The 72,089-nt window shown below is 45.9% G+C and overlaps 2 protein-coding genes across 3 annotated transcripts; both read right to left on the reverse strand.

The window, feature by feature from the left end:
- Positions 1 to 1,825: 1,825 nt before the first annotated feature.
- ADPRS (ADP-ribosylserine hydrolase) lies at positions 1,826 to 52,488 on the reverse strand. Of its 2 annotated transcripts, none has more exons than XM_073562874.1 (6): positions 52,278 to 52,488; positions 37,778 to 37,874; positions 36,337 to 36,544; positions 14,966 to 15,150; positions 4,800 to 4,900; positions 1,826 to 2,630 (listed from the first exon to the last, which is right to left on the reverse strand). In XM_073562874.1, exons 1-6 carry the CDS (start codon positions 52,423 to 52,425, stop codon positions 2,332 to 2,334), a joined length of 1,038 nt encoding a protein of 345 aa, XP_073418975.1. In that variant the 5' UTR covers positions 52,426 to 52,488; the 3' UTR covers positions 1,826 to 2,331. The 2 variants fall into 2 exon arrangements, with proteins under 2 accessions (XP_073418975.1, XP_073418978.1); XM_073562877.1 differs by lacking the exon at positions 52,278 to 52,488 and adding an exon at positions 51,983 to 52,164.
- LOC141075713 (uncharacterized) lies at positions 26,960 to 34,334 on the reverse strand. Its single transcript, XM_073562862.1, has 2 exons — positions 29,725 to 34,334; positions 26,960 to 29,025 (listed from the first exon to the last, which is right to left on the reverse strand). The coding sequence occupies exon 2, from the start codon at positions 28,766 to 28,768 to the stop codon at positions 27,509 to 27,511; it is 1,260 nt and encodes a 419-aa protein (XP_073418963.1). The 5' UTR covers positions 28,769 to 29,025; positions 29,725 to 34,334; the 3' UTR covers positions 26,960 to 27,508.
- Positions 52,489 to 72,089: the final 19,601 nt, after the last annotated feature.

The following is a 72,089-nucleotide window of genomic DNA, read 5'->3' on the forward strand; positions in this document are numbered from 1 at the left end:
ATTCAACCGTTATCAAAACTGACTGTGCATGAGGCAATTCCTTTACACCCAGAAATTGTTAGAGATGTTGCCCATGTGGTTACGGCTTTGCCTCCAACCCAAGTTAGTGCAGAGAGGTTGTTCTGTAGCCTTAAAATTATTAGGTCAGATTTGAAGTCATCTACGAAGGAGGATCTGATGAAGGCAATTCTATTTCTTAGAACAAATTCTTAGACTGCACAAATGTTTTTTTAGCATGTTTTTGTTGAAAACTGTTTTTTTGCCACTTACATAGTGATATACAGGGGTTGGACAAAATAATGGAAACATCAACAAAAGTTAGTTTAATATGGTGTACGTCCACCTTTTGCGGCGATTACAGCCTCAATTCTCCCGAGGTATGGATTCATACAAGGTGTGGAATTGTTTCCAAAGGAATTTTAGCCCATTCTTCAGTTAAAATCCCCTCCAGTTCTTTGAGCGACGATGGTGGCGGAAAGCGACGTCTAACTTGAATCTCTAAAATCAACCATAAATGCTCAATAATGTTGAGGTCTGAGGATTGTGGGGGCCAGATGAGATGCTCAACTTCATTAGAATGTTCCTCGTGCCATGCTTTAATGATTCTAGCTGTATGAATTGGTGCATTATCATCCAGAAAGATGGCGTTCCCCTCCGGGAACAGTGCTTGAACCATAGGATGCACTTGGTCGCCCAAAATGCCTAAATAATCTCGGCTGTTAATTCTTCCACGAAGGGATATCATTGGCCTGGCAGATCTCCACGAAATAGCACCCCAGATCATCACAGAACCTCTGCCATGTTTTACGGTTGGAAGAAGGCAGTCTGGATGGAATGCTTCTTTCGGCTGTCTCCAAACGTACACACGGTCGGAAATAGGGTAAACGATGATTCGTCTGAGAATATATCACATGTTTCCACTGCTCGAGGGACCAATTCTGGAGGTTTCTACACCACTCTAAACGCTTGCAAACATTTGTCATTGAGAGCAGCGGTTTTCAAATTGCAGCTCTTCCATGGAAGCCAGATTTGTGCAGCTCCAGACGAACAGTTTTCATGGAAACTGGGTTCTGTAGGTGTTCACTGAGCTCAGCAGTGATTTTCGGAGCTGTGGTCTTGCGATCCTCTCTCACAATTCGCTTTAGAGTCCAACGGTCTCTCTCAGTCAACTTCGACTTTCGGCCCAACCTGTGCTTTGCTGCGGACGTTTTTCCTTCTCTTTCAAACACAGTCGTTACTTTGGAGACAGTGCCTCTTGACACAACAAGCATTCGGGCACTTTGTTACACTAGCGCCAGCCATACAAGTACCAACAATTTGGCCTCTTTGAAAATCTGAGAGGTCTGCCATTGGCATCAGGTGTTAATCAATGTTCTTACAATTCTGTAAAACAAACAGTTGATTTGTGTTGTGTATGTAAATTAACTACAAAACATTACCATATGTCACGGTTTGCATGTTTATAACATGTTCGAAGATTATGATGCCAAAACGTTAGGCGTTTGCATTATTTTGGCCAACATTTTATATATGTATATATTATATACACACACTATATATGTAATTGCTATTACATATTTACAATTTTACAGTTGTGTTCTAAAGTGGTATTCCAATAAATATATTATGTTCCATCTCAATATCTTGATTGTTGTATCATAAAAATGATTAAATGTCTGATGTTCACATTGTACTACAATAAATTTTTCCTCTTAAGTATAAGCAATATATGTGGGAGTCGGAGTTGGTGTAAGGGAAATTGAGGAGTCGGAGTCGCAGGTTTGGCTTACCGACTCCACAGCCCTGATGCAAATCACACCTTGGGTTATTAAGCAGTGATTTATTATAACAAAAATGCATTAGGTGGTTACATGTCATTTGTGGATCAAAACTTCTAAACTCTTCTTTTGTGTCAGTAGCCAAAAGACATCATGGTAATACAGTTAAGGATAAGTTTTAAAGTTACCAGTAACTAAACACAATCTGTCAGTCTTTGAGCTTTTAATCTTCACCAGTATTCAGAGGCATCAGACTTTTCCAGAAGTCCCTTAGTGACAAAAAATTAAAAAAAAAAGCTGCACCAAGGCAGAAATGCAGCCAAAATAATTAAATCACCCACTTTATCCAGCACTGCATCTCCCATTGTCGTCTGCTTCCATCGACTATAGTCGGCACATCTCATACCCCACGTGGCAGCTACAGCCGATCAATTTTTTCAGCAGTACATGGCACAACATTGGGGAGAGTGGGGATGTAGCATATATTACTTATTATAGCAGCACTGCAGCTTGTGTGCAGTGTATATATGAACCAAGAGCCTCTTTAAATCATTCAGGAAGGAAGTCGAGAGCTGTATAATTCCCACAGTTGTTTACCCCAGTGCTCTGCATCTTTGTACCCCTCAGAAGTCTTTTTCCAGATTTCAGGGACCTGATCTTCTCCATGGTAAGCACCTGCAATAGCTCCAGCCATGGTTGCAATAGTATCAGTGTCTCCACCTAGTGAGATGCAGTATATGACAGTCCTTTGTAAGCTGTTCATCTCTTTGGGAAGATCTTCCACTGGGTCCATGCAGCGCAGGAATGAATAGATCGCAGTAGGCACAGATTCTAAAGCAGCAATACCATGACCTTGGGAACATAGAAATCAAGAATTAAACATACTGCATACATGGAGATGTTTCTCCAGGTCTACAATAAGCTTTTATAATTGGTCATTTGCAATCAAGCACTCTCCCGACAAGGGGTTTTTAGAACAAAATTTCTCCTAGTATGAGATTTGTAGTGCCGAGCGACATCCAGAGCACAACTGCACAGACTACACTTTTCCCTCTCACTGCCAACTAGAGAACAATTTCACCATATTTTCTACATTACCACAGTTATACAATCTGAGATAACAGTATTTGAGGAATCATCTCGCTGTCATTTAAAATGTACAAAAAAAAAAAAAAAAAAAAAAAAAAAGATGCCCCTTTGGTTTAAATTCAAAAAGGCCAGACTGTTAAATGCAGAGATCACACTACATATTTTACAAAGGGGTAAAAAATACTCCTCAAAATTGCTAAGAAAAAGTATTTTTAGCTCTTTTGCAGCATTTCAGATTATGGCTAAATTCACACGTAGCAGAACTCCCGCAGAAGAAGCTCCGCGGGAATTCCATTCCCAAAAAAAAAAAAAAAAAAAAAAAAAACCACAAATCCCATGGATAAACTAGCGATTCGCAAGCGTAATTAGCTTGCAGAATGCTAGTGTTTTCCAAGCGATCTGTAGCATCGCTTGGAGAACTGATTGACAGATTGTTTCACGACTGACCAGTGTTTGACGAGTGTGACCAACTTTTTACTATTGAGGCTGCCTATGCAGCATCAGTAGTAAAAAGATATAATGTTAAAAATGAAAAAAGTTAAATGGGTTATATTCACCTTCTGACGTCCCACGCAGCATCCCCAGGCCTCCACGATGCTCCGGCAGGTCCCGTTCCCAGTGATGCATTGCGGCAATGACCTTTGATGATGTCACAGTCTCGTGAGATCGCTACAGCATTGCGAGATGTGACGTCAGCAAAGGTCATCGCAATGCATTACTGGGAACAGGAGCTGCTGCGTGTATCGCTGACGCCTGAGGACGCTGCGAGGGACATCGGAAGGTGAATATAACCCAATTTTTTACATTTTAATTCTATTTTTTTTACAAGGATATGGTACCTAGAGCCCGGAGGACAGTCTCCTCTCCTCTGGACTGTGGGTACCATCCGCAAATGTTCTGCTTACTTTTCGCATGGTGGGCACAGCCACATGCGGAAAGTAAGCAGAACAAAGCATTCCTATGTGGGCAGAATCGCCACAAAATATTGTGCATGCTGCAGATTTTTCCATGATGCGATTCCGCCGCAGGAAAATCTGCAGCATTAGCACAGCATTGCGGAATCACATAGGATTGCATGGGATGCTGTTTTGTATTTTCGCTGCAAAAAAAAAAAAAAAAAAAAAAAAAAAAAAAAAAAAAAAAAAAAAAAAAAATCGCAAGTTAAAAACCACCGTGACGTGTGAACGCAGCCTTATAGTACATACAGTATAAATGACAACACTTGCAAGCATGAATACAGTTAAAAGGAATCTGTCAACAGGTTTTTACTAGCTCAGAGAGCAGCATAATGTAGGGAAAGAGCCCCTGAATCCAGCAATTTATCACTTACTTTACAGGGTGCAGTTGTGATACAATCAGTTTTCTATGCTGTAGATGTAGCAGAGCTCAGAAAGCTGACCACGCACGTACCACTGATTGGCAGTTTTCTATGCACATTGAATAGTGATAGCAAGCTGCTAATCACTGTTGCAGGAAGGGTTTGACCAGGAGACATGGACAGCTTGTTCAGTAGTGTAGCTTTGCTGATAAAGCACTGATTGTATTAGAACAGCACACAGCTAAGTGCCACATCAGTAAAATCAAGTTGTCCGTCCCCACCTCATGATGCCCTCAGATTAAATAGCAAAAACCTGCTGCCAGATTCCTTTTAAGCGCCTTGTCCAGTCAAAACAAGTTCCTGTAGGAAGGTAATCGCTTGCTGACTGGTGGGTGTCACTTTTTCCTGTTTGTGAAACGTAATAAATTCATCATAACTGACACTGTGCAGTAAGCATGAATGACATTGCACCAATACACGTCCATGAGCCCAAACTGTTCCAAGACAGGATGATGTAACACATGATTTGGCGCCAACTACCAGTACATTCATCCGCCTCATCCCTCACTATATCCTTCTACCCCTATCCCAAAAACACAAAAAAATACCCTCACCAAGTTCTTGCACCACATTACTGCGAGACACATTTTCTTTATCCAAAAGTTCCTTAATCTTCTTCAGTCTGCTACAGTAAGGAAACTCTCCAAGCTCCAACCTAAGATCAGAATAGAGTTCATTGTAGAATAAGAAAGTATGCATGTATGTAGCAAAAATTAAATATACCTAAAATTTGGAAGTGATCTCTTGAGTAAAATGTAGATTGCTCTTTAACCCCCTTCACTCCCTGGAGCTTTTTTTTTTTTTTTTTTAGATTTTTCACCCCTTCTTTCCAGAACTTTATTTTTCTGTCAATATGGCCGTGTGAGGGCTTATTTTTTGCGGGACGAGTTGTACTTTTAAAACACCATTGGTTTTACCATGTCGTGTACTCGGGGGGGGGGGGGAAATAAAAAAAAAGATTCCAAGTGCGGTGAAATTGCAAAAAAAAAAAAAAAAGAAGTGCATTCCCACACTTGCTCTTTTGCTAGATGCCAAATCTAACCTGCCATTATGATTCTCTGATTCTCCAGGTCATTACGAGTTCATAGACACCAAACATGCCTAGGTTCTCTTTAATCTAAGTGGTGGAAAACAAAATTCCAAAGTTAGCTTAAAAAAAAAAATATATATATTTTTTTTTTTTCGCAGTTTGAGACCAGTAGCGTCTCCATTTTTCGTGATCTGGGGTCGGGTGAGGGCTTATTTTGTGCGTGCCGGGCTGACGTTTTTAAGGATACCACTTTGTGCAAATATGTTTTTTTTTTTTTTTTTTTTTTTTATCATAAAGGTTTTTATTGAGTTTTCAGAAAAAATACAAACTTCTCATACAAAAACATCAAGAACAGGAGCAATGAGTAGCAAGAGGTGGCATAACCTCGAGCCATTATTAGAATATCAATCTGGGACATTAAATACCCCTTCCAACAACAACTTGAACATAGAAGCGGGGAGAGGGGGAAGGGGAAGCAGCTCTACATGCATGGCATTCTTAGGCACAATCAATTTATTTATGGTGTAGGTGTCTGTATCTGGGGGAGGGCCGTTGCATAAAGGGAAGTGGCCCACGGATGCCATTGTTTAAGTCTCACCGTTCTCTTCTCTAGATTGGGGGTCAAGTTGGTTTCGTATAGCCAGTGTAGGTTGGTCCTCTCAATTAGTTCTGTTTTTGTAGGGGGGCTCACCGACCTCCACTTGTATGCCACACAGTACCTGCCGGCTATGAGAATGTGAGAAATGATATTTTTTAAAAGATCCGGGATCCCATCTAGGCCAATGTGTAGCACCGCTAAGGTTGGGTTTGGGGAAAGACGGAGACTAGTAACTTCATGGATTAGATTGAACACCTCCTGCCAGAAGTTAGATAACTTAGGGCAAAACCACCACATATGACACAAGGTGCCCCTGTGGTTGCATCCCCTCCAGCACAAAGGTGACATATGTGGGGAAAAAGAAGCCAGTTTAGTAGGGGAGTTGAACCACCGCAGATGAACCTTTAATTGCTCTATGTGATTGAGACATGAAGAGAATTTGTGGATCCATTTTGAGGCCGCGAACCATTCTTGCGACGGAAGCTGAGAGGCTAGATCTTTTTCCCATTTGAGCATATACGGCAATTGTTTGTCCGGTTCCGGGGAGTTTAGCAGGTTATGGATGTATGAAAGGCCTTTGATTTTGCTATTTTGAAAGAATTTTTTAATTGCGGCGTGGTCGGCTGTTGTTGGAACCGGTAGGTGAGGAGCGGACTGAAGGAAGTGACGTATTTGAAAAAACTGGAATAAACTGTCGGGGGAGGTTAAATTTAACACATTTCTGAGTACGGGAGTAGGACGCCTTCTCTATAGAGATCTGCTAGGGTAATTGGACCTCCACGTGTCCAGGCGGCAAGATTCAAATTCGGAATGAAGGCTTCCAGCGATCTAAGGGGAAGGCTGGGACCTAGAGCCTGTGACACTGGCTTGCTCCATAAGGACCAAGCTTTCTTTAGAGCTGCTGTGGTGGGTAGAAGATCGCCGGGGGGCGAAGGGGTTAGGAGCAGGGAGTCTATGAATTGTTTAGGGGAGTGGGCCTGTGCCCAGGTGTACTCAATCTGTAACCATCTCAAGTCTGAATCATTCTTCCACCAATCTCGAGCCGGTTCCAGGATAGCAGCTCTGTGATATGTTAGAATATTAGGAATACCCATTCCTCCACCACTGAACGGGGCATGCATACATCTCAGGGCTATTCTAGGTTTTTTCCCAGCCCATATAAATTTACTCATTAGCGAATGAATTTTGGTGAGATACCGTTGCGGAATTGTTAGGGGCAGGCACCGAAGTAAGTAGATAATTTTTTGGGAGACAGATCATTTTAAAAGTCTGCATTCTCACCACCCAAGAGAGCGGGAGAAGAGAAAGGCGAGTAAGTTCTTTATCCAATGAGGTGTGCAGGGTCAGCAGATTTTTCCGGATCACGGAGTGTAGCGGGGCCAGTATAATACCCAGGTAGGGGATTCCCTCGTCTTCCCATTTGAAAGGGTAAAGATGAGAAAGAGTGGCTCTGGTAGAGGCTGGCAAGAAGAGCGGAAAAATTAAGGACTTGGTAATATTAAGCTTGTAACACGAGACTTGAGCGAAGGAGGACAGGATCTCCATTACGTGTTGTAGGGACACCTCTACATTAGTGCAAGATGAAATCACGTCATCTGCATATAGACTGACCACATGATTTATACTCCCCACTCGAATCCCCGAGATCCGAGGGCATTCACGGATAGTCTGCGCCAGAGGCTCTATAGCAAGGGCATAGATGATAGGGGAGAGCGGACACCCCTGGCGTGTCCCATTGGTTAATTCAAAACTCTGAGATATAAATCCGGATGCCAGAACTTTGGCGTTAGGGTTAGAGTACAGCGCCATTATGGCATTAAGTATGGGGCCTTTGAAACCAAACTTGGCCAGAACAGATTTCAGATATCCCCAGTGCACCCTGTCGAACGCCTTCTCTGCGTCCAGGGACAGGAATACACTGGGGATTTTCCTCCCCTCAGCCACCGCAATCAGATCCAGCATACGTCTCGTCCCATCTTTCGCCTGCCTCCCCGCCACAAACCCCACTTGATCCGGGGAAATCAGTGATGGAAGAACTTTATGTATTCTAGCTGAGATTATTTTGGCGTACAATTTTAAGTCGCAGTTTAGGAGGGATATTGGCCTGAAGTTTCCTGGTGAAATAGGGGGTTTTCCTGGTTTTGGCAGGGTAGTTATAATGGCCTCTAGATTATTTGGTGAAATATCTGCTGTGGCTCGCCAAGAGGAGAAAAGTCTCAGGAGGAAAGGAGACAGGGTTTCAGTGAATTGCCTATAATAGGAGTTAGTGAGGCCGTCTGGGCCTGGAGCTGAATTTCTTTTGGCTGTGGTCACCGCCTGGCGAACCTCTTCCAGAGAAAAAGGGGAATTTAGTTGCTCCAGCTGTACTGCAGATAACCGAGGCAGATTAATATTGTTTAAGAAGGAAATGCCATTTGGGTAGGCTTTGGGGCAGTGGGGTCATTTTTAAGGTTGTAGAGAGACTGGTAAAAGTCAGCGAATGCGTTGGCTATTTCCGTTGGGTTGCGTATTGTGGCATTAAAACCAGTCACGAGGTATTCAATTTTATTTTGCATTTCTCGTTTTTTAACCCTCCTGGCTAGTAAGGCACCCGCCCTGTCACCCATCACATAGTACCGCTGTTTGAGGGATCTTAAGTTTTTCACATAGTCTGCCATCAACACCTGGCGGAGCTGTGTTCTTAGTTTCCTGAGTTCATCAGATGTCGACAAGTTAGGGGCAGATTTATTGTGGGCTTCCAAAAGTACTATGTGGGACAGTAGAGCTTTGTAAGTTGCCTGACGCCTCCTCTTCTCCCTAGTGGCAATTTTGATGAATGACCTCCTTGTTATCATTAAAGTTAAAAAACTCTGCGAGGTCGGCCTGCAACTCCTCAGAGATTTGTCTACAGGCTAGGAGGGAGTCATTCATGCGCCACCGGGCAAAAACAGGCGCGCGGTTTTGCTCCTGAACTGTCAGGTATATGGGGGCGTGGTCCGACCAAGCTATAAGTCCAATTTTTGAATCTGAGCAATCCATAATAAGTGAGCCATCAACCAAAAAGTAGTCCAATCTGCTGTAAGAGGTGAACCGAGGCGAGAAGAATGTGTAGTCCCTCTCATTTGCATGTTGGTATCTCCATATATCATGGAGATGCCTTTCTGAAATTATTGTGCTCATCTCCTTCCTCTTTACAGCAGTATTGGAGCAATCCAGAGTGCTGGACATTACCATGTTAAAATCCCCGCAGATTATTTGCTTACCCTCTTTAACGGATGAAAGCTTGGAAAGAAACCTCCGCAAAAAGCTGATCTGACCAGAGTTGGGGGCGTAAACGGTTGCAATAGTATACTTAGATCCATTTATGGAGCAATTAATAATGGCGTAACTACCGTCAGGGTCTAAATGTTGTGAATGTAGTGTGAACGCAACAGTATTTTTTTACACAAATGAATACTCCAGCCTTTTTTTTTTTTCCACAAGCCAGCAGTATGAAAGGAAATTTAGCATTATTTAACCTGTGCGAGTCCCCTTGGAGGAGATGAGACTCCTGACCACATATTACATCACATTTGGATTTAACCACTTCCCGCCAAAACATGGATCTCTTGGCTGGCGAGTTCAGACCCCTAACATTTATAGAGATACAGTTCAGTACCATTGTACATGAAAAAAAAAAAGTCTCTTGCCTAGAGCTGCAGGTGGAAAAGGAAGGTTAGGCAGGAAAGAGATAACACTAACAATATTGACATCACTAACATTACTGATGTAGGGAGCATCAGTCCACAAAGAAAAAAGCCCAAAAAAGGGGCCTGCGGTATGGTGGAAATTTACCGCCATGGGGGTTCAGGGTCCTGGTTGAACAGAACCAGCGGACCTTAAAAGTAGCAACTAAGTCTCAGCCGCGACTCAAACATATCACATAACTCACACGACGGACCAATCTTCATTCACTTTATCCTGTTGGGATGATCCTGTAGCTCTTGGAGATCTGGCCGGGAGATTTGCCAAGTTCCATGAGGATAGGAGCTTTGCCAACTGCTCTGGGGAATGGCAGGCGTGGGTATTTCCTGCTCGGAAAAGCAGGATCTTTACAGGGAAACCCCATCTATAGGATATAGCTTCATCCCTGAGAACTTTGGTATAAGGAGCAAATTCCCTCCTTTTTGCCAGGGTTCCTGCAGACAGATCTGGAAAAATGGACAGGTGCCGGAATTGCTCAGACAGAGGGGGTCTCTTTCTCAGGGCTTGCAGCAGGGCTTCTTTGGTCTTGTAAAAGTGCAGCTAAAGTGTGAGCTAAAGTGTCCCGAGGGACATCAGCACTGAGGGATTTAGGCTTAGGGACTCTGTGTATTCTGTCCACCAGGAAATCAGTTGGTCAGGTCTGGGAGCAGCTCCTGCAGCAAGGAGCCCAGAAAACTCTGCAGCCCCTTGTCTGGTATGGCCTCTGGAATTCCTCTGATTCTTATATTATTTCGGCGGGACCTGTTCTCTAAATCCAAGACCTTGGTATGGAGCTTTTGCACTTGTTCCTCCAGTGCTGCATTGGCATCAATGAGGCTATTGTGTGACTTTGTCAGCTCCCCCATTTTAGATTCAATATGTGCTGTACGGCTGCCTATGGCAGTGATATCTCCCCTCAGCCACCATATCTTTCCAATCCTGCTGCAGTGATGAGCGGAGGGCACTGAGCAGTTTCTGCATTGTACCTTTGGTAAGCGGTATATCTGCAGCGTCTGTGTCCAAGTCTGGGCCTGCTGTGGATCCCCTCCTGGATGAGCGTGAGGAAGCTGTGGAGGAGGATGCTGCCGCCATTTTCCCTCGCCCCGTGCTGGAGAAGAAGTCTGTAACTTTTGCCGGGGACGGCTTCTTCTGGGATTTTCCCCTTGGCATGCTACGATCCTGGATACCTCCGCAGCACTCGGCCCCCCCCCCCCCGTGTGCAGAGAGATTGGTGCCGCTGGCGGGCCGCAATGAGCCGAATGGGAGTCGAAGTGGCTGGAGCTCAGCAGCTAAGTGACCGGTGCCATTAGCAAGCAGGCCAAGCCCCCTCTGCAAATATGTTTTTTGATCGCCCGTTATTTCATTTTAATGCAATGTCATGGCGACCAAAAAAAAAAAACAAAAAAAACCAATTCTGGCGTTTTGAATTTTTTCCTCGCTACGCCGTTTAGCGATCGGGTTAATGCTTTTTTTTTTTATTGATACATCGGGTGATTCTGAACGCAGCAATACCTAATGTGTATGTGGGTTTTTTGTTATTGTTTTATTGTGATTGGGGCGAGGGGGGTGATTTGAACTTGTTTTTTTTTTTACTTTTGGAATGCTTCAATAGCCACCATAGGAGGCTAGACGCATGCACAACCCGATTGGCTCTACTACATATGGGCGATGATATAAGGGGGGGGGGGGGGGGGAACCAACAAACAATGACCAACGAAAAAATAGAACAAACACCCCCTGATGAAGGAGCATTCATCCGAAACATACGTAGGGGGGTGGCGGACAGGTCCTCTGTTGTCAGACTATTTTCACTTCAGGTAAATCTACCAGTTGCACAATTCATTTTTTGTCCTCATGAGTGTGATTTACACATCTTATTCATCTCTATGGCCAATTATACTCTCCTTTTTAATGAGGTTTTTGCATGTATCTTTCTAGGCTATTTTTTGCCTGTATCTGCCTTCAATGTGTACCCTGTCTGCGTCTTATGCGACTTTAAGGCCCATGCAATTTGTGACCATTTTTATCTGTCTCCATACTTTAATAGAGCTTTGTAATTTTTCTATTATTTTTTGTGTCAATTGTTTCTTTGTTGGTTTTCCTTCCCCCCCCCCCCTTATATTATGTAGTCTAACAATTGATTTTGATTATATGTCCATATGAACAATCTGCTTGTTCATATTAGGTTAGAATTCTAATTCATGATATTCTCATATCCTTCATATTTACACATGTGTCACATTTTGCTACATATGGGCAATGAGTAGATCGCTAATATGTAGCAGATTTACTGCTGTGCTTTGAGCGCCGACCAGGCAGCCGCTCAAAGCCATCTGCCTGGAACAACCATAGAGGTCTCCGAGACCTGTGGTTGTCCAGACAATGCGTCGCCGACCCCGATCACGTGGCGATGGGGGGCGATGAGCTCATTTCCGGCCCGGCGGCCGGAAGTGCTATTTAAATGCCCGCTGTCAGTTAATAGGCGTGGGCGGATGGCGATTCCGCTCACGCCTATTGCAGCTGAAATGTCGTGGCTTTGAGGTGGGCTCACCACCAGAGCCCACCTCAAAGCAAGGGATCCTTACCGATGACGTACTATTCAGTCATTGGTAAGGAAGGGGTTAATTCTATAAACTGACATCTTTGAATTTCCAAGCACTAAATTTTGTAATTTCTTTCCTGAAAAAAAAAAAAAACAAAAAAAAAAACAAAAAAAACCCCACACAACTTTCAGACCTCAAATAATGCTAAGAAAACAAGTTCACAATCATTCAGAAACAATACTAATGTTTTACCTCAGGAAGAGTTCAGAAATCAATATTTTGTGGAATAATTATGATTTTTAATCGCAGCTTTCATGCGTCTTGGCATGCTTTCCACCAGTCTTTCACACTGCTTTTGAGTGACCTTATACCACTCCTGGTACACAAATGTAAGTAGTTATTTGTTTGATGGCTTGTGACTATCCATCATCCTCATGATTACATTCCAGAGGTTTTCAATGGGGTTCAGGTCTGGAGATTGGCCTGGCCATGACAGGGATTTGATGTGGTGGCTTTAATTTTTGCCAGAGCTGTATGTATGTATGTATGTATGTATGTATGTATGTATGTATGTATGTATGTATGTATGTATGTATGTATGTATGTATGTATGTATGTATGTATGTATGTATGTATGTATGCATGCGCTACACGGACTCAAGCATTAGAAAAATTAAATAAGATATAAACAGCAGTTCTGAGAATTCGATAAAATGGCATTGGTGATGAAATTCATACTACAGCCTGTCCAAGTCACATGTCCGGAAGGGCTGCAGACTGATCACACAGCTCCCAATTGCTTGATTTTAATCAATATCTCACTGAACACAGTTACCAAGAAACTGACAGTTTCATAAAAACATTTAACCCATAACATATAAAAATTATATATAACAGCTTCCATTGCAAAATCTTCAGTTTACTTAGCTGATGCAAAAATGAATACACCCTACATAAAGAACTGCATCTAGTGATTTTGTATGACCACTGAGTAGAGTTGAGCGACTTTGGTCGGATCGGGTTTCGTGAAACCCGAATGAAACAAAATTTGTTTCATGAAACTTGTCGGACTAGGGCAAAAAAAAAAAAAAAAAGTCTGAGTTCCGTCCGAAACCCGACCCCAATGCAAGTCAATGGGAAATAAAAATCGGCATTGAGCGGATGACATGCTGATTATCTGCCTCCTGATGATCCTAAAAGGAGAAACGCGTTGAGGTTTCACTCCATCAACCACCAACTTTGAGTACCCTTTTATTGTTATCAACATGATTTAATTATTTATCATTAGTATCTTTCTCTCTTGTGGGCCAATATTGGCCTTATGGGTTAAATGCACCTTCTGGCTATCTAGCTTTTGCTATCCTTGTTTAGTTTATCAGTTATATCAGGCACTTCAGGGATAGCAGTCGTGGAGCGGGGGGCACCATTCCGCTGACAAGTAGGGTGCCAACCTCCGCTGACAGGAAGGTGTTCAGTCACAGGGAACAATATAGTCAGGAACTCGTTTGCACTTGTCACTTTATGTCTTGTGTTTACAGCACTTTTTTTTTGCACCTTTTCTATTGTTACCTAAACCTACCCTTACCAGCAAACACCTTTACACTCCTTTCCTGGTTAAATGGTGATTGTGTGTTGCACCAGTCCAGGTTATCTAGGAGTACCAGGGTCAGCCATCGTGGAGCGGGGGGGGGGGGGGGGGGGGGGGAAGCCAACCTCCGCTGGTAGGTAGCGGTTATCAGGGCCCCGATTTAGGGCTTATATAGGTGACAGTTGTTTGTGGATTTCTGTGTGTTTGTTTTATTTTTTGATTCAATAAAGGTTGCATTTTACTTATAAATAATTAGTAATGCCCCCCTCATACTCCAAATTGAATTTTTGAGCTTACGTTTCCAATTCTGATATAATAACCACTTTTTTGTTACAATGTTCTGACAGATAAGTGAAGCTTCACTAATCCTATTGTAGCATTCACCTTTGTGCAAAGAAATTATTTTCCTTCTCAGATCTTGTGACATTTCTCTTCCACATGCTACCACACTTATTTTATAGTCAATTATTTGCTGGACACTTGGTTAATGAACATACTTACCTGTGGTTGAATTCTTGTTAATTAGAATATTCTAGTCTAAACTTAAGCTTTGCTCCCAAGACTTTAATTGGGGTATACTCTTTTTTCAGCATGGTCTGGACCGAGTTTGGCAAGAAAAATTACCTTTTTGGGTGTGCAAAATAACAAATCTTGTTTTGTATCACAGTATCCCATAGAAAATGTTGATTTTGAAGGAAAGTAAAAAAAGGTTTTCTGACAAATCTTTTGGGGTGTACTCATTTATGTTAAGCACTGTATAAATACACATGCAGTTTAATGGTAAATACTGCAAGGTAAACCTCATAATGATGTACATTACATTTACCCTTTATGTAAAATTGCTGCTACAGCACCATGATGGCTTTTACTTGATTCCCAATGTACTTCCTACAATTAATACAGACGAGTCAACTTTAACTATGATGTGACATCACGTTTCTCCACCTCTGTTTGTTCTTATGTTTTTTTTTTTGTTTTTTTTTAGAGCACTTGTCTTACATTTTATATAGTAATAAAGAGATGTTTATTCATTTTGCTTAGTTGTGCGATTTGTGCATAGATGCACATCTGCAGTTGTAAACGTGTAGTTGCCCCTTGTTAGGGACCTGCTCAGGAGTCTGACTCCTTACAGTGCTGAACCCCTTGCTACAAGTAAGCTTAAAAAAAATATGCAGTTATGCCTAGTAAACAATAAACATACTAAGATTAATGCAACTTTACAACAGCAGAACCCATAAAGAATACAAACATTAACTTACGCCATAGCATCACTCCGAGACTTCTCATCTGCTTCAACTTCTTGCATGGTGCTCAGAAGATGTTCCAAGAAAGATTCTCGGCTCAGATTCCCCTGAAGAGCAAAGTGCACGGCAAGGGCTAGAAGAATGGCCCCATTGTAGCCCAGTGACGATGCATGTGTCAGTTCTCCACTGATTTTAGCATACTGTGTAAAGAAAACAAAGTGTTTTAGTGGTAGGGTCATCATTTTTCTTAATCCCTAAGGAGACTAGATCCAAATGGAGATTATAAACTGAGAAGTACTTGTGCACCTTAAATTTAAGTGAAGCAGCTGTTCATAGAAATGCACTCAAAGCTGTAACAAATCATTTTTTCAATAGGGTACCATTTCTCAGTCTCTACTGTGTGCCTTAGGCTTGTTTCACATTAGCGTTTTTGCATGCAGCGCATCGTGCGCATGCCCCCAAAGTTTAACATGACGGGTGCATGGTTAAGCGCTTGCACGCGTTAATCAGCATTTTCGTGCACATGCGCTTTTCCAGGTGTGCGTCTAGATATGCTAGACGCTACATGTTGCATTTTTTGTTCTGCCCAACCAAAAAAAAAAAAAATGCAATCGTGTGCGCACGGAATGTGCCAAAATAACACATTACAGTATATGGGGGTCGCATGCATGCACACGCTTTTGAGTAAACATGTCTAGACACTGGATTAACCCACCCCCTACACAAAGAAACTTTGTTTGGGGTGTAGTATAGCTAAGAGATGGTGTTTGCACTGGCAGAGCAATACTCTACAGACAGCCTGCAAGAGACCAGAGCCCTTTCTGCATTTGGAGCAAAGCTGTAACATCAAGAATGTGAGTATTCTAAAATCTAATGTCTGCCTGTCCTTTTAAATGTATTATGTACTAATGCCTTTTTTTATTGCAGCATGTCTTCTGGGGATGAATATCGGCCATCCCGTGGTAACTGGCCCAAGCAGAGCATCTTCCTGCCCTACATTTTGGCTAAGTAATCGCTGCTGCATGTACACATGTGGCAAATTAATTTGTGTTCTTTTTCAGACATCGGACACGGTTTCAGAGGCTGAAGTGCAGGAGCAGCCAAGCACAGTCTGTGAATGTCCATTTTTTTTTTTGTTTATTTCCCCCCCCCCCCCCCTGCCTTTTTTTCTGTCCCATTTTTCATCTTCAATCTTTTCTGTCTCTTTTTCCATTTACAAATATTTCCAAGATTCTAATTTTTTTTTCTAGGTTCCACAACGGGATGAAGACATCGTTCTGGACAATGACGCCCTGATTAACCTGCTCCAGGAGTGTCCTGTTGTGGGACAGCCGTGATCTGCAGCATGCAGACTTGGTGGTGACCCAGCAGCACTGGAATGAGGTGGCTGCAGTGCTGATGGATGGCTGGGACAACACCTGTACCAGGTTCTGCAAGGATTTTCGTTAAGTATTTCAATGCTCTGATGCCACAGTGACTCTTGGCCGTGTTCACACAGATGTGTCATGCTAGATATATTCTAGCATGCTACACAATTGTGTCATCATGGCCAACAGTGAGTGCATGGTCTATTGTACTGCCGCAGTCACCTTTGCTGTGATCACAGCTGTGTGTGATGATAGTGATTTGGCCAACAGTGCACAGTCTAATTTCTTCCCCCCCCCCCCCCCCCCCCCACAGTGAACAAAGTCAGAACCTGTTGGCGCTCGAAGAAGGACCACTTCAACAGGGATGTTCGTAATGAGAGCCAGGTTCGCAGTGGTGCTGGGGCAAGGACAAGAACCAAATACAGATACCGAGCGCAAGAAATTTTTTGTATTGATTACTCTGCTTTTCCAAAGGAGTTGGCGCTTGTAGATGATCGTAATTTTTATTCTATTTTCACAGCACCTGGAGCAGCACCCTGCAACTTGTCCCTGGGGCGGTCCTTCATCGAACGACCTCGGACCCGTCCCAGCCATCCGACAGCCAGGAAGCAGCTTGCAGGTCGGCAACACAGACAGCTGGTATGTCAGGTCTTCCCCTGTCCCAGGTCTCTGCCACTGGTTTTGCGGGCACTTCCCACCAGTGGCAGAGGGCCTCGGACAGGAATGTCATGCCAGAAATCCTTCACTTGAGCTCGGTCTTTCAGCAAGGTCTCAAGGCGCTGTCAGACAGACTGGAAAGCGGTTTTAACAATATGGACAACCGCTTCCAGTCTGCCGACAGTCGCCTTGACCGGCTTAAAGCAGACCAGCGCACCATTTTTTCAGCAAAATTGAATGGGCCATGGCAAAACACCTTAGTCCTGATCAACAGGTGACTGCTGCAGGCCTTCAACACTGCTTTCTTGCAGGCTATGCAGCAGAGTCAGTACAGGCAGCAGTCAGTGGTGGCATTGCCACAACAGACTCATTTCACCTCACTACCGACTTCTGCTGCATACCATCATCGCCACCACTCCTCCAACCTGGACCAGCACTGGCACCACCACTCCTCCAGCCTGGACCAGCACCGGGAACTACATTCTACATTGCATCACACGCAGCAGAGTTCACCCAGCTCCAGGAGGTCAGAAAGTGTAATGCGGACAGCCAGCTCCAAGAGGTCCAGGGAGGACAAAAAAAAAAAAAAAAAAAAACCACACCCACACACCTTCCCCATAATTGTTTTTTCGCCGCCTACACACTGCGCTGTACATTTTGCTTTGCCACCACATAGCTCCATTATTGACACATGTTTCTTGTGTCATTCCTGGAGATGTGTATTCAGAAACACAAATGACTTGTATTTTCACCCCCAGTCTCTACAGTATGCAAATATTGCACAGACTGAAGAGGATGGTGTTAAGTGCAAGGCATAACTATTGTTACCTTGCCAGGTATCATAAAGAGTTAATTGAGGATGCTGCGTCTTGGCCATCATTTGACTTTGTGACACAAGGCCAGGGGATTCTAGATATACCTTGTAATTAATCACATCCTCTATTCAGTGTACAATCTGAGGAGATTGAGAAAATACATGTCATATGTACAATACCCTGGCCTCGTATCATTACTATCACACCTGGGCAGGTGAATACACATTAGTTAACCTGCAGCGTCACTTCAGTCTGCATTATCTATTGCACGCAGACTGGAGCGATGCTGCAGTTTAACTCATGTATTCACCTGTGAAGGTGTGCTAACTTCTACAATCCCCATGCCTGGTGTCATGGTGAAGTTTTCTAAACTTTCTCTCCAGTCTGCATTCATACTGAAGCCACAGTGGAGATCCTATATTAATATTTATTCTCACATGGTCAGGTGTCTTAGGCTACTTTCACACTTAAGTTTTTTTGCTGCGCGTTTTTTGCGCACACAAATGCATGAAAAAGACGCATCATGCGTTTGTGCGCATACATGCGCACCCATAGACTTTAATGGGTGTTTTGCTGTAAAAAAAAAAAAAAAAGCATTGCGTGCGCATGCGTTTTGGGGGGGGGCAAGTCGGACGCACAAGAAAAATGCAACAGGATGCATTTTGTGCACCCGAGCGCACACTACAAAAAGACGAATGTGCATACAAACGCATACGTGCGCATATGTATGCGCACCCATGTTAAAGTATAGGGGAAAAAACGCATGTGTTTTTTTTGCGTAAAGTGTGAAGCCAGCCTTAAAGAGTGAAGGATGCCATTTCATCCCAAAATCACTATTTGTAACATCAGGCCATGTGATACAAATATGTATTATCTCCACCGTCGCTGCACATAGAACAAAACCTGTTGAGATAAGGTTATACAACTTGTGTTTATGTAGTCACCTGGCCAGGAGTCCTACTAAAAATTCATGATGCACAAAATACAGCATCATGAATTCACTGGTACACCTGGGCAGGTGATTGTACTGGAGTGTATAAAAACAGAGTGCACTTGGGTACAGGTATCAAAACAGGTTTTTTTTATTAACATACACACAAGAAAACATTACACCATTTGATCTTGCCATTCCACACGCCCTACATCAGACAAAGTAGGCCGCAAATTGGTCCCTCATTTGGCCAACTTCAACGGATGACCAGAGAGGGTGCTGAGTGAATTCAGGCAATTGGTTTGGAGCTGCATCATCGAGTTCAAAGTTAGGGTACTCTTTAACCATCACAAAATTAAGAACCACACACACACCTTCACCACCTCATCCACTGTTTCCAGCTTTAGATTAATGGCTGTGCCGAGAATGCGCCATCTGAAGACAAGAATACCAAAGGCACACTCTACAATTCTTCATGCCCTGGTCAGTCTGTATTTAAAGATTTTTTTTGTTGTGGTCCAAGTCCCGGTTGGAGTAGGGTTTCAGCAGGTTTTGGCACATTTGAAAGGCCTCATCCCCAACTATTACAAATGGCTATGGCGGACCTTCGGTGTGGGGGGGGGGGGGAAGACTCAGTGGCATGGGGAAATTAAAATGGTTGCCATACAACCTACGGCCCATGTCAGAGTCCTTAAAAGCCTGGGAGTCATTCCCACGGCCAAATGACCCAATGTCCACTGCAACTAACAGTCTGCATCCGCAATGGCCATAAGTACTGTAGAAAAGTACTTTTTGTAGTTATAGTACTCCAATCCACTTCTTTTGGGTTTGATTATCCAGATGTCTTTCCCATCCACCGCTCCCAAACAGTTGGGGAAATTGCAGACTGTCCAGAATTTGTCAGCAATATCTATCCACTTTTACGCGGTGGGCAGGGGGATAAATTCTGGACGGAGAACGTCCCACAAAGCCCAGCAGGTGTACGCAGCAATGACAAGGTGGATATTCCAATCCGGTACTGGAAGTGGAGTGAAGAGAGGATCTCTCCAGTAGCCAGGAACCTGCCATACCAAGAAAGAACAAAAAAAAAAAAAATATGTATATGGTTTTTTAAAACAAAATAAAAAAAGTTAGTACATGGCATAACAATAATTCTGCAGGCTTTTGTTTACTAAATGGCAGAATAATAATTCTGCAGCCTTGAAAATAGTACATGGCAGAACAAAAAATTCTGCAGGCATTGGTTTTTAAATATTACATACCGTAGTGTGACCAGGAGCCGTTCTTCAGGAGGAATCGCATGACGGAGCTGTGTGTCCCATCTCTGGATGAATTCTTGAACACGAGCAAGCAAATCCCTGAAGCTGTCTTGGGACATCCAGGTAGTCACTAATTTTCTCTGGGTTTCCCTGGAGCTCGCTGTAGAGGGTGTGGTACGCTCCATGGCTCTCCCGGAGTTCAATAATCAGATGTATCCACAAACGCCGCCACTGCAGTCTTCGCTGTCAAGCAAATGCAAAAGCCTTAGCCAGCGCGATGTCCAGATCCATGTTGAAGTGAAAACTCTTCCAGCACAGATCCATGTTCACAAAGTAAAAAGCAACAGAATCTGAATTGAGCTGCAAGATAGATAGAATTTCCATAACACACTCCCACTGAGGTCCCATTGGTGGAGTCTGTTTCAAGAATTTTGCAAGGATATTCCTCCTGTGAAATGTGACAACTAGACAACCCATGCGCATAAAAAACGCAAACGCATACAAACGCTGTGTTTGTCATGCGCACGCTAATGCATTAAAAAAGTTACAGCGTTTACAAGCGTTTAAGTTTTTTGCATGCGTTTTATGTGCGTACGAAACACTGCGAAAAACGGCGCAAATATGAAGCTAGCCTTAGCAAGTCTCTGACACAAGTGGAACTCCACTGAACCCTGCTCAGAAAGGAAAGCCACATCTATTGTATACTAAAAAGCATCTACCATATGTACTCGTGTATAAGCTGAGATTTTCAGCCCACTTTTTTGGGCTGAAAGTCCCCCTCTTGGCTTATACACGAGTCATACCTTGGCGGGGGGGGGGGGGTTTGGGGAGCGTCAGATCATACTGACCCCCCCCCCCCCCCCCGCTTCTCCCACGGTCTCCCTCCTTGCCTTCAGCGGTCACGTGGTACTGCACATTAAACTCATGAATATGCACATATTCATGAGTTTAATGAGCGGAACCACGTGAAAGGCAGGAAGAGCTGCCGGAGACAGTGGGAGTCGGAGGAGAAGCGGGGCTGCAGAGACTGCGCCAGGAGGGGGTAAGTATATCCAATATTCACCTGTCCCGTGTCCATCGCTGCTCACCGCTGTCTGCTGAGTCCTGTGATGTTTAGGCAGCAGGGGGCATGGTGATGTCAGTCACTGACACAGGAAGTGGCAGACAGCGGTGCACAGTGATGGAAACTGGACAGGTGAATATTTCACGTGCCGGGTCCTGAGCAGGAGACGCAAGTATGGCATTTTTTTGCAGCAGCATATGGGGGCATAATCTATGGAGCAGCTTATGGGGCCATAACCTTTATGGAGCATCTTATGTGGGCATTATTAACCTTTGTGCAGCATTATATGGGGTGTATTTTGTATGGAGCATCTTATGGAGCCATCATGAACTGTCTGGAGCATTATATGGGGCTCCTGATTCAATATGGATATTCAAAAACATTTAACCTACTGATGTCTCAATTAATTTTACTTTTATTGGTATCCATTTTTATTTTTGAAATATACCAGTAGCCGCTGCATTTTCCACCCTAGGCTTATACGCGAGTCAATAAGTTTTCCCAGTTTTTTGTGGCAAAATTAGGGGGGGGTGCCAGCTTATACTCCGGTATATACAGTACTTTTAGATGTTCCTCAAGGAGCCACAAACTTTGGATTACTGACTTGACAGCATTCAGCTGTTCTATCTTCAGTTTTAACACTACCAGGCGAGGTCAAGAGGCACCTGTACTCCTCCCAACTCCCCATACATGTTTATGCTCGGGGGGGTAGGCCATTGCCAGACTCAACTGGCAGCAGGTCATAGAGTACAGAGCTCTATGAGGGCTTGTTTTTTTTGTGTAATGAACTATAGTAATTATTGCTTCCATTTATGGATTATTCATTTTAGCTTACACAGGATGAGCAAAAATGGTAATTCTGGCGGTTTTGTTTTTTTAACACTTTCACTAAGAATTATTTTGGTTTTCACAATTCAGCCTCTGGTTGCCATAATAATTTGCTCCCCAAGACTGTGCTGCAAGATGCTGACTAAGTTAAAGAGGAAGTAACCTCACTATTAAAATCCTTACATTCCGTATTCACTATTGACCAAATAGACATGTGAACTATGGACTATAACGGGTACATGTTACATCAGTAAAAAAAAATATGGATACAACACATAGGTGCCATACGAATGTCTGAATGAGTCCTTAAAGTAGTAAGAAAAAGCAATTTCTAAAATTTAAAGTCAAATGAGCAACAGCCAGTCCTTTCCTTAGACACCGCCAAGGCATTTGATAGCATCAAATGAAACTTTGTGGGCTGTGTTGACCCTTTTTACCCCCCCCCCCCCCCAGGGTGGTTTGCATGTTAATGACCAGGCCAATTTTTACAATTCTGACCACTGTCCCTTTATGAGGTAATAGCTATGGAACGCTCCAATGGATCCTGGTGATTCTGAGGTAAAGTTTTTGATATGGCTCACGTTTGTGATAAACGGAGATATGGTGAAAAGTCTGCAATTTTCCAAATTTTGAATTTTCTTGCCCTTAAAATCAGATGTGTCACAAAAAGTGCTCACTAACATTTCCCACATGTCTACTTTACATCAGCACAATTTTGGAAGCAAAACTTCTGTTAGGAAGTTAAGGGTTAAAAGCTGAACGGCAATTTCTCATTTTTACAACTTTTTTTTATATAGGGACCACATCACATCTGACGTCCTGAAGTCACTTTGAGGGGTCTATATGATAGAAGATACCCAAAAGTGACACCATTCTAAAAACTGCCTTCAGGTGCTTCACAGGAATTTGGAATGGGAAAAAAAAAAAAAAAAAAAACTTTCACAAAAAGTTTGACATCCAAAAAATTTTTATTGCCCCCCCAGGATAACAGGAGAGATTGGACCTCAAAGGTTGTTGTGCAGTTTGTCCTGAGTATGAGGATACCCCATACAGTCATATGTAAAAGTTTGGGCACCCCTATTAATGTTATCCTTTTTTCTTTATAACAATTTTGTTTTTTGCAACAGCTATTTCAGTTTCATATATCTAATAACTGATGGACTCAGTTATATTTCTGGATTCAAATGAGGTTTATTGTACTAACAGAAAATGTGCAATCTGCATTTTAACAAAACTTGACCGATGCAAAAGTATGGGCACCTCAACATAAAAGTGACATTAATATTTCATAGATCCTCCTTTTTCAAAAATAACAGCCTCTAGTCGCTTCCTGTAGCCATTAATGAGTTCCTGGATGAAGGTATTTGTGACCATTCCTGTTTACAAAACAATTCCAGTTCAGTTAAGTTTGATGGTCGCCGAGCATGGACGGCCCACTTCAAATCATCCCACAGATGTTCAATGATATTCAGGTCTGGGGACTGGGATGGCCATTCCAGAACATTGTAATTGTTCCTCTGCATGAATGCCTGAGTAGATTTGGAGCGGTGTTTTGGATCATTGTCTTGCTGAAATATCCATCCCCTGTGTAACTTCAACTTCGTCACTGATTCTTGCACATTGTCAAGAATCTGCTGATAGTGAGTTGAATCCATGCGACCCTCAACTTTAACAAGATTCCCAGTGCCGGCATTGGCTACACAGCCCCAAAGCATAATGGAACCTCCACCAAATTTTACTGTGGATAGCAAGTGTTTTTCTTGGAATGCTGTGTTTTTTAGCCTCCATGCATAACGCCTTTTTGTATGACCAAACAACTCAATCTTTGTTTCAATAGTCCACAGGACCTTCTTCCAAAATGTAACTGGCTTGTCCAAATGTGCTTTTGCATTCCTCAGGCGACTGTTTGTGGCGTGCTTGCAGAAACGGCTTCTTTCGCATCACTCTCCCATACAGCTTCTCCTTGTGCAAAGTGCGCTGTATTGTTGACCGATGCACAGTGACACCATCTGCAGAAAGATGATGCTGCAGGTCTTTGGAGGTGGTCTGTGGATTGTCCTTGACTGTTCTCACCATTCTTCTTCTCTGCCTTTGATATTTTTCTTGGCCTGCCACTTCTGGGCTTAACAAGAACTGTACCTGTGTTCTTCCATTTCCTTACTATGTTCCTCACAGTGGAAACTGACAGGTTAAATCTCTGAGACAACTTTTTGTATCCTTCCCCTGAAAAGCTATGTTGAATAATCTTTGTTTTCAGATCATTTGAGAGTTGTTTTGAGGAGCCCATGATGCCACTCTTCATAGGAGAATCAAATAGGAGAACTACTTGCAAGTGGCCACCTTAAATACCTTTTTTCATGATTTGATACACCTGGCTATGAAGTTCAAAGCTCAATGAGGTTACAAAACCAATTTAGTGCTTCAGGAAGTCAGTAAAAAGTACTTAGGAGTGTTCAAATCAAGAAAATAATAAGGATGTCCATACTTTTGCACCGGTCAAATTTTGTTTAAATGCAGATTGCACATTTTCTGTTAGTACAATAAACCTCATTTGAATCCAGAAATATAACTGAGTCCATCAGTTATTAGATATATGAAACTGAAATAGCTGTTGCAAAAACCAAAATTGTTAAAGAAAAAAGGTTAACATTAATAGGGGTGCCCAAACTTTTACATATGAGTGTATATGCAGGTAAACCACTATTTGGGCACACGGCAGAGCTCGAAAGGGAAGGAGTGCAGTTTTACTTTTTCAATGCAAAATTGGCTGGAATTAAGATCAGACACCATGTCGTGTTTGGAGAACCCCTGATGTGCCTCATCTAGATGTGTGGTGAGCACTTTGAACCCCCAAGTGCGTCACAGAAGTTTAGTGTAGGGCCATATAAAAAAAAAAAAATAAATAATTTTCCAGAAAAATGATTGTTTTTCACCCCCAAAAGTTGTTGTGCAATTTCTCATGAAATACACCTATACCCCATATGTAGGGGAGTAGTACTTTTGAGGCACAGTGCAAAGATCAGAAGGGAAGAGGTGCCATACTATAGTTCAGATTTTGCTGTAATGTTTCAGGGTGCAATGTCACATTTGCAGAGCCCCGGAGGTGCCAGAACAGAAACCTCCTACAGTATATGTGAACTCGTTTTACAAACTACACTCCCCAATGAATTGGGTGCAGTGATCATATTAACAACATGTGCCTAACAGTTTTATACCACTGAGCAGTGAAGAAAGAATAAGTTTCATTTTTACCACTGTCGTTTTATCCCCAAGTTTTGTTTTCTAAAGGTTAATAGGAAGTTTTTTTTGCAACAAACTGAGGTTCATTTATTCCCGAGTGCACCAATACCCAACATGTAATCGGGTAATATTTCAGGCACACTGAAAAGCACAGAAGGCAAGGACTGTCAGATTTTACTGTTATGGTTTGCAGGAGCCATGACCCACTGGGAGAGCCCATGAGGTTACAAACCAGACAGGCCCAAATGCATCTGCACTAATCCAGGGTGCAGCGGACCCAAGTAAAATGGCACCCTGGATTAGTGCAGATGCATTTGGGCCTGTCTGGTTTGTAACGGATTTTTTCCTCTGAGGTTTTCATGTTCCATGAGGTGCCAGAACAGCAAAACCCACCATAAGTGACCACATTTTACAAACTACACCTCTCAATGAATTCATCTAGGGGTATAGTGATCATATTGACAACATGGGTAGGACACAGAATTTTATAGTGTTGGGTAGTGAAGACAAAATAACTACATTTTTACCAGCAAAATGTTTTAGCCAAAGAGTTTACATTTCCACACAAGGAGTTAAAACCGCACCAAAATTTGTCCCACAATTTCTAATGAACGTGACATACCCAATATGTGGCAGTATAGTACTACTTAGCCATACAGAAAGACTCAGGAGAAAAGCAGCACCATTTGCCTATTCAAGTGAATGGGTCTGTTCCACGAGGACATGTCCGTTTTTTAATGTCAGCCCGAGCCACAAAACCTCCAGTACATGCATAAAACACACATGGATGTCATCCATGTGACACGCATCGGCACTGGGGAATAAGTGTTCCAGTAAGTGCTGTTCCCCAGCTCTCATCATTCTCCCCTGCTCTGTCTGCGATCGGCGCAAGCAGGAGAGAATGATGAGAATTACATTTAAGTGATAAAAGACAGCAGGTGATGGCTGATGGGACTATTACTCTCATCAGCCTACCCCTGCTGCTGCTAATAACAGTAGCGAATGAAGGCGGTATTTATCAGCCGCTGCCTGAGCGATAAATGGGAACCCACACCGTTTTTTTCCTGTATTTTCCATAACCAGCCAGGCAAAACTCCAGCAAGGTTGGTTATCAGGAACAGAGGGGTCCCCACACCGGTTAAATTATTTGGCTGGAGTCTCACGGCCGCATTTCTCGTCCGAGGATCGCATTGTAAACCTCGCAATGGCTGTCTGCTCTCCTGACCTGGGCTTGACAGCTGCATAGTATTCCATCATGCTGTCAGGCGAGGTGCCAGCAAGTCCGTTCAGTGCGATGCGATTATCGCAGGAGAAATACGCCAGTGCGTCTCTGCCCTTTAAATTAAAAACTGCATGGGGTCCCTCCCATTTTTGACAACCAGCCTTGCTAAAGCAGACAGCTGAGGGCTGGTATTCTCAGGCTGGTAAGGAGACATGGATATTGACACCCCCCCCCTCCCCCCGCCTAAATAGCCCACAGCTGCCCAGAAAAGGCACATCTATTGGATGCGCCAGTTCTGCCACTTTGAACAGCTCTTTCCACTTCTGTAGTGGTGGCAAATGGGATTCGTAATTGTTGCGGGACGAGTTGACTTTTATTGCCTTCATTTTCGGGAACATTACATTTTTTTGATCACTTTCTATTTGGATTTTTGGGAGGCAGAATGAACAAAAACCGGTAAGTCACTGTATTTTTTTTTTTGCTATTCCGTGTGTTGTAACATTGATAAGGCAGTTTTATTCTTAGGGTCAGTACGATTACAGCGATACCTCTATTTTTATGTTTTGGCGCTTTTATACAATAAAAAAAAAAAAAACTAAACTTAGAGGGGAAAAAAAAAAAAAAAAAAAAAAAAAAAACACGGATTACTTACCGGTAATACTCTTTTGTAGAGTCCACGACAGCACCCACTGAGAGAGGGGATCCGCCCCAGGAACAGGAAACCTACAGAGAGATAAATGGGGCGGTCCCCCTCGCTCCCTCAGTTTGTATTACCGAGAACAACGGAGGAACCGCCATACATGTTTTAGTCATTTTGTTTGGGCGATTCATATATCTTACCCCTATAGCCTTTACATTCGCTAAGTTTAATCATATATTAAATTCTAATTACAATCTCCACCACCAAGGAGACCCATGTGTGAAAAAATTTTTACGGGAGGGAAGTGAGCGGGTGCTGTCGTGGACTCTACAAAAAAGTATTACCGGTAAGTAATGCGGTTTTTCCTCTTCGCCACGACAACACCCACTGAGATTTCCAGAGATAATCACTTGGGAGGGCACACCGTGTTAAGGACCGATCTACCAAAGGTCAAATCCTCTGTAGAGGACAAATCTAGTCTATAGTGACTATAGAAGGTAGATGGAGAAGACCAGGTTGCAGCCTTACATATTTGTTCAATTGGGACGTTTGCTCTCAGCCCAGGAGGATGATATGGCTCTAGTAGAGTGCGCCTTAATCCCCAGCGGAGGGTCTTCTCCTTTTGCCAAATATGCCATTGTGATCGCATCTCTAATCCACCTGGATAATGTGCCTGTTGTAACTCCAGACCCCTTTCTGTTGCCCTGGAAGGAGACAAAAAGAGACCTACTCTGCCTCCAGGGACTGGTCCTATCAAGGTAGGCTAGTACAGCTCTCCTCACATCTAAGGTGTGATATTTCACCTCGTCCTGCTTTGACGGGTTCTCATAGAAGGAAGGTAGGCATATCTCCTGAGACCTATGAAATTTAGTTGCCCGTTTGGGAAGGTAGGACGGGTCTGTCTTCAAAATCAGTCTGTCTCGTGTTATTGACAGGAACGGAGGGTCTACTGATAGAGCATGAAGATCACTTACTCTTCTAGCTGATACTAAAGCTACTAGTGTAGCAGTTTTCAATGAGAGGCACTTCACTGATGCCGACTTTATGGGCTCAAACGGCGCCTGAGTAAAGGCATCCAAAACCAGAGTAAGGTTCCATGCCGGAAGCCGAGGAATATGCACCGGTTCTGATCGTTGACAAGCTGAAACAAGACGGTTTACCCATCTATTTGCTGCCACGTTATAGTTAAATAGGGCTCCTAGGGCCAATATATGGACCTTTAGAGTATTAACTGAAAGGCCCAATTCTCGGCCTCTTTGAAGAAACTCTAAGATGGGTGTAATGGGTACTTCACCGGCTAGCTCTGCTGGGTGAAAGGCCAGGAATTTTCTCCACACCTTAGCGTATATTCTTGTAGTAGACTCTTTCCTACTTTGTAGCAGGGTATTAATCAGGTTTTCCGAAAAGCCCTTCTGCTTCAATAGTTCCCTTTCAAATTCCAGGCCGCTAGTTGTAGGGATTTGGCCTGTGGATGGTAGCAGGGTCCCTGCGAGAGAAGATCCTGGTGCAGCGGCAGGATCCACGGGTCGGTTATTGACATGGCTCTCAGCCATGAAAACCACGGCCTTTTGGGCCAAAACGGGGCCATCAAGATGACCCTCGCCCTCTCTTGTCTTATTTTCCTGACTACTGTTGGAAGTAGAACCATTGGAGAAAAGGCATAGGCTAGCCGGAATGCCCAGGGTGCTTGGAGGGCATCTAGAATGTCTGGGTTGTCTGACCTGTAGAGCGAAGCGAACTTCTTTACGCGTCTGTTGGCTCTGGTGGCAAACAGGTCTCTCTCTGGTCTGCCCCATTCTGTCGCTACTGTCTCGAAGACGTGCCTGCTGAGGACCCACTCGCCCTGATATAGGACCTGGCGACTGAGATAGTCTGCTTGAGAGTTGTCTACTCCTCTTATGTGGAGTGCCAACAAGGAGTGAAGATGTACCTCGGCTATCTCTAGGATCTCTTCCGCGATAGACAACAGTCCCGACCGCGTACCTCCCTGTCGGTTTATATAGGCAACTGCGGTGGTATGGTCTGTCTGGATTCTCACGTGGGTTCCTCTTAACTGCGGGAGAAATTGAGATATCGCATAGTAAATTGCTTTTAGCTCCTTTACATTAGAGGAAGTTTCTCTCTCATGTTTACACCACCGGCCTTGTATCATGTGCTCCTCCAGGTGGGCCCCCCAACCCAAGGGGCTAGCATCCGTGGTGAGCACCTTGGAGGGAGTTACCCACCATTGCACTCCCTTAGACAAATTGGTAGGATTTAACCACCACTTTAGGGATTTAACAACTTCTGGCGATAGGGACATCCTCCCTTCCAACCGCCCCTGCAGTCTGTTTCCTGCAGAATAGCCCACTGTAGTGTTCTAGAGTGGAACTGGGCCCATTGCACCACTGGGATGCACGATATCAGGGACCCCAGCAAGGACATACCCTGTCTCAATGATATTACGGGTCTTCCTGTAGTATTCTGTATCTTATTGATTATGGCCACTGCTTTAGCGTCTGGTAGAAAGCACTTCTGACTTACAGAATCTACTTGCAGGCCTAGGAACCTGACAGGTAACTGGTTCTAGTCTGGACTTCTCCCAGTTGATTAGCCATCCTAGCATTTGTAGGGATGAGATAATCTTAGCCATTCTTGTTTTGCACTGAGAAACAGAATTCCCTACTACGAGCAGGTCGTCCAAGTAAGGGACCACTAGTGTGTCATTCAGCCTTACATACGACATCACTTCCAGCATCAATTTGGTAAATACCCGAGGAGCCATGGATAGCCCGAATGGCATTGCCACAAACTGGAAATGCTGAATCCGACCCTTGAACCAAACCGCTACCCGCAGGAACTTCTGGTGCTCTCGGTATATGGGTAGATGGTAATAGGCATCCTTTAGGTCCAAGACTGCCATGTAACACCTGGGAAACAAAAAAGTTTTATTGCAGAATTTATTGACTCCATCTTAAATGGCCTCAGCCTTAAGAAGGTATTAAGCTTCTTTAAATTTATTATGGTCCTAAAAGCCATCTGGTTTTGGGACTAAAAATAGAGGAGAATAAAAGCCCATTTTTTCCTCTCTCCCACTTTTGTTAAAATCTCGTCCAGTTCCGTGCCAAAGAGGTACTTACCCTGGCAGGGTATAGCACACAGTTTAGTTTGTCTGCGTGTCCCCTTTCCACCCCTTCAACCATAAGGCCCGCCGGCCTGCATTGGTTAGCCCTGCTGCTCTAGCCGATAAACGGAGAGAGTCCGCTGAGGAATTGGAGGAAGGCCGCTGCTCCTTTAATGAGGGGCATAGAGGACAGGAGTTTATTCCTGGCCACTCCGTTTTTAATATTGTCCTCTAGGTCATTCAGCCATACCAACATTGATCTTGCTGTGCACGTGGCTGCTATTGCGGGCTTAAAAGCTGCCGTACATGCTTCCCAGGATAGTTTAAGGAGTGTATCGGTCTTACGATCTAATCAGTCAGCCAAAGTTCCTGAATCCTCTACCGGCAGGGAGGATCTACGAGAGGTAGAGGCCACCGCCGCATCCACTTTGGGGGCTCTCGACCAAGCTGTCAATTCCTCGTCAAACGGATATTTACGCTTAGACGTTAAGGGGAGGAAGGTTCTCTGCCCCTGTTTTTCCCACTCCCTTTTCACCAGCTCTTTTATAGCTGGGACCACTGGGAATGCTCGGACCTTTCTACGGGAAATGCCTGCAAACATTATGTCTTGTGGAGTCTTGGGGTCCTTACTCTCTGGTAGCCCCATGGTATTTCGGACAGACTTAACCAAGTTACTGACGCTGTCCGTAGGGAAACACGCCTGCTCCTTGTCCTCTGAGGAAGGGTATTCCTGGGATCTATCAGAGTCTAGTTCCCCGGATTCTGACGGCGACCTTGACGCAGGCGAAGCTCCTCCTCTCGGTGAACTTATCTGTCTCACAGAGGAGTGACCCCCCCAGACTACTGGAGCTGCCCAAGGCCCGTAGCTCTTCCCTAATTATCGCTCGGATATCATCTATCTTCCGTGAGGATTCCTCCTGTAAGGCCTCCTCAATACACGCTTGGCATAATCTTTTAGGGTGGCCGTCTGGGAGGGGCTGAGAACATAAGACACTCTATTTTTCGCCTTCTCTGTTCTTTTGGCCTAAAAAGGGGGGTATGGACCAGAAAAAAGAAGGGCATCAGCTATTTATTCTGACTAAAAACACTCACCCGTGAGTCTAGTCAGCAAACTACCGGCTGCAGGGTCCGCGCCTCAGGCTGAGGCGAGGCGTGGGATGATTTCTTCTCCTTCCGTTTTTTATCCAGGGGCTCAACTTGCTTGGAAGGTTTGCTAGATTCCTTCCTGGAGCTGCCACTTCTGGTGCTGCTGCTTCTCCTTGTAGCACCGCTTTGTCTGCTGCCATGTGGGGATTCCACTGGCTGACTAAGGCCTGTTTCACACTTCCGTTTGTGTCCGCCAAACGGATCCGTTTCCGTTTTTTTTTTGACGGATCCGCGGTAACCACTAATGGAAGTCTATGGGACAAAAAAAACGGATCCTGCAAAAAATAGCGGATCCGTTTTTTTACGGAAACCAACGGATTTTGACGGATTTGAAAAAACGGAAGTGTGAAACAGGCCTTAGCGGGAGCGAAGCTGGGTCTTCTATGGATGACATGACTGCGCACTGGCGCTGCCTCCTTGGCTTCTTTTTATAGCCTTTCCACTTTTTTGTCATCCTTTTTTTTTTTAGCCCCTTCTGCGCATGCGTTCTCCCGCGAGCGCCTCCTCCTGCACTGATCCCGGAAGGCCTCCATACCCTTACTTCCGGGTTGCCTGCCTGGGAGCGCCGCTGGAAGCGCTGATGCAGCGGCCCCGACAGTGACACCACGGGCCCACACGTTAACCCCTGCAGGTATGACCTCCGGTAGCGCTGCCTGGCACAAACGCTCAGGCGGCGCGCGGCCACCATCCCTGATATGCCTAATGGCATTGTGTAATGCATTCGTCCCCTTCCTGGGGGGGGGGGGGGGGGGGTATACGCCCCCGTCCCCTCAGTGAGCCTTGGCACCTTCTTACCTCCGGCCTCACCTGCATTACCAGCTCTGGGGGGGGTGGGGGGGACATCACCTCTCTGCCCGACGCTGCCTCCAGTCCTGGGGCCCCTGCTGCTCATATTATGCACGCAGGCGGCTACCAGACGACCAGGTATCCTTCTGCGGGTTCCTTCCTAGGAACAGGAAACCAAACTGAGGGAGCGAGGGGGCCCGCCCCATTTATCTCTCTGTAGGTTTCCTGTTCCTGGGGCGGATCCCCTCTCTCAGTGGGTGCTGTCGTGGCGAAGAGGAAAAAAACTATTTTTGCATCGCTTTATTCTGAGTGATATAACTCATTTTTCAGCTGATTGGGCTGTATGGCGGCTTGTTTTTTGTGGGACAAGATGACATTTTCAGCAGTACCATGTTTATTTTTATCAGTCTTTTTGATTGCGTGTTATTCCACTTTATATTTTTTTATGGTGTTCACTAATGGGGTTAATTAGTGGGACAGTTTTGTAGGTCAGGTTGTTGCAGACGCAGGGATACCAAAAATGTGTAATTTTGTTTAGATTTTTCTTCAAATACTTAGAGCTAGAATATATTGCTTTCCTTATTATTAATTCAGAATTTTTAAAAAGGATTTTTACATAAAAAAAAAAAAAAAAACACCATCACTTCACCCCCTAACTTTTTTTTAGTTTGTCCCACTATGGGACAATCATTTTTTTGCAGGCTGATCGCTTCTATGGCATGGAGATGAAGCAGCATTGCCATAGATGCCGTCAGCTCTGCACTGACAGACTTGCTGATCATGCACTGTGCAACGGCTCACACTAAATGTGATCTATAAAATCTGGGATAAGGACCTTCTCCGTATCAAGGGATTCACAAACTATTCCCCTCTGTGGCACAATACGAAACTAAGCAAAATAGCTAAAATAGAGGGCTTTTGGGGGAATGGGAACGCAGAGGGATTTTGCTACTGACCCAAATACGTGACGGATCAATAAAAAGTTTTGATCAGATTCACTCTGGGCTTGGCATTCCACATAGAGCCTTCTATCAGTATTTGCAGCTTTGTCATGACTTCCAAACACAAAGACAACTAAGGGTACCGTTACACCTAGCGATGCACCAGCGATCCCGACTAGCGATATGACGCAGTCAGGATCGCTGGTGCATCGCTAGGTGGTCGCTAGTGAGCTGCCACTCAGGCAGATCTCACCAGAGACATCGCTACTTACCTGTCACACCAGGCGATCCTGCGTCCTCCCGTCCGGCCCCACGCGTCGCTCGTCGTCACAGCAGGAAGCGCCGCAGGAAGTGACCGATGAGGAATGGTCCAGCAGCTTCTCGCGCGATCAGCGATTACCAGCGGGGGAGCCGATCCAAGGTAAGCATCACATGCAGCGATATCGCTAGCAATATCGCTGCAACGTCACAAAAATCGGTGACTTTACAGCGATATTGCTAGCGTGTGTAATGGGGGCTTAAGGTAGATCTCATTAATCACTATATCTAAGATTTAATCTCTACAGCATCTAATATGAAAGGCCTTACTTCCTCTATTTACAGGATATTGTTACCCTTATATCTAGATAAGCATCCCATGTTGGTCAGATCAAACTGGAAAGAGAATGTTGGCTTCATATCTGAAGAATGGAATTAAATACTAGTATAGGTGTTTCTCTCTATCCAAGTCCCAAATTTTCCTTATCCACAGGGTATGAGGCACTTACGTTAAAAAGGAACTCAAAGTTTATAAATATATGGGAACGGTGGCTGGTCACCCCTGGGGTGGCATCTGTGGAGCTACACAGAATAAATGTACTAGACCGGTTGGCTATTTCGGCATTTTAAATATTGTGAGGACATAAAGATACCAATTATTTTCTGCTTGTAAACATGCTGTTAGTGAACATACAACCAATACTAGTTTTGGATTAATCCCTGTATTTAATAACATGTCACCATTCTTTGTGAAAACTTTCATTTGAACAAAATTTAAAACTTTGTTTGGCATAGACTACCTTGGCAGGTATAGGACTAAAGAAACAAGTTTAACTCTTAAAGTTTGTAAAGTTTGGGTTGGTACTATAATGTTTAGTGTAAGTAATTGTTAATAAAATGAATAAAAATCTTATGTAAAAAGTGAAGGGTATCAAAAACCAGTACCACTGAAAACTGCATCATGTCAGGATTAAAGAAAAAAAAAAAAAAAAAAAAAAAAAAAAAAGTTGTGCCATTTTCCATGTTCTTGGGTTGGGCGAGGGGCTCAATTTTTGCACTCCGAGCTGAAGTTTTTAATTATACCATTTGGGTGCAGATACGTTCTTTTGATTGCCCGTTATTACAATGTCGTAGAGGGGGGGGGGGGGGGGGGGAAAAAAAAAAAAAAAAAAAAAAAAAAAGTACCGTACACACTCCAGGGGGTCGGAGGGGGAGGGGAGCGGGGGCGTCAGATCATACTTACCCCCCTCCTGGCACATATTAATGACTTTAATGAGCGGTACCACGTGACTTCTGAAGGAAGGAAGAGCTGCTGGAGAAGCAGGGGCTGCGCCAAGAGGGGGCGAGTATATGCGATATTCACCTGTCCCCGTTCCGCTGCCACGCGTCACTGTCCTCTGATTGTGACGTTCAGGTCAGAGGGCGTGATGAAGTGGTTAGTGCGCGCCCCCTACCTGAACAGTCGCTGACAGAGGACTCGGAAGACAGAGCGGTGCGGTGGAACGGGGACAGGTGAGTCTCACCGGTGCTGGGGTCTGAACCAGTGGCAACCACAGCACCTGGCCCCCATAGCGTGCCGGTGTCCCCGCCTGCTCAGGACACCGGCAGCTGGCCCCCAGCGACGAGAGGTGAGCCTGTCTTATTCGCAGCCGCATATGGGGCCATAACCTGTATGGGGCATCTTCTGGGGCCATTATTAGCCTTTGTGCAGCATTATATGGGGTGTACTTTGCATGAAGCATCTTAAGGGGCCCCATCATGAACTATAAGGAGAATTATGTGGGGCTCCTGATTCAATATGGATATTCAAAGACATTTGACTTACTGATGTCAATTAATTTCACTTCTATTGGTTTCAAAAATAAAAATTGATATTAGAATTACAGACTTGCTATGACCTTCGACCAGCGGGTGGCACTCATAGCAGTCCAACACCAACAACCTTTGAGGTCTTGGGGTACGTGCACACGCTGCGGAATCCGCACGGATTTTGCAAAAACCGCAGATAATCCGCAGGTCCAAAGACCTGCGGATTATCTGCGGTTTGGTCCTGCGGATTCACTATCTCCACAATGGTGTAGATAGGTTTCCGCAGAAAGAATTGACATGCAATTCTTTCTGCGGATTCAAAACCGCAGCAAATCCGCACGGATTTTTCCGCAGCGTCGGCACAGCGTTTTTTTTTCCCCATTCATTTGAATGGTACTGTACACCACAGCTAAAACTGCTGCAGGTCCGCAGCGGCCAAAACCGCTGCGGAAACGCAGCGGAATCCGCAGCGTGTGCACGCAGCCTTAGGGAGACTTCTGGTTGTCATGCCAACACACCTATGACCCACCATCACATGATGCAGATCAACGGTGAGTGCATTTCCGGTTGGATGGCCAGAAGCGCTTGTTAAATGTCAGAGTTTGACAGCGGCATTTAACTAGTTAATACCACGTGCGGATCGTGATACTGCCCGCTGCTGTTGCGGGCATATGTCAGCTGTTCAAAACAGCCGACATGTCCCGGCTTTGAGGTGGGCTTACCGCCAGAGCCCACATCAAAGTGGGGGATACGGACATCAGTGTATTAGTATGTCTGATGTCAGTAAGGGGGATAAAAAAAGATTAAAAAAAAAAAAATAGACATTACCGCTGTGTGCATTAAAAGTGCAATCTTTACAGTAAACTGCGTAACGAAAAAAATGTTACTTTTTTGCCAGCAACACTGCAATAAAATGAAAGATCTTTTACAGCCCTATAGCCCAAAAAACGAGAACGTTATTGGTCTCGGAAAATAGTAACTAAACTATTGGTTTTTTTTTTTTTTACAAATTTCCCCAGTTTATTTTTGTAATTTTTACCATATACTGAACATGGCAAGTAAAAGTGGGTACAATTATAAATAAGAAATTTTAACTCTTAGAAAACGGGGAGGAAAAATGCTTTGTCTTTTTAACCTCTTAAGAATTAACCAATTTTGGGCCTTTGGGACAATGTTACTTTAAAAATATTTAATTATCCATAGCTTTTAAAAAAGTCACAATTAGGGTTTTTCTTGTAGTTTTTTTTTTTTTTTTTTTTATTAAAGGCAGTATGCAAGAAAAAAAAAATAATAACTGATATTGTATTAAATCTGTAGTAACCTTTATAATATCCTGAATATTTGGAAAAGCCAGCGGAATCCCGACCACTCTCATGGCAGCTCCATTCCCAAAAGAACCTCTCCCATTGAACTGTTCCTTAGCTGGAGTGAAGACATTAGGGTACTTTCCACTTTGAAGCTTTTCAAACACGTGTATTACTCCCATGCCATAGCCACGATCGGGATCATTGAAGTACTCAGTAGTGAATCTGAAAAAACAGGGAATGTGAAATTCAAAAAGGGCCTACCCCTTTCAGGACAATGACCATTTTTCTTCCCTTACCTCCAAAAACTAAAATTTGTTATTTTCACAAATAAATCTTAATGACACTAATACATTTACCATACAAAGTGTTTTTTTTTTTTTTTTGTTTTTTTTTAAATCTCAAGTCGGGTTTAATGGGGTTGCATTTTTTATATGCACTGTATTTTTCAGGCTATAAGACGCACCGGACCATATGACGCACCTAGGTTTTTAAAGTGGGAAATTAAAGAAAAAATTGAAGAAAAAAAAAAAAAAAACGCATACAATCAAAGACAGTATTTACCAAGTACCTTATTTATATGCAATATAGCCTTTACTTGGTCACTTAAACCAATGTATATGTTCATTTTGTTTCTGTTTTAGGTGGTGTCTGTTTACTGGCCAGTGAGAACATGCTCCTATTTTGCACGCATACCAGCTTATACTCATGTTAGTTTTTATTTTGTTAAATGACTGTATATTAGCAAGTTTGATGTATGACTACACATTTGCTAAGATTACTTACTCAAGAGTAAGAACTGACCAACCTTAAAGAGGATTTTTCTCCAATGGTCACATGATAAAATGGCAGAAGATCTGAACAAAATGTATTTTATGGTTTCTCATCCCCGTTGCGGAGAGACATTAGCTTGTAAGGGTTATATGCAATTATCCACTATACAAGAGAGCGCTCTTCCCCCCCCCCCCCTCCATGCATGACCTTGCCCAATCAAAGGGTGCAAGTAGTAAGATCTGTGTAACCTGGTTAAACACTTTACCATATTACACAGCAAAAGCTGGTTCTGCCCTTCTCTGGGGGCAATTCCCCCCCCCCCCATATGATGCCTCCTGCTTATGATTGGACAATGCCATGCAGGAGAAGTAGTAAAGTCCCCCAGAGAAGATTCTGCTAACTCGCCCTTGGTTACAGTTGACATTGGCACAAACTTTACAAGACCTTCTCTTCAAAGAGGAGAAAAGAAAAATTACAATTTTATTCAGATATTCAGCAACTTTACCATAATAGGGCCAGGTTAGCATGAAAAAAAATAAAATAAAAAAGTTGAAAAGGTCTTATTTAAAACTTTAATCCAAAGAACCCTGCTAAAGCCCACAGTTTGATTTGAGATGTTTAACTGCACATACACAGATGCAATGTCCACTTTGCAAAGTAATATTTATAAAACAGCACACGTACCTTTCAGCGAGATCTTTTTCATCAAATGGAGGCTTCTCCAGCAATGATCGTACCACGGATCTGGCCATGGCTGTGTCATCTGTGTACATGAGCGATTCTGAGACAAAGAAAAAAAAAAAAAAAATCGTGTAATCTGCACGACTGTAAACTTTAGTTACAAATTATATAAGAACTTGAACTGCTGAAAGACACAGGTGAAAAAAACCAAGAATGGTTAACTCCTAATAATCCGTCTATGTGCCCTGGGCCTAGCAAACCAGGGATGAAATATTACATCTGAGCGATCACACGGAGTGTGCAGGTGATCGCTGCCTGGTGTCAGCTCATTCTGACAGGCGACACCTGTCGTTAAGTGCCAGGAGCGGTTAATTTTTCTTTACATTTATGAAAAAAAAAAAAAATTATATATATAATATATATATATATTTTTAAAAGATATTGCATCTCTAAATAAATATTTGAAGAAAAAAAAAAAAAAAAAAGTACACGTTTGATATCAGTGTCCACAAAAACCTAACCTACAAAATGTCCCACGAGTTAACCCCTTCAGAGAATACCGTAAGAAAAAAAAACAAAGCAAAACAATGCTTTATTATACCGAAAAAAAAAGTGTAATAAAACACGATGAAAAAGACGGATGAAAATAAAAATGGTAATGCTGAAAATGTCATCTTGTCTAGCAAAAAACAAGCTGCCATACAGCTCCATCAGCAGGAAAACCACCATGGTTACTTACCGGTAGCCGGTTTTTCCGGAACCCATGACAGCACCACATGAGAGAGGGATCCGCCCCGCCAGGACCCTACTGAAACATAAGGGGCGGCACCTCTCCCCCGCTTCAGTTGGATTACAGAGCATTTGAGAGGACTTACCGGTTAGTTACATATTTATCCAACACCACATCACACAGATACACCCGACTATTGTGCACACCCAAACGGTGAAAAGGGGGGGGGGGAAAATATACGGGTGCTGTCATGGGTTCCGGAAAAACCGGCTACCGGTAAGTAACCATGGTGGTTTTCCCTTCACCCATGACAGCACCACATGAGAGATTCTGGAGACTTCGAACACCTTAGGGAGGGACCACCGCTTGCAGCACCCTTCTACCAAAGGTCAAGTCAGCCGAGGAGGATAGATTTAGTCTATAGTGTCTAAAGAAAGTTGAGGGTGAGGTCCAGGTAGCGGCCTTACAAATTTGCTCTATTGATACCTCTTACTCAGCCCAGGAGGTCGCCACGGCTCTGGTGGAATGAGCCTTGATGCCGTCAGGAACCGGGACGCCACTAGCTGAATAGGCTACACTAATGGCCTCCCTAATCCATCGGGCAATAGTCCCCTTTGACACTCCATAACCTTTCCTAGCACCCTGAAAGGCTACGAATAGGGACTGGGACCTCCTCCACTGGCTGGTTATAGACATATACTCTACTAGGGTTCTTTTAACGTCTAGGCTATGAAATTTCTCCTCCCCTGGGTTTTTCGGATTCTCGCAAAAGGAAGGGAGGACAATTTCTTGGTTTCGGTGAAAGTTAGTTACTACTTTCAGCAAGTAAGCAGGGTCTGTTCTCATAACCACCCTATCCTGGTATATCTGGGTATATGGTGGGTTGACTGAGAGGGCCTGCAAGTCACTAACTCTACGTGCCGACGTTAGAGCTACCAAAATGATGGTTTTTAGGGTGAGATTTTTAGTTGAAATCTGCTGTATGAGTTCAAACGGCTCCTTCGTAAGGGCTTCCAGTACCAGATTTAGATCCCATGGAGCCATTTTTGGTAGGGAAACTGGCCTAGATCTGTGGCAAGATTTTATGAACCTGGCTACCCATCTGTTTGCCGCTATATTGCAATTGTATAATGCACCCAGCGCTGAAACCTGTACCTTGAGGGTATTAACCGCCAGGCCTAGCTGTAGGCCTGCCTGCAAGAACTCCAAGATGGACTCGATTGGGGGTTCTTGACCTAACGGTTTTCCCCAGGGATTGTAGAAATTTTTTTCCACGTCCTGCCATATATGTTGGTTGTTATTGGTTTTCTACTTTTCATTAGAGTAGTCACCAAAACCAGGGAAAACCCTTTATCTCTCAAAAGTGCCCTCAAATTCCACGCCGTCAGATGGAACCCCTTGACTTGTTTGTGGAATATCAGCCCCTGAGCTAATAAATCTGGAATTTCTGGCAGTACCCACGGGTCCGAGAGAGACATCATTTGTAGTAGTGAAAACCACGGTCTTTTTGGCCAGAACGGGGCTATGAGGATTACTCTGGCTTGCTCGTCTCTTATCTTTTTTACCACTGCTGGGATTAACGCTACTAGGGGAAAGGCATAGCTCAGTTTGAACAGCCACGGGATTTGCAGAGCGTCTACTGCCCACGGGTTTTCCCCTGGGTTTAATGAGCAGAACCTCCTCACTTGCCGGTTGTTTTTGGTGGCAAAGAGGTCGATCACTGGCTGCCCCCATAACTGTACTATCCTCTGGAATATTACACGATTTAAGGCCCACTCTCCCTGTTTTAACTTGTTGCGGCTTAGAAAGTCGGCTTGAACATTTTCTGTCCCTTTGATGTGTAGGGCCGTCAGGGAGGTTAGATGTTCTGCTTTGAGAAAGATTCTTTTGGCTTCGTCCATTAGGGAGTTTGACCTTGTCCCTCCCTGGTGGTTGACATACGCCACTGCCACCCTGTTGTCTGACATAATTCGGACGTTTTGACCCTGTAACATGGGAATGAATGCCTCTAAGGCTCTGTTTACCGCTCTTAACTCTCTTAAGTTGGAGGAAGCCTTCTGCTCTAGGTGACCCCAGGACCCTTGGGCTATTTGTTCTCTCAGGTGTGCCCCCCCATCCCGAGGAGCTTGCGTCCGTCAATATTACATCGGACACGGGCCTGTGCCACAAAGTTCCTCCTGCTAAATTTGTGCCGTCTAGCCACCAAGTGAGAGAGTTTTTCCCCATTTCGGAAAGTTCCAGCTTCCCTTCTATACGCCCTTTCAATAGTTTCTGGGCTGACAAGATTTCCGCCTGCAGTTGTCGGGTATGAAACTGTGCCCAGTTGACCACAGGGATACAGGCTGTTAGCGTGCCCAACAGGGACATTGCCCTTCTTAGGGTCATGTGAGGATGCTGTTTTGCCGTAAGGGTCATTTCTCTCACCTTCTGTAGTTTTTTCTCTGGCAAGAGACAAACTTGACGGTCGGAGTCCAAGACGAAACCTAGAAATGTTTGTTTCCTTAGGGGTTGAAGTTTTGATTTCTTTAAGTTTACCATCCAACTCAGTCTTTGCAGGGTTTCTGTTATTTTCTCTACCTGATGTGCGCAGTGATGTTCTGAATTGCCAATGACCAAAAAATCGTCCAAGTAAGGCACCATAATCACATTGTGGATTCGAAGGAAAGCTGTCATTTCCGCTATTACTTTCGTAAAAATCCTTGGCGCTATGGAGATGCCAAACGGAAGAGCTGTAAATTGAAAGTGCCTGAGGTCGCCCTGGATGTATAGGGCTACCCTCAGGTATTTCTGGTATTCTTGGTGCATCGGGATGTGGTAATAGGCATCCTTCACATCTATTACGGCCATGAAGCAGTTGTGGTGTAACAGCTTTATGGCCGAAGTCACCGATTCCATTTTGAATGTTTGGTTTATGATCCATTGATTGAGGCGCCTGAGATTTATTATCGTTCTGAAGGAAAGGTCGGGTTTTTTTTTTTTTTATTAGGAAGAGGGGAGAATAGAACCCCCTTCTCTCTTGATCTTTTGGGACCTCTATTAGAACCTGTTTCTCCAACAGTCCTAAAATTTCCGTTTCTATGGCTGATTGCTCTCCTGGTTCCTTTCTGACGGGGGTTACCACAAATGAAGCTCTCGGATGCTGGAAGAAAGGGATTTTTAGTCCATTCTTTATAATGCTCAGAATCCAAATTGTTGGCCGATATTTTCTCCCATTCTTGAGAAAAGAGCTTCAATCTTCCCCCCACCGGAGGGCTGGCGTCATTGCGGGGATTTTTTGGCGGTTGAGGTAGTTCCCCCGAACATGAACCCTGGTTCTTTTTTCCTCTTGTCGTCCCACCTTTTCCGCTCTCCCGGGGGACGGCCCCGATTGAACTTTCCCCTCCGAAAGGGCGGTCTCCTTTGATCACCCATGAATCTGGGGAAGCACTTCTTTTTATCACCGGCCTTCTCCAGGATGTCATCCAGGTTTTTCCCAAACAGGAACTGCCCATCACATGGTAACAAGCATAATTTCGCCTTAGATTGAATGTCCCCAGGGCAGCCTTTGAGCCATAACGCCCGTCTTGCGGCGTTCGATAGCCCCGCTGCTCTTGCCGTTAACCTCATTGAGTCGGCGGAGGTGTCAGCCAAGAAAGCGGCAGCTCCGTGTAGCAAGTACATTTCTCCTAATATTTTCTCTTGGTACCTTGGAGGCTAATTTTTCTTCAAGTTGTTGCAACCAGACCATTAATGACCGGGCTGTGCAGGTGCCGGCTATTGCCGGTTTCAGACCCCCTGCCTCCCAAGTGTGCCTTAGGTACGAGTCCGCTTTTTTATCCAAGGGATCTCTCAAAACCCCGGAGTCCTCCAGGGGCAGGGCCAACTTCTTGGAAGATCTAGACACTGCTGCGTCAATCTTTGGGACCTTGTCCCAGACGTCCGTGTCTTTAGCCTCAAAGGGGTATCTTCGCTTTGAAGAGGAGGGAAGGCTACCTGACTTCTCCGGTTTCTTCCATTCTCTTTCGATTAGGGCCTGAACCTTGTCATTGACCGGAAAGGTATGCTTCTTCCCTTCTTGCAGGCTGCCAAACATTACATCCTCCAGTGATCTCTCTACCTTCTCCTCTTGCAGGCCCATAGTGGACCTGATGGCTTTGAGGAGAGCGTCCGTATCTTCTACGGGAAAACCGGATTACTTACCGGTAATACTCTTTTGTAGAGTCCACGACAGCACCCACTGAGAGAGGGGATCCGCCCCCGGAACAGGAAACCTACAGAGAGATAAATGGGGCGGTCCCCCTCGCTCCCTCAGTTTGTGTTACCGAGAACAACGGAGGAACCGCCATACATGTTTTAGTCAAACTGTTTGGGCGATTCATCTTTCTTACCCCTATGCAGTTTTAAGCTTACTAAGTTTAATCACATATCTAACTTAAATCATAATCTCCACCACCAAGGAGACCCATGTGTGAAAAATTCTTACGGGAGGGAAGTGAGCGGGTGCTGTCGTGGACTCTACAAAAGAGTATCACCGGTAAGTAATCCGGTTTTTCCTCTTCGCCACGACAGCACCCACTGAGAGATTTCCAGAGATAATCACTTGGGCGGGCACACCGTGTTAAGGACTGATCTACCAAAAGTTAGATCCTCGGTAGAGGACAAATCTAGTCTATAGTGACTATAAAAGGTAGATGGAGAAGACCAGGTTGCAGCCTTACATATTTGTTCAATTGGGATGTTCGCCCTCTCGGCCCAGGAGGATGATATGGCTCTAGTGGAGTGCGCCTTAATCCCCAGTGGAGGGTCTTCTCCCTTTGCCAAATATGCCATCGTGATCACATCTCTGGTCTGCCCCACTCTGACGCTATAATTTCGAAGACGTGTCTGCTGAGGACCCACTCGCCCTGGTATAGGCCCTGGCGACTGAGATAGTCTGCTCGGGAGTTGTCTACTCCTCTTATATGGAGAGCTGACAAGGAGAGAAGATGGACCTCGGCCATTTCCAGGATCTTTCCTGCGATAGACATCAGTGGCATTGACCGCGTGCCTCCTTGCCGGTTTATATAGGCCACTGTGGTGGTATTGTCTGTCTGGATCTTTACGTGGGTGCCCCTTAACTGCGGGAGAAAATGAGATATCACAAAAAAAAAAAAAAAAAAAAAATTCGCTGTTAGCTCCTTTACATTAGAGGAGGCCTCTATTTCATCCTCACGCCACCAGCCTTGTACCATGTGCTCCTCTAGATGGGCTCCCCAACCTAAGGGGCTGGCATCCGTGGTGAGTATTTTGGAGGGAGTCACCCACCATTGTACTCCCTTCGATAGATTGGAGGGATTTAACCACCATTTTAGGGATTCAACCCCCTCGGGCGATAGGGACATCTTCCCTTCCAGCCGCCCCTGTAGTCTGTCTCCTGCAGAATAGCCCACTGCAGTTCTCTGGAGTGGAACTGAGCCCATTGCACCGCTGGAATGCACGATATCAGAGACCCCAGCAAGGACATACCCTGTCTCAATGATATTACGGGTCTTCCTGTAGTATTCTGAATCTTATCGATTATGGCCATTATTTTGGCGTTCGGCAGAAAGCACTCCTCAGATACGGAGTCCACTTGCAGGCCCAAAAACCTCTGACAGGTCACTGGTTCTAGTCTGGACTTCTCCCAGTTAATTAGCCAACCCAGTGTTTGTAGGGATGAGATAATCCTAGCTATTCTCGCTTCACACTGTGAAACAGAATTCCCCACTATGAGTAGGTCGTCTAAGTAAGGGACAACTAGGGTGTCATTCAGCCTTACATACGACATCACTTCCAGCATCAATTTTGTAAATACCCGAGGAGCCATGGATAGCCCGAATGGCATTGCCGCAAACTGGAAATGCTGAATCCGACCTTTGAACCAGACTGCTACCCGCAGGAACCTCTGGTGCCCTCGATATATGGGGAGATGGTAGTAGGCGTCCTTTAGGTCCAAGACTGCCATATAACACCTGGGGAACAAAAGCTTTATTGCAGACTTAATCGACTCCATTTTAAACGACCTCAGTCTTAGGAAGGTATTAAGTTTCTTTAAATTTATTATAGTCCTGTAAGAGCCATCTGGTTTTGGGACTAAAAATAGAGAGTAAAAGCCCATCCCTATTCCGTCGTCTGGGACCTCTACTAGGACCTGTTTAGTTAGCAGTACTGCAATCTCCATTTCCAGCGCTTCCTGCTGTGTCAGGGACTTCATGGAAGTCAATAAGAAGGAGTTCGGTGGATACTGAACAAATTCTAATTTCAGGCCTGATGACACGATATTCATGGCCCATGGATTTGATGTCACCTTCTCCCATTGGCGGCTAAATTTTAATAGCCTGCCACCTACCGGTATAATGATTTTATCGGGATCTGTCTCCCCTGAAGGGACGCTTCCCGAATAGGTTGGACCTTTGTGTGGGGTCCTTATTTCCCCAGCGGTCCTGGGGTCTAAAGTCCTTCTTTTTACCAAACGGCGGCTTCCTGTAGGCCCTCCTGTTGAACGGAACATACGGGTTAGGGAAACCCTTCTTCCTCTCCCCCGCTTTTGTCAAAATCTCATCCAGTTCCGTGCCAAACAAGTACTTACCCTGGCAGGGTATAGTACACAGTCTAGTTTGTTTGTGTGTCTCCTTTCCACCCCTTCAACCATAAGGCCCGTCTGCCTGCGTTGGTCAGTCCTGCCGCTCTAGCCAATAACCGGAGAGAGTCCGCGGAGGAGTCGGAGAGGAAGGCCGCTGCTCCCTTAATGAGGGGCATAGAGGAAAGGACTCTATTCCTAGCTACTCCATTCTTAATATTGTCCTCTAAGTCATTCAGCCACACCAACAATGATCTTGCCGTACATGTGGCTGCTATCGCGGGCTTAAAGGCTGCCGTACATGCCTCCCAAGATCTTTTAAGAAATGTATCGGTTTTCCGATCCAAAGAATCAGCCAAGGTTCCCGAATACTCTACCGGCAGAGAGGATCTACGAGAGGTAGAGGCCACTGCCGCATCCACCTTGGGGGCTCTTGACCAGGCTATTAACTCCTCATCGTCAAAGGGGTACTTACGCTTTGACGTTAAGGGGAGGAAGGTTCTTTGACCTTGTTTTTCCCACTCCCTTTTAACTAGCTCTTTAACAGCTGGTACCACTGGGAAAGCCCCGGACCTTTCTACGGGAAATGCCTGCAAACATTATGTCCTGTGGGGTCCTTACTTTCTGGCAACCCCATGGTATTTCGGACAGACTTCACTAAATTACTGACACTGTCCGTGGGGAAACACGTTTGGTCCTCGTCCTCTGAGGAAAGGTATTCCTGGGACTTGTCGGAATCTAGTTCCCCAGTTTCAGATGGCGATTTTGACGCCAGCGAGGCTCCTCCTCTTGGTGAACATATTTCTCTTGCAGAGGAGTGACCCCCCAAACTACTGGAACCACTTAAGGCCCGTAGCTCCTCTTATAATTGCCCGGATATCCTCCTTCTTTCGTGAGGACTCCTCCTGTAAGGCCTCCTCAATACATGATTGGCATAATCTTAGGGTGGCCGTCTGGGAGGGGCTGAGAACATAAGGCACACTCTCTATGTTTCGCCTTCTCCGTTCTTTTAGCCTAAAGGGGGTATGGACCAGAAAGAGAAGGCCATCAATTATATATTCTGACCACAAAACACTCACCTGTGAGTTTTGTCAGTAAACTACCGGCTGCGGGGTCCGCGACCCAGGCTGAGGCGAGGCATGGGACGACTTCTTTTCTTTGCGTTTTTTCTCCAAGGGCTCATCTTGCCTGGAAGGTCCACTAGACTCCTTCCTGGAGCTGCCACTTTTCCTGGAGCTACTACTTCTCCTTGTAGCACTGCTCTGTCTACTGCCATGTGGGGATTGCACTGGCTGACCTAACGGGAGCGAAGCTGGGTCATCTAAGGACAACAAGACTGCGCACCCGCGCTGCGTTTGTGGCTTCTTTTTATAGCCGCTGCTATAGCTGCTCCTCTTCCTCTTTTTTTTTTCGTCCACCATTTTTATTTTTTATTTTTTGCGCTTCTGCGCATGCGTTCTCCCGCGATCTTTGCCTCCTGTCTGACCCCGGAAGTTCTCTTCACTTCCGGGTTGCCTCTGCTGGGGAAGCGCTCGCTCACAGCAGAGCACTGATGCGGCGGCTGTCCCGCTGTGCCTCCCGGGTATCTGCACCCCGCCACCAACACACGGGGTCCTTCTTCCCTCCACAGGTATGACCCCTGGTAGCGCTGCCCAGCACAAACGCTCGAGCCCTTTGCTGGGGGGGGGGGCGGGGGCACCACTGAGATTCCGGCCGGTTATTGTTACCTGTAATGCGCCCCCCTCGGGGCCCCTGCTGCTCATATTCTGCACGCAGGCGGCTACCAGACCAGGAATCCTCTTCTGCGGGTTCCTTTCCAGGAACAGGAAACCAAACTGAGGGAGCGAGGGGGACCGCCCCATTTATCTCTGTAGGTTTCCTGTTCCGGGGGCGGATCCACTCTCTCAGTGGGTGCTGTCGTGGCGAAGAGGAAAAGCAAGGTCTGCCCCCCGTATCACTGTCTGAGGATGAAGATGACCCGTGCTCAACTTGATACTCCGAAGAGGAGGAGGAGCCTGATGAGGAACTCGGGGAGGCTCTCCTACTCTTACTTTTCTTTTTTAATAATTTTTTAAGTGAGCCCTGAACCTCAGATTTTATTATTGATCTGAGGTTTGTTGCCAGGCTCGGCACCTCTTCAGCCATAGTCCGCTGGATACAGCTGACACACAAGTCCTTTTGGTAGTCTTTTGCTAAAGGGCTGTGGCATATGGCACATTCTCTATTTTTCTTTTTGCTTATAGCTTTTTTCCTCCCTAAAAGAGAAAAAAAAACAAGCCATAGGAAAGCCTATTATTGTCTAACTTTCACGGAGATCACTCACCACCCAGGAAAGACGAATACCGGGCTCTGGGGCTGCGAAGGAGCGTGCGCTCTTTTGATCTCGAGGAATCCCTCGATCGGTGACTCGGACGGCTGCTGCTTTTGCCGCTCGAGCGGCTCTTGCGACCAGAAGCTTGCGATGGGGGCAGGGACAACGGGGACGGTGAGCGATCCTCCTGAGACGCCATTGTCACCCCTGCAGCCGCTTCTGCTCCTTTTATGTGGCGAGTGAGCCCCTCATTACCCCTCCCCCCCGCGACCGCCAGCCGCTTCTCCTGGCCGGCGTCGCGCCCGGCGCCATGACCATCGCGTCCAGATGACGTCAGCGGTCGCGCTCCCACGTCAGACGCCGGTCTCTGCCCCCGGCTTCCCCTGCATGCAGGGGAAGGAACGGGCGCGCGCGCAGGGGGAGGGCGGCACAGGGAGGAACCTCCGAAGGGAGAACATCGGACCGTGCCCGCACAAACCCGGGGCCCGTATGAGGAAAACCCCGGGGACTGCGCTACCAGCTGCCGACGGCCAGCGTCGCAGGTAAGCCAGCCCTGCATTTTTACACGCCGGGACGGCCCTGGGTCTTTTCATCCTGACAGGCACCGCCGCTGTCAGAGGGATTCCTTTCCAGGACAGTAACCCAACTGAAGCGGGGGAGAGGTGCCGCCCCTTATGTTTCAGTAGGTTCCTGTCCTGGCGGGGCGGATCCCTCTCTCATGTGGTGCTGTCATGGGTGAAGGGAAAATAAAATTATAATTCAGACTAAAACAATGCAAAAATAAAAGTTTAGTTTGCAGAAGCGCAAAAAAAGAAAAAAAAAAAAAAAAAAAAAAAAAATAATATAGCTGAAGCACTGCTGTAATCGTACCGACACAAAGAATGAAGCTGCCTTACCAATTTTGCCACATGCGGAATGGTATAATAAATGAAAAAAAAAAAAAAGATAAAAAAATGATTCTATGATTAAAAGCAATTCCTGAATTGCTGGTTTTTGTTCATAAATTGGAATAGAAATGTCATGTGCCCGAAAATGGTACCAATAGAAACGTCAGCTTGTCCTGCAAAAAGCAAGCCCTCACATGACAAAAAAAAAAAAAAAAAGTATATATATACTTTATTTGAGATATATATATATATATATATATATATATATATATATATATATATCTCTCAAATTATGATGCAAAAAACCCCAAGTTTTTGCAATAAAAAGTGCCTTTTAGTGTGTGACAGCAGCCAAATGTAACAACCTGATATAAATCTGTTATCGCTGTAATCACACCGACCCGAAGAATAAAATTGCCTAATCACTTAATTCTTCACCTACTGTTCATTTTTTCATTCGGCCTCCCAAAGATTGCAGTAAAGGTCCCGTTACATTTAGTGATGCACCAGCGATCCCGACAACGATAAGACCCGGTCAGGTCGCTGGTGCATCGCTAAATGGTCGCTAGTGAGCTGCCACACAGGCAGATATCACCAGCAATGCGGCAGCGGTCGTTACTTCCCTGTCACACGCAGCTCTGCGGACTTCTTCCGCCCACGTCCATGCGTCACTCGTCGGCACCAGCAGAAAGCCGGTGATGAGACATGTACCAGGACGATCTCGCGCGACATCAAGCAAGGGGGGGGGCGGTCGGCAGCAAGTGTCACATGTAGCGATATCGCTGTTGCGTCACAAAATCATTTTGGGAAAACAGGTTGGATTTCATGCTTCTGACATATAGGGTAAGTTCACACTAAGTTTTTTTATGCAACTTTTCAGCTGCATTTTACAGCGTACACATTGTTTTTTGCCGTCAGTATTTTGTGCTTTGCATGGTTTTTGTACATAGAGCGTGTCGACTTCTTTCACGTTTTTTTTTTTTTTCAGTATTTTTCACCCAATGACATGAATGGGTGGTGAAAAAAAAAAAAAAAAAAAAGCTGATAATTTGCAGCCATTAGGTGTTGCTGTTTTTTTTTGTGCCAAAATCTGATTCTGTAGAACAGGACTTTTTGCACTAAACTTTCAGTATGCACAAGAGACAAATGTAGCAAAAAAAAAAAAAAAAAAAAAGCCACACTCACACACCACTCAAAAACCTGCTTTTTTACCGCAGCTTTCTCTTGCCAAGAGATCAGAATTTGCTGCAGAAAAAAAAAAAAAAAAAAAAAAAAAAACCACTTAGCGTGAACTTAAAGCGAACCTGTCAGCCATTTTGGCCGCTACAAGGTGCAGCCACCACCTTTCAGGGTTCATCTACAGCATTCTATAATGCTGTAGATAAGCCACAGTCCAATAGGAAAGATAAGAAAAAAGTTTTATTATACTCACCCTGGGTGGTCCTATCAGTGTCAAGCCCCCGTCACTCAAGTTTTGTGACGCAACAGCGATCTCACCAGCGAGATCGCTGTGTGTGACAGCTATCAGCGACCTGCCCCCCTGCCGGGTATCGCTGTTGAAATGGCTGGACATTTTTGGGGTCGCTGGTCTCCCGCTGGTCAGCACGCATCGCTGCATCTGACAGGCGGGAGACCAGCGAGCAGGAGCTGGTAACTAAGGTACACATCGGGTTTCTAAGGGGGCGCGCCCCTTAGAAACCCAATGTGTACCTTGGTTACCAGCTCCCTGCATCAGCGCGCTGGTAACCAAAGATACACTGCGGGTAACTAAGCGACGGGCATCACGTTATCCGCATGTCGCTGGTCCAGCTGCATGTTTGACAGCTCACCAGCGATCCTGACAAGGTGATATCGTTGTTGGGATCGCTGGTGAGTCGCTATGTGTGACGGGGCCCTCACAGGTCCGTGTCTGGCGCCTCCCATCTTCTTGCTTCATAGCTCCCCGGCATCGTGCGCCTGCGCAGGCGCACTGATCTACTCTGTTGAGGGCACAGCAGATTCCTTCAGTGCGCAGGTGCCAGAAAAGGTCAGAGAGGGCCCAGCATCTGCTCACTGCAGGAATCTGCTGTGCCCTCAGAGTAGATCAGTGCACCTGTACAGGAGCACAATGCCGGGGAGCTATGAAGCAACAGGAGGGCGGCATCGCAAGAATATGGGAGGTGCTGGACTCACGACATCCATCAGATCGCACCCCGAGTATAAGGGTGTGTGCACATGCTGCGGATTCGGCCGCTGCGGGTCCGCAGTTTTTGCTGCGGTGTACAGTACCATTCCCTATGGGAATTAAAAAAAAAAAAAAAAAAAAACACAGTGCAGACGGTGTGGGTTTTCCTGCAGTTTTGAGACTGCAGAAAGAATTGACATGTCAATTCTTTCTGCGGATTCCGCTGCGGTTTGCCATCTACTCCATTGTGGAGATGAAAAACTGCAGGGCAAGACGGCAGAGCAATCCGCAGGTAAAATCGCAGGGCTTTTGACCTGCGGATTTTACAAAATCCGCACCCCATTCCGCAGTATGTGCGCGTAGCCTAATAAGACTTACTTTTCTTATCTTTCAGGTCAGACCGGGGGCTTATCTGCAGCATGATAGAATGCTGTAGATAAGCCCTGAAAAGCGGTGGCCACATCTTATATCGGCCAAAACTGCTGACAGGTTCCCTTTAAATACATTTTGTACATGCAAAACCAAGTCAGTCAGGTGTGTCTTTCGGTTTAGTTGACATTGTGTTAGCTTGAGTAAAAACGTAAACTGAAATCCTTAGGTTGGGGGGGGGGGGGGGAGGTCACACTTATGAGTGTGATGCGAGTCTCTCACATCAACACCTGGCGCTGCCACTCGCAACCAAAGCTGCATAAAAATACATGCAGCTGTACACACCAGAGTGCTGGCGGCAGTGCCGGGTATTGATGCACAAGTTTCTCGCATCACACTCGTAACTGACCCTGGCCTTAGGCTAGTTTCACACTAGCGTTCTCGGGCACAGTGCAGCCGCTTAGCTCAGCCCCCTCCGGTCAGCTCCTCCTAGGATCACAACACCGCATATGATCAGCGTACCCTATATTTAGCGTTGGGTACGCTGGTCTGATTTTGCTGGCGCTGCGCCCCAAAACACGCTGTGTTGCATTTTTGTACGCTGGGCACAGCACCAGCAAGATCATACCAGCGCACGGTCAGCATATCCAACACTAAATATAGGGTACGCTGATGACGCATGCAGCGTCAACCGATCCTAGGAGGAGCTGACCGGAGGGGGCGCAGCTAAGAGGCGGCGCTGTGCCTGAGAACGTTAGTATGAAAGTTGAAACTAGCCTTAGAGAAGCATTCTTCTGAATATGTGCCGATCTGCTGTCCCCATGGGAGGCCAATAAAGGGTGATTTAGCCGAGATTTACTCTGTAGACCGTTGATAGTGGGGGTGCCGGAATCCCACAAATTGTGGATAGGGCTAACGCATTCAGAGTGAACCTGTCATGGTAACAGTCAGAATTGTTGGCTACCGCTCCTCCCCTAAAATGCAATAAACAATGTATCAAACCTCTGTGTGCGCCCCCACAGTGATGCCAAGAAAAATAGCAAATCAGTACACAAAGAAGAGCAATGCTACCAGTCCTGCCACAGTCCTTCCCTGGTAGGCCACAGAGGCTGCAGGCAGTCGCCATGGGCAACAGCTCCAACCCCCGCAGCACAGCCTGCCGCCACCTACCGGGTGCCTTCACATTAGTCTCCAGTCCTCGGATAAAACAGAGCACGCTCCGGACAGCTACCGACCCCCTATCCTCAAACACAGCCCCCATACAGTCCCCGACCAGCGCCCCGAGAAGGGCGCCCCGGAAGCGAGACACAAGCATGGTAGACCGGGCCCAGCTCCTGCGCTTCTCTGCTGCACGGAGCAGTCGTGTCTGAGGTGGCTCCTTGTCAATAAAGCTTATTGTACGTACACAAAAAAAAAGGAAAAGCGTGAAGCAGCTCCCAGTGCGCAGCAGACGGCAGCCGCTCACCTTCCGCTCTCGTCGGCAGCCCGTACATGACCCTCAGCACAGATCCCGGTAACGCGTCATCATTGTCCTGCCCCTCGAACACGGCACCTAAGCAGTCTCCGACCAGTGCCCCGAGCAGAGAGCCGCGGAACCGGCTTACCTCCGCCATTACCGTGTGGTAAGGGCGGGACCGGCAGCTCCCTGACAGGAAATGTACTGAGGCGTGCAGTGCACAGCCGTGTGTGCTAGCACTTTATCCATCATGAGGGCCCAGCCCACCAATCAAGCCGGTAGCAGGCTATGGGCCACTGCGGTCACAATGGAAACTAGCCCTGTCCAGGCCTCAGAGTCAGGCTGCGTTCTTTTTCCTGCAGATAAACCGCAGCGTCTTACAATGTGGATGAGGTTGATGGTATGTTTCCACGTTCCGTATATGCTACGCTTTAGGCTGTGTTCACACACAGCGTTTTTTAGCGGTTTTACCGTGGTTTTCACTATAGAACCGCTAAAAATAAGCTGCACAGTCATTTCTATGCATTTTGCACTTTTTGTGCACATTGATGCGTTTTTTACCGCGAAAAAAACGCATCGCAGTAAAAAAACGCCGCATGCACATTTAGGGTGTGTGCACACGCTGCGAATTTTGCTGCGGTTCCACAGCAGTTTTGGCCGCTGTGGACCTGCAGCAGTTTTTGCTGCGGTGTACAGTACCATGATTCCCTATGGGAATCAAAAACCTCAGTGCAGGCGGTGCAGAATTTTCCACGCGGATTATCTGCGGTTTTCAATCCGCAGAAAGAATTGACATGTCAATTCTTTCTGCGGATTCCCCTGCGGTTTGCCATCTCCTCCATTGAGGAGATGAAAAACCGCAGGGCCAAACCGCAGAGCAATCCGCAGGTAAAACCGCAGGTCTTTTGACCTGCGGATTTTACAAAATCCGCGCGGATGAATCCGCACCTAATCAGCAGCGTGTGCACACAGCCTAAGGCTACGTGCACACGCTGCGGACCCGCAGCGGTTTTAGCTGCGGTGTACAGTACCATTCAAATGAATGGTAACCAAAAACCGCTGTGTAGATGGTGCGGAATTTTCCGTGCGGTTTTCCTGCGGTTTTGAAACCGCAGAAAAAAGTGACATGTCAATTCTTTCTGCGGAATCCGCAGCGGTTTCCTATCTCCACCATTGTGGAGATGGTGAATCCGCAGGACCAAACCGCAGGCTAATCCGCAGATAAACCGCAGGTCTTTTGACCTGCGGTTTTATCTGCGGTTTTTGCAAAATCCGTGCGGATGAATCCGCAGCTGATTCCGCAGCGTCTGCACACACCCTAATTTTGCGGATTTTTCCGCGGTTTAGGCTTCTCCCATTCTTTTTGAAACTGCTGCGGAAAAAAACGCATCAAAAACGCGCAAAGAAACGCCGCGGAAAAATAGGTGCGGTTTCTGGGAAGGGATTCAGGTTTTTGAGCTGAAATTTTCTGCAACGTGTGCACTTAGCCTTAGACGCAGCGCTGCCCCCTGTTGTACGCGCAGTGATTCCGTATGTGCTCATTGAACCATGCGGAACCACGGCACCCTATACATAGACTGTTATTTATTTTCTGGAGACTGAGCGGCTCCGCAAGATGAATAGACATGCTGCTGTCTAGAAAGACGGTTGCGCAGGTCTGCCACCCGCGTCCCTGCACTCATAGTGGAGGTGGGATTACATAAAATCCCATCCACTATGCTGTAACAACTGGACGCTGCGGATGGAGGCAGCATCCTATCCGCAGCGTTTACTGACCGTGGGAACATACCCTTATAGAAAGCTGACGCCCACGATCCGGAAGTAGCGGCGGTTTGGATGCCACGTATTTTCGCTGCTGTCTATTGAATGCATGTGAATCCGCATGTGATCACTGAACTGTGCGGATTCACCGCGTCCAATACATTCTCTGAGTGACATTTCTAGAGTCTCCGCAAGAGAAATTGACATGCTGCGGTCTGGAGAGATGTGCCGCATGTCTGTGTCTGCGGGCGAGCTTCTCTGGACACATAGTGGGCATGGGATTTCTACAATTCTCATCCACGATGTTGTATCATCTTGACGCCACATAAATGCGCAGCGTCCGACCCACAGCTATTACTGATCATGTACACATACCCTTACGCTTTATAAACTAATTTGCGGTGCGTGTTTCAAATCTGCAGCATGTCAATTTCTCTTCTGCTGAGTTTTCTATGCAGATTTTGCCCATAGACTTGCATTACTTGAGGAAAATCCGCAGGTAACGCTTTAATCCGCACCTAAGTATATCAATAAGGTTCAGTGAAATCAAAACACCAGAAAGTTTAAAAACAAGCCAGATTTATTTAACCCCTTAGTGTCCATTGAAGGACATAGTCCGTCATGGCAGTGCGTCAGTTCCCGCACCATGACGGACTCTGCCCATCATGCATTTAAACTGTCACTGCGTGTAAGCACGCAGTGACAGTTCAAGGCTGACAGCTGTCATAGACAGATGACGGGCATGGCAAGAGGTGTGGGGTCCCATGCCGTCGGTCCCTGCACCCACATCGCTGTGATGACCGCGCAGAAGATGCTGAAATGTCAGCACCTCCCGCCCGATCAGTGCAGGAGCTCAGCGCTACCAGTGGCTGAGCTTCTGCAGCGCCCCTGAATGTTAACCCCCTAATTGCTGCGATCGCAGTGTTCAGGAGGGAGGCAGAAGGACGGGCGCTCCCTCTGCCTTCAGATCGGCATCCCCACGATGTCATTGTGGGGCCCAATCGTTGCCATGGTGACCAAGGGTTGTCATGCTACGGAAAGCCTCTGACACCATGCTCATAGCATGGTGTCAGAAGCTTTCTGTATAGGTATAATGCACTGCAATGCTACTGCATTGCAATGCATCATACGTTCAAAGTGAAAGTCTCATAAAGGGACTGTAAAAAAGAAAACTTTTTTAAAAATATGTAAAACAAAAAAAAAAATACTACATAATGATAATAAAAAAAATCCACTAATAAATACACATTTTTATGTAAAAAAATAAAAAAGAACACGTTTAGTATCTCCACATCCTTAAAAATCCAATCTATGAAAGTGTCACACTAGTTAACCCCTTCAGTGAACGCTGTAAAAAAAACCACAGAAAAAGTAGCAAATAATGTTTTATCAGCATACCGTTTGGAAAAAGTGGAATAAAACGCAATCAAAAAGACAAATCTGTATATGTAAAAATGAGTGTATGTGTATCACATTTCCATCTTGAATTTTGCTGATGCTTTTATCTTCAACTTGTCACTTTGCATGGTGAATAAAATATTGGTTTCACTATATCGTTGAGCTGGATATTTTCCTTTTCGTATTACTGCACATCTAACACAACGGATCCGTGCTCTGATCCAGGGCTGTGGAGTCGGTAAGCCAAACCTGCGACTCCGACTACTCAGTTTCCCTTACACCGACTCCACGACTCCGACTCCCACATATATTGCTTATATTTAAGTGAAAAATTTATTGTAGTACAATCTGAACATCAGACATTTATCATTTTTATGATACAATAATCAAGCTATTTAGATAGAACATAATATCTATTTATTGGAATACAACTTTAGAACACAAAAAAACTAATAAATTGTAAATCTGTAATACACTATGTAATATCGATTACACATATATATATTATATATAAAACACTATGTAATAAACTATGTAAGTGGCAAAAAACAGTTTTCAACAAAAACATAGTAAACATTTGTGCAGTCTATGAATTTGTTCTAAGAAATAGAATTGCCTCCATCAGATCCTCCTTCATAGATGACCTCAAATTTGACCTAATAATTTTAAGGCTAGAGAACAACCTCTCTACACTAAAGGCCCTTTTACATTTAGCGATGCACCAGCGATCCAACCCGGTCAGGATCGCTGGTGCATCGCTAAATGATCGCTAGTGAGCTTTCATACAGAAAGATCTCACAGCGATGCAGCAGCGACGCAGGGCACGATACTCACCTTTCACACACAGCGATGACGTCCTCCCGCCCGCCTCCACGCGTCGCTCGTCGTCACAGCAGGAAGTCTCAGCAGGAAGCGCCCGACGAGAAATGGACCCGGACATTCTCGCGCGATCAGCGATGGACAGCGGGGGAGCCGGTCGTTGGTAAGTATCACACATAGCGATATCGCTAGCAATATCGCTATAACGTAACAAAACCAGTGACGTTTTAGCGATATCGCTTAGTGTAAAACCCCCTTATGGCCTCTTTCACACATCAGGTTTTCGCCGTCAGGCGCGATCCGGCGCTTTTGACAAAAACCGGATCCAGCGAAATGCAATGCCGGATCCGGTTTCCCCCCCATTGACTTGCATTAGAGCCGGATCGAGCCGGATGGCCATGCGTTTCATCCGATTTTCGCCGGATCCGGCAATGTGACGCGATCCGGCGTCTGGAAAAAACGGCTACTGTAACGTTTTTTGTCTCCGGCGAAAAAGCCGGATCCGGCGTGTCCGGCTTTTTCATACAATGAAAGCCTATGAGCGCCGCAATGCGCCTGATCCGGTTTTTTTTGGTCTGAGCATGCTCAGTAGCTCTGCCCACAAGACATATATAAAAGCAAGACAGTGGGACCCTCAGCCACACCCAACATGCCACCCAAGCCAAGGAGCAGGAGAAGGCAGGAGACATCTGCAGCAGCACCACCCCAAATGAAGCAGCATGCTGAACAACGGGAGGGGAGTCCAGCAGCAGATGAGAGACGGTAATTATCAAATCCCCCATTCCTCCAAACTAGGGCTATGGAATATCAAGATATTCATTGGCCCTTTGTTTCTCTTTATTCAACAGCCGCCCAAGAGATGCAGCAGCAGCAATGGCAGCAGCAGGAACACCACCCACAGCCATGGAGTCTGGCCAGCAGGGAGACAGCACATCTTCTGGGAGCCCTCCCTCGCATCGTCAGCGTTTGACGGTAAGTTTTTATTTCCAAAATCCATCATCTCTGTAATATATGTCTATTCATTGCCTTTTATTTCAAAACAGGAATCACAAGATGAAGAGGAGCTCCCAGAAGAAGAAGGAAGGGGTGGACAGACACTTGGAGTGGGCTCACAATTGGTAAGTTTTTTGCATCAAATGCAGAAACACAACATCACACTACACACAACACATAGAAAACAATGTTCTGCAGACCACACACAGCAAACAAATGCCTACATCCAAAGACATAACATTTTTTGTTTTCTTCTCTAGTCTTCCCAATCTGGTGCTCGGCCAAGAGGTCCTCGCAGTGCCTCCCAGGGTCGTTGGCGACAGCAACGCGGTGGTCACCAGCGTGTAAGTATAAATATTTTTGCTTTGTTTTTTTGCACTTTTTATTTCATTTCTTTTGTGGAGGCTAATTATGTTATTTTTGTCTTTTTCTTTAACAGCCTTCACAGCGTGCTCCCGACTCTGACGGTGAGGATGGAGGACTCGATGTGGACCACCTCATCGATCTCGTCAGAGAAAGGAAGCCGCTCTGGAATATGGCTGACCGCCGCCACGCTGACCTTATCGTTACCCGGCGACTCTGGGAGGAAATCTGTTCGCTCCTTGTGGACCGCTGGGAGGACCTCGAAGCTCGGGCCCAGATTAAAGAGCGTAAGTATATACAGTACCGGTTGCTTGATTTAAACCAGTGTTTCCCGAACTCCAGTCCTCGTGGTTCCCACGGATCATGTGTTCAGGATTTCTATTTACTTTGGAAATCCTGAAAACATGACCCCTGGGGACCATGAGGACTGGAGTTTGGGAAACACTGATGTTGTATACTAACCACTTCGTCCTTTCTCGTTTCAGGGGACAGAATTGTGAAGCGGTGGCGGTCTGTGAGGGATCGTTTCAAGAAGGAGTTCAATAAAGAGATGCGGGCCCCGAGTGGATCTGGAGGACGCAGGAGCAAGTACAAGTACGCACGAGCCCTGTCGTTCCTCCGGGAAACAATGCTCACCAGAAGGTAAATATTACACACCACATGTGACAAAAAAATGTTTAGATGTAACTTTTTTTTTTCAGCCAGGGCCATACCATGTCACTATTTTAATTGTTTTTTTTTCTCTTTATTCCACAGCACGCTGAGCAGCACTCGGGAGCCTGCACGATTGGACCCTTCTGAGGCGATCCCTGAGGAGACTGGCACCGAGGGACACTTCGACCGCCCCGGTACATCTGCACCTTCCCAGCCTTCCCACACATTCGACCCATCTGTCCCATGCACCAGCACCAGCACAGGAGCATCGTGGCCGCCTACATTACATGAAGCTGCTGGTGAGGAGATCGCTTTCCCTTTACCCCACCCTTCTGCCCCTGCCACCTCTAGTACACCTGCCGGTACTGGGCGGCAGCGGCAGAGGGGTCAGGAAAAGAGTTATGCGCCAGAGTTCTTGCATCTGAGTGCATCTTTCCAGAACTGTCTAAAAGTCTTGTCAGAGCAAATCTCCGCAGGCTTTCAGCAGATCAACTCCAGCATTCTGGAGGTGAAGACACTTCTGCAAACCATGCATTCAGAAGCAAGATCTTCGCCAAACCACACCTTTTTCAGGTCTGTTGTGGAGCGCATGGAAACGCTCTTTCCTACCCAGCAGATGCATGTAATGCATTCGTGCCACGGTGCTCTACAGCAGGTTACCTCCCAACCTCCACCTCCCACCACTGTAGTTCCTCCACCTGCACCCCCTCCAGCCACTTTCCATCCTCCCCCTCCTATTACATCTGCACCCCCTCCAGCCACTTTCCATCCTCCCCCTCCTATTACATACCAGCAACCTCCCCAGTACCAGCAACCTCCCCAGTACCAGCAACCTCCCCAGTACCAGACATCTCCCCACTTCCAGCAACCTGCCCCGTACCAAACTCCTTCCCCGTACCAAACTCCTTCCCCGTACCAAACTCCTTCCCCATACAACTTTCCATCAACATCATCTGCTCCTACAGTCCCTGCCCAACCCTCCACTCCACCGCCCACCACCTCTGCTGCCTCCCACATGTCCACCCATTCTGTAGCTTTTTCCACACCATCACCTCTAACTGTTCCTTCCCCACCACGATCCCAGTTCTCTCTCCACACTCCCATTGTCGAAGTGTCCCGCAGCCCCTCCAGCAGTATTTCCACCCCACACTACACAGATTTATGATGTGTTTTGTAATAAAAATGCCCAGTTGGTTTCAAACCTTTATTTAAAAAAGTTTTTTAACTTTAAAAACAGTTTACAAAAAAAAAATATTTTAAATAAAAGTTAAATTATTGTTTACACTGGTTGTCTGTCATTTCTTTCTGCGGCGAAATATGTTTAAAAAAAAGGTTAAATACAGGGTATTTAAAAGGTAAAAAGGTATTCAAAACCAGGTATATAACTGGGTAAATTTTAGCTTTTTGCCACAGTTGTGTTCCTGGTTGTGTTTGAAGCAAAGTATTTCACCTAAAAAGTTGTGTTTATTGTTGGTGATTTCCTAACAATGTACACAACTTTTGGTGAAATACTTTGCATAAAACACAACCAGGTACACACCTGTGGCCTAAAGCTAAAAATAGAGACCATGACAAGATAGCCAACTTTGGTTGGCAAAGGTATATACTGTTGGTACAGAAGGTACACAAGTTTGGTTAGGGCACAAATCTTTCACACTCTGTCATCCTGCCAGTGTACTCTGCCTTGAGGTGACATAAAGTATAGTGCAAAATTGTCCCTCATTACTGAAACCGTCACAGAACTTCTAGTGGTAATGTCATGGTAATCTTGCAAGGTGGTTTCTTCAGAGGTGTCCTCAATGGAAATGGGTTCCTTGCAGATAACAAAATTGTGGAGTACCACGCAAGCTTTGATCACCTCGTCAACAGTTTCTGTCTTGAGGTTGATCGCAGTCAATAGGACCCGCCATTTGGCTGTCAGAATACCAAAGGTACATTCAACCATTCTTCTTGCTCTTGTGAGGCGGTAATTAAAAATGCGTTTTGTTCTTGTCAATCCTCTGCTAGAGTACGGTTTCAAAAGGTGTTCTGACAGCTGGAAGGCTTCATCCCCTACACAGACAAATGGCATAGGTGGACCAGATGTTTGCGGCAGCGGTCTAGGTGGTGGGAACTGGAAGGTGTTTACGCCCCATGGCAGACAGTTTGAAACTTGAGAGTCATTGGAGCGGCCATAGGCCCCAATATCAACAGCAATAAATTTGTATTCCGCGTCAGCAATGTCCATGAGGACAATTGAAAAATATTTCTTGTAATTGAAATATTCCGATCCCGATCCGGCTGGCTTTACAATGCGGATATGTTTCCCGTCCACAGCGCCCAAGCAGTTGGGAAACTGACATATCTGTTGAAACTTGTCAGCAATTTCAATCCACCTCTCTGTTGTGGGCTCTGGTAAAAACTCTTCAGCTAAGGAGTCCCACAGTGCACGGCATGTGTACTTCACTATTCCAGATATGGTGGAAATCCCGAGTCTGTACTGGAAATGCAGTGACGAAAGGGATTCTCCAGTTGCAAGAAATCTGTGGGGAATTAAAAAACAATAAATTAGTTTTAAATCACAGCATTACATACCAAAACTCAGCTATAACACTTGGAGATACAAACTACCACCAACAAGATTGCAGTGAAAGTGTGCTCTGATGCGAGCACATCCAATAAATGTGGCTTACCTTAAAGTCACCATCAGACGCTCTGCGGGTGAAACAGAGAAGCGGCAATAGGTGTCCGCTTTTCTTATGAGGTGTGCAATGCGCTCCACCAAGTAATCAAAATTCTCCATTTTCATCCGAACATATCCAAAAAATTTATTCGGGTTTCGTCGAAAGTCCATGCAGAGTGTAGAATAGACCCCACGCGTCATTCTCTTGGCTGTGATGGGGTGGATCCACAAACGTCGTCTACGATGCCTGATGCACTGCTGTCTCGCTCTCTCCTTCTCCAGAACAATCACCCTCAAACGATTCGCCTCCGCTATAAAATCCGCCAAATTCTTCAAAATATTTCCAATCACAACATCCATCTTCGCCAGTAACTTGCTCTTCTCTCCAACCTGCACTTTCTCCTCTACAACCTGTCAAAGAAGGGCTGTAGGAACACGCTATATATAGTTTTCCAGTAGCCAATCCCGTTCGGAAGGCCACAAGGGTCAATTTTAAAAACCGGATCCGGCGTAATCCGTCGAAAAACGGATGAGACGGATCCGGTTTTGTCTGTCAAGAACAAGACGGATCCGTCAGAAAACCGGATCCGTCACATCCGGTTTTACAAAACATTTGCCGGATCCGGCGTTCCGGCACGACGCCGGATCGCGCCTGACGCCGAAAACCTGATGTGTGAAAGTAGCCTAACTTGGGTTGGAGGCAAGCAGTAACCACATGGGCAACATCTCTAACAATTTCTGGGTATAAAGGGAATTGCCTCATGCACAGTCAGTTTTGATGAACGGTTGAATTTTTCTATTTCTTTGAGAGCAGGTGAAACATTTTGCTGAAATATGGTCAATCTGCTTGCTATAGGAGACGGAGTGAAATCTTTTTCCTTGCGGCAACGCTTTGTCTGCTCCATGTCATCCAAATACTTGTCAAAGTCAAACTCTCATCTGATGAGGATGAAGATATGGCAGCAGTAGCACTGTCAGGACCCAAGTCCTCTTGCGCCTGGCAGTCCTCCTGTAGGCCACTCATCCTAACTGCTACCTCAGTCAGAGCTTCTTTCCCTTTAGTAAGGTGTTGATCATCAAGCAGTATACGATGACTTGGGTCCACATAAAGAGCTAACAGAAAAATTTTATTTTCTAATAGCTGTGTCTCTCTCCGTTTCGTTGAAGCAGAAATGCCATCTGCGATTAAACCACCTCTTTGGGACAGGCAAAATAGCAAGTTCTTCCACTCCCTTATGAAAATGCCAGGAGTTAAATCCTCAGCTTGTAATTTTTTAGTCGCTGTAAATGGGTGATTAAGCAATTCCTTCAATTCAGCCACCTGTGTCCATTGACCTTCATTTAGGGTTACCTGAGGGTTCGCCATATCTATAAGAAACGGTTTTAGATCAAGCAATCGCTCAATCATTAAATAAGTGCTGCCCCACCGAGTGGCTTGATCGACAATTGCCCCTTTCCCAGCACGTCGCTTCAAGATGGAATCAATTTTAGGGGTTCTGGCGGCAATAACCAATTTCCTCACTTTTCCAATCAGATTTCCAGCATGTCCCTCTTGCAGACTATCTCTTATTGCCAGCTGCAGCATGTGCACAACTTTCTCACTTTCTCCAGCTCTGGGCCCAGGAATCGGATCCTGTGCAGGGCAGGCACCCCTCCCCCTCCTCTCTCTGGTGAAGACGGCAGAAGACAGGACAGAGGAGGGGAGATTGGCCCCTGCAGTCTGGAGCTAGTGCAAGACGGGAGCCGTGCAGCATACAAGTGAGTTTTGATAGCTGCCCCCGTCCCTTGCTGGCTACGGCCATGATTCACACACAGTGTTTTTGCGGATCAGTTTTTTGCAGTAAAATGCAGTGACTCTGGGCATCCCAGCAAAGTCAATGGGTTTCAAGATATGACATTCAGACACATTGTTTTGTGAGGATCCGTTTTTGGACTGAATGAGCATGTCCGTTTAGGCCCCGTCACACACAGCGAGATCGCTAGTGAGATCGCTGATTTTGTGACGCATCAGCGATCTCGCCAGCGACATCACTGTGTGTGACACACATCAGCGACCGGTCCCCCCCCACCGGGTATCGCTGATCGTGCAGAATCGTCCTGGGCCATTTTTTGATCGTTGGTCTCCCGCTGGCCAGCGCGCATCACTGAGTGTGGCAGCAGGAGAGCAACGATCAGCGACGCTGCACGCTGGTATCTAAGGTAAACAGCGAGTTTCTAAGCCGCGCGGCTCTTGGATACCCGCTGTTTACCCTGGAAACCAGCGTGCACGCTGGTATCTAAGGTAAACAGCGGGTTTCTAGGAGCCACACAGCTCTTAGAAACCCTCTGTTTACCTTAGATACCAGCGTTTACGCTGGTTTCCAGGGTAAACAGCGGGTATCCAAGAGCCGTGTGGCTCCTAGAAACCCGTTGTTTACCTTAGATACCAGCTTGCTCGCTGGTCCTGATGGCTGGAGGGGCTGTCTATGTGACAGCTCACCAGCGATCAGCCTAACGATGTCCCAGCGATCCCATCCATGTCGGATCGTTGGTGGGATCGGTGTGACATCGTTATGTGTAACGGGGCCTTTTGTGTGGCGCTTTTCTAATCTGCTTTTGCTATTGAAAACATTATCTATGAGCTCAAAAACCTTTCAGGTGATGCGGTTTTTAAAACCTGATCTGCTTTTGCAGCTGAAAAACGTATCCTGAAAAAACGCAGCAAAAACGCTGTGTGTGAATGTAACCTTAGATCAGGAATAGAACAGCCATTTATAGGACATTTCATAACTTTCCCAAATTCCTATGAAAAAATATTCAGCACATTCTGCATTGAACTACTGTACCCAATTTATTATATATTTTAGGAGTCGGTCCATTTTATACCGACTCCACCAAAACGAGCACCGACTCCACGACTTCGGCTCCACAGCCCTGCTCTGATCATCAAGACGCCTGTAACGGTGAGCTGAACTTTTTCTACATTGTATGTGTATCAAGCCACGCCCACTCCACATAGCCACACTCCACACGCAAAGCCTTGTATAATAAATAATACAGTGGGGAAGAAAAGTATTTAGACAGCCACCAATTGTGCAAGTTCTCGCACTTAAAAAGATGAGAGAGGCCTGTAATTGACATCATAGGTAGACCACAACTATGAGAGTCAAAATGAGAAAACAAATCCAGAAAATCACCTTGTCTGATTTGGCAAGATTTATTTTGCAAATTATAGTGGATAATAAGTATTTGGTCATTAACAAAAGTTCATCTCAAGATTTTGTTATATATCCTTTGTTGGCAATGACAGAGGTCAAAAGTTTTCTGTAAGTCTTCACAAGGTTGGCACACACTGTTGGTGGTATGTTGGCCCATTTCTCCATGCAAATCTCTAGAGCAGTGGTATATGGGCACTGGAATATGGGATGGAGGATGGGTATAGGGCACTGGACTATGGGATGGAGGATATGTATGATGGGTATATGGGTACTAGACTATGGGATTGAGGATATGTATAATGGGTATATGGGCACTGAACTATGGGAATGGAGAATATGCATGATGGGTATATGGGCATGGGACTATGTGATGGAGGATATGTATGATGGGTATATGGGCATTGGACTATGGGATGGAGGATATGTATGATGGGTATATGGGCACTGGACTATGGGATGGAGGATATGTATGACGGGTATATGGGCACGGGACTATGGGATGGCGGATATGTATATGGGCACTCGACTATGGGATGGAGGATATGTATGATGGGTATATGGGCATGGGATGGAGGATGTGTGATGGGTATATGGGCATGGGACTATGGAATGGAGGATATGTATGATGGGTATATGGGCACTGGACTATGGGATGAAGGATATGTATGATGGGTATATGGGCACGGGACTATGGGATGGAGGATATGTATGATGGGTATATGGGTACTAGACTATGGGATTGAGGATATGTATAATGGGTATATGGGGCACTGAACTATGGGATGAAGGATATGTATGATGGGTATATGGGCATTGGACTATGGGATGGAGGATATGTATGATGGGTATATGGGCATTAGACTATGGGATGGAGGATATGTATGATGGGTATATGGGCACTGGACTATGGGATGGAGGATATGTATGATGGGTATATGGGCACTGGACTATGGGATGTAGGATATGTATGACGGGTATATGGGCACTGGACTATGGGATGGAGGATGTGTGATGGGTATAGGGCACTGGACTATGGGATGGAGAATATGTTTGGGTATATGGGCACGGCACTATGGGATGGAGGATATGTATGATAGGTATATGGGTACTAGACTATGGGATGGAGGATATGTATGATGGGTATATGGGCATTGGACTATGGGATGGAGGATATGTATGATGGGTATATGGGCACTGGACTATGGGATGAAGGATATGTATGACGGGTATATGTGCACTGGACTATGGGATGGAGGATGTGTGATGGGTATATGGGCACTGGACTATGGGATGGAGGATATGTGATGGTATATGGGCACTGGACTATGGGAAGGAGGATATGTATGATGGGTATATGGGCACGGGACTATGGGAGGGAGGTGTGTGATTGGTATATCGCCATGGGACTATGGGATGGAGAATATGTTTGGGTATATGGGCACGGCACTATGGGATGGAGGATATGTATGATGGGTATATAGGTATTAGACTATGGGATTGAGGATATGTATAATGGGTATATGGGCACTGAACTATGGGATGGAGGATGTGTGATGGGTATATGGCCACTGGACTATGGGATGAAGGATATGTATGATGGGTATATGGGCATTGGACTATGGGATGGAGATTATGTATGATGGGTATATGGGCATTGGACTATGGGATGGAGGATATGTATGATGGGTATATGGGCACTGGACTATGGGATGGAGGATATGTATGACGGGTATATGGGCACTGGACTATGGGATGGAGGATGTGTGATGGGTATATGGGCACTGGACTATGGGATAAAGGATATGTATGATGGGTATATGGGCACAGGACTATGGGATGGAGGATATGTGTGATGGTATATGGGCACTGGACTATGGGATGGAGGATATGTATGATGGGTATATGGGCACGGGACTATGGGAGGGAGGTGTGTGATTGGTATATCGCCATGGGACTATGGGATGGAGAATATGTTTGGGTATATGGGCACGGCACTATGGGATGGAGGATATGTATGATGAGTATATGGTCACTGGATTATGGGATGGAGGATATGTATGATGTGTATATGGACACGGGACTATGGGATGGAGGATATGCATGATGGGTATATGGGCACGGGACTATGGGATGGAGGATATGTGTAATGGTTATATGGTCACTGGATTATGGGATGGAGGATATGTATGATGTGTATATGGACACGGGACTATGGGATGGAGGATATGCATGATGGGTATATGGGCACGGGACTATGGGATGGAGGATATGTGTAATGGTTATATGGGCACTGGATTATGGGATGGAGGATATGTATGATGGGTATATGGGCATGGGACTATGGGAGGGAGGTGTGTGATGGGTATATTGGCATGGGATGGAGGATATGTTTGGGTATATGGCCACGGCAATAGGGAATGGAGGATATGTATGGAGTATATGGGCACTGAACTATGGGATGGAGGATGTGTGATGGGTATATGGGCACTGGACTATGGGATGGAGGATATGTATGATAGGTATATGGGCACGGGACTATGAGATGGAGGATATGTATAATGGGTATATGGGCACGGGACTATGGGATTGAGGATGTGTGATGGGAATATGGGCACTGGACTATGGGATAAAGGATATGTATGATGGGTATATGGGCACAGGACTATGGAATGGAGGATATGTGTGATGGTATATGGGCACTGGACTATGGGATGGAGGATATGTATGATAGGTATATGGGCACGGGACTATGGGAGGGAGGTGTGTGATTGGTATATCGCCATGGGACTATGGTATGGAGAATATGTTTGGGTATATGGGCACAGCACTATGAGATGGAGGATATGTATGATGAGTATATGGTCACTGGATTATGGGATGGAGGATATGTATGATGGGTATATGGACACGGGACTATGGGATGGAGGATATGCATGATGGGTATATGGGCACGGGACTATGGGATGGAGGATATGTGTAATGGTTATATGGGCACTTGATTATGGGATGGAGGATATGTATGATGGGTATATGGGCATGGGACTATGGGAGGGAGGTGTGTGATGGGTATATCGGCATGGGATGGAGGATATGTTTGGGTATATGGCCACGGCAATATGGAATGGAGGATATGTATGGAGTATATGGGCACTGAACTATGGGATGGAGGATGTGTGATGGGTATATGGGCACTGGACTATGGGATGGAGGATATGTATGATAGGTATATGGGCACGGGACTATGAGATGGAGGATATGTATAATGGGTATATGGGCACGGGACTATGGGATTGAGGATGTGTGATGGGAATATGGGCACTGGACTATGGGATAAAGGATATGTATGATGGGTATATGGGCACAGGACTATGGAATGGAGGATATGTGTGATGGTATATGGGCACTGGACTATGGGATGGAGGATATGTATGATAGGTATATGGGCACGGGACTATGGGAGGGAGGTGTGTGATTGGTATATCGCCATGGGACTATGGTATGGAGAATATGTTTGGGTATATGGGCACAGCACTATGAGATGGAGGATATGTATGATGAGTATATGGTCACTGGATTATGGGATGGAGGATATGTATGATGGGTATATGGACACGGGACTATGGGATGGAGGATATGCATGATGGGTATATGGGCACGGGACTATGGGATGGAGGATATGTGTAATGGTTATATGGGCACTTGATTATGGGATGGAGGATATGTATGATGGGTATATGGGCATGGGACTATGGGAGGGAGGTGTGTGATGGGTATATCGGCATGGGATGGAGGATATGTTTGGGTATATGGCCACGGCAATATGGAATGGAGGATATGTATGATGAGTATATGGGCACTGGACTATGGGATGGAGGATGTGTGATGGGTATATGGGCACTAGACTATGGGATGGAGGATATGTATGATAGGTATACGGGCACGGGACTATGAGATGGAGGATATGTATGATGGGTATATGGAATACAAAAAGCAAAAAACACAAATATCCTGAACTAAAAAGTAAAAAATATACTGCAAATAATGCATAAAGGTACATAAAGGTAATAATAATAATAATAAGGGTATTTAGTAAACATAATTTTGATCAAAATAATGTACAAGCCATCCCGCCACGTCACGGCAACCCCTGTGGGACAGTCCCTACTCTAGTATTTAAAACCTTTTCACTTGCCAAGTGGCGTGAATGTGAACAAGGGTCGAGCGGCTGAACCACTAGTAACAGCTTAGGCCAGACTGGATGGCTTTCCCAGCTCAGAAAGAGGGCGGTCACACCCCTATATGCACTGAATGCACAATGAAATGAATAAAAAACAAATCTGAACTGAGAAAAGTAAGTTAATGTGTATGCACAATGTAAGTGCATGTTAACACATGACCATTAACCAGAGAATACAAAAAGCAAAAAACACAAATATCCTGAACTAAAAAGTAAAAAATATACTGCAAATAATGCATAAAGGTAATAATAATAAGGGTATTTAGTAAACATAATTTTGATCAAAATAATGTACAAGCCATCCCGCCACGTCACAGCAACCCCTGTGGGACAGTCCCTTCTCTAGTATTTAAAACCTTTTCACTTGCCAAGTGGCGTGAATGTGAACAAGGGTCGAGCGGCTGAACCACTAGTAACAGCTTAGGCCAGACTGGATGGCTTTCCCAGCTCAGAAAGAGGGCGGTATATGGGCACGGGACTATGGGATTGAGGATGTGTGATGGGTATATGGGCACTGGACTATGGGATGGAGGATGTTTGGGTATATGGGCACTGAACTATGGGATGGAGGATAATCATAATTATAGTGCTTTGAAGAAAGCACTATATTGTAATCCGAACGCTGCTAACTTATTATAGTGGTTTGAAAAAACCACTATATTGTAATCCGAACGCTGCTAACTTATTCTTCTTATTATTATTAAGTTGATTTCCGCAATTAATGTGGCCCGAACCGCTACACGCACAGACTCCGTTGAGGTGTCGTTTCGAAGCCAGCGTCCATGAGAGGTGTGCTAAGTATTTTTCGTGTCGATCGGATTTGTAGTTTTTGCGCAATTTGCGTTTGAAAATTTTTTTTCCCGTCATTGGAATGCACTGTCTCCAATGCTTTTCAATAGGAAATGGCAAAACGTGCCCTGAGGCGATTGAAATGACAGTTGAGCTCATTGATATGCGCAGGCAGACCCAGTTACTATGCCAACGCCTACGAACTTCACTTGAACCCCAGCACAGATCCTCTGCCACATAATATCAGCTCTTAAAGTGAAACTCACAGCACAAATGCAAATCTAGCTTCATCACATGACACATGCCCCTGAGAGAGAATGTGTGCGCCAAAGTGGATTTAAAAGAAGCCCAGTGAGCCAAACTAGCTCTTAAAGGGCCAACGCGCCAAAGTGATTGTTAAAGGGCCAGCGCACCCAAATGAGTCTTAAAGGGCCGACACACCAAATCGGAGGCTGAGCCACCCCGGCCTCCAAATCGGAGGCTGAGCCACCCCGGCCTCCAAATCGGAGGCTGAGCCACCCCGGCCTCCAAATCGGAGGCTGAGCCACCCCGGCCTCCAAATCGGAGGCTGAGCCACCCCGGCCTCCAAATCGGAGGCTGAGCCACCCCGGCCTCCAAATCGGAGGCTGAGCCACCCCGGCCTCCAAATCGGAGGCTGAGCCACCCCGGCCTCCAAATCGGAGGCTGATCGACCCCGGCCTCCAAACCGGAGGCTGAGCCACCCCGGCCTCCAAACCGGAGGCTGAGCCACCCCGGCCTCCAAACCGGAGGCTGAGCCACCCCGGCCTCCAAACCGGAGGCTGAGCCACCCCGGCCTCCAAATCGGAGGCTGAGCGACCCCGGCCTCCAAATCGGAGGCTGAGCCATCCCGGCCTCCAAATCGGAGGCTGAGCCACCCCGGCCTCCAAATCGGAGGCTGAGCCACCCCGGCCTCCAAATCGGAGGCTGAGCCACCCCGGCCTCCAAATCGGAGGCTGAGCCACCCCGGCCTCCAAATCGGAGGCTCATCGACCCCGGCCTCCAAATCGGAAGCTCATCGACCCCTGCCTCCAAATCGGAGGCTCTTTGACCTCGGCCTCCAAATCGGAAGCTCAACGACCCCGGCCTCCAAATTGGAGGCTGAGCGACCCCAGCCTCAAAATCTTACCCAGAGTGGCCCCACCCACCAAATCAGACCTAGAGAGGCCCTGCCCACCAAATCGGACCCTGTGGGGCCCCGCCCACCAAATCGGACCCTGAGAGGCCCCGCCCACCAAATTGGACCCAGAGTGGTCCCGCCCACCAAATTGGACCCAGAGTGGTCCCGCCCACCAAATTGGACCCAGTGGGGCTCCGCCCACAAAATCAGACCCAGAGGGGCCCCTGCCACAAAATCAGACCCTGAGGGGCCGCGGCCACAAAATCGGACCCTGATGGGCCCCAGTCACAAAATTGGACCCTGATAGGCCCCGGCCACAAAATCGGACCCTGAGGGGCCCCAACCACAAAATCGGACCCTGAGGGGACCCAACCACAAAATCAGACCCTGAGAGGCCCCGCCCACCAAATTGGACCCAGAGTGGTCCCGCCCACCAAATTGGACCCAGAGGGGCCCCACCCATAAAATCGGACCCAGAGGGGCCCCTGCCACAAAATCGGACCCAGAGGGGCCGCGGCCACAAAATCAGACCCTGAGGGGCCGCGGCCACAAAATCGGACCCTGAGCGGCCCCAACCACAAAATCGGACCCTGAGGGGCCCCGGCCATAAAATCGGACCCTGAGGGGCCCCGGCCATAAAATCGGACCCTGAGGGGCCCAACCCACAAAATCGGGCCCTAAGGGGCCCTGCCCACCAAATTGGACCCTGAGGGGCCCCGCCCACCAAATCGGACCCTGAGAGGCCCCACCCACAAAATCGGACCCTGACGGGCCCCGGCCACAAAATCGGACCCTGAGGGGCCCCACCCACAAAATTGGACCCTGAGGGGTTCCGGCCACAAAAATCGGATCCTGAGTGGCCCCGGCCACAAAATTGGACCCTGAGGGGCCCCAGCCACAAAATCGGACCTTGAGGGGCCCCACCCACCAAATCAGACCCTGAGGGGCCGCGGCCACCAAATCGGACCCTGAGTGGCCCCGGCCACAAAATCGGACCCTGAGGGGCCCCACCCACAAAATCGGACCCTGAGGGGCCCCACCCACAAAATCAGGCCCTGAGGGGCCCCACCCACAAAATCAGACCCTGAGGCCAAAGTGGCCCCTGAGAGGCACCCACAGTTAAATCGTATCCTGAGTTGAAAGTCTTGTAGGGGCAGCAGGCAAGTCTCTCTTAAAGGGGCAGCCCGGGCACCATTTCAAACCACTATCTGTACTTCCTTCAGGAAATACACATCTAGTTATAGTGGTTTGAAAAAAACCACTATATTGTAATCCGAACGCTGCTAACTTATTATAATGGTTTGAAAAAACCACTATATTGTAATCCGAACGCTGCTAACTTATTATAGTGGTTTGAAAAAACCACTATATTGTAATCCGAACGCTGCTAACTTATTCTTCTTCTTCTTCTTATTATTATTATTAAGTTGATTTCCGCAATTAATGCGGCCCGAACCGCTTCACACACAGACTCCGTTGAGGTGTCGTTTCGAAGCCAGCGTCCATGAGAGGTGTGCTAAGTATTTTTCGTGTCGATCGGATTTGTAGTTTTTGCGCAATTTGCGTTTGAAAATTTTTTTTCCCGTCATTGGAATGCACTGTCTCCAATGCATTTCAATAGGAAATGGCAAAACGTGCCCTGAGGCGATTGAAATGACAGTTGAGCTCATTGATATGCGCAGGCAGACCCAGTTACTATGCCAACGCCTACGAACTTCACTTGAACCCCAGCACAGAGCCTCTGCCACATAATATCAGCTCTTAAAGCGAAACTCACAGAACAAATGCAAATCTAGCTTTATCACATGAC

This window comes from Dendrobates tinctorius, unplaced genomic scaffold, assembly GCF_039654945.1.
Source record: "Dendrobates tinctorius isolate UK_male_01 unplaced genomic scaffold, ASM3965494v1 ptg000015l, whole genome shotgun sequence".
In the NCBI taxonomy this organism is placed as follows: Eukaryota; Metazoa; Chordata; class Amphibia; order Anura; family Dendrobatidae; genus Dendrobates; species Dendrobates tinctorius.

What these genes read in the sequence shown, in the direction of transcription:
- ADPRS (XM_073562874.1), bottom strand. Translation starts at nt 52,425, where the DNA reads ATGGCGGAGGTAAGCCGGTTCCGCGGCTCTCTGCTCGGGGCACTGGTC. An exon ending in GAAAAAGATCTCGCTGAAAG is followed by an intron (nt 36,545 to 37,777) that starts GTACGTGTGCTG and finishes CTGTTTTTTCAG; the next exon opens with ATTCACTACTGAGTACTTCA. An exon ending in TAATGTGGTGCAAGAACTTG is followed by an intron (nt 2,631 to 4,799) that starts GTGAGGGTATTT and finishes TATGTTCCCAAG; the next exon opens with GTCATGGTATTGCTGCTTTA.
- LOC141075713 (XM_073562862.1), bottom strand. Translation starts at nt 28,768, where the DNA reads ATGGGGCAGACCAGAGAGAGACCTGTTTGCCACCAGAGCCAACAGACG.